Source organism: Salvia miltiorrhiza, chromosome 1 (assembly GCF_028751815.1).
Source record: "Salvia miltiorrhiza cultivar Shanhuang (shh) chromosome 1, IMPLAD_Smil_shh, whole genome shotgun sequence".
Classification (NCBI taxonomy): Eukaryota; Viridiplantae; Streptophyta; class Magnoliopsida; order Lamiales; family Lamiaceae; genus Salvia; species Salvia miltiorrhiza.
The window spans coordinates 23,979,077-24,038,025 of NC_080387.1; the positions used below are offsets into that span (position 1 = coordinate 23,979,077).

The following is a 58,949-nucleotide window of genomic DNA, read 5'->3' on the forward strand; positions in this document are numbered from 1 at the left end:
TGCTTAGATGGCCAACAATAGAACAAAAGGCTATAAAAAATTGTCCCTAAAAAGATTAAATTGGAAATTTGGATGCTTAACACCAACAGTGCATGGATAACGCAATGAAGCCAAAGAGGGAACAAAAAGATGGACAAATAAAAGAAAGCATCAACAAATAAAACTAGATTCTCAAATTTGTCAAACAATGCTCCCAAAAACTATGTTTAGGAAGTTTAGAACCCTGTTTGCCTACTTTTATTTTGTCGCGTTAATGCTTAGGAGAAAGATCTATGTTTAAGAAGTTTAGATCCCTGTGTATACGGGTTGCAACCGTATAGACATAACTAAATACCTAGCTAGTTAATATGCTAAATTTAGAAAAAGGCTATCTGACCATATACTATTCATAAAAGGATAAACCTTTTTTCACAAGTTATTTGGTTAATTAACAGTAAACGGTTGTCAAAAAAAAATGTTAATAGTATAAAATAATCAAAGAGTAGTGAAAATCAATAGTTGTTCATCAATTTAATTTTAATAATTTTGACTAACTTTTACTTGAAAAAAGGTCAAATTGTCCTTACTTATTGTTCAATTTTTACATCACAAGTCTCTCTATCTCCTATGGCGGCGTTCGGTTGACAAGATTAATTAACCAAGATTGAGTTGGCCTAAAACTAATTTTGTCATAAGGAGTAAGCCAAGACTCATAGGTCACTATTCCTATGTGGCATTGTTCCAAGATTGAATCACAGGCCGTATCCAAACCGAACAAGATATATATAATAAGATTAATCTAATGTAGCCCTATCATCCTTCAAATCATACACACACACACACACATATATATATGTATATATAGAGAGAAAGAGAAAGGTTCAACAGAGAAGTACAAGTATTTAGAGAAGAGAGAAGTGATCTGGACCATTGATTCCTTTAGATCCAATAGCCGAATTTTAATCAGTATTTTTCCCTTAATTATTTTCGAAAAGGTCATTATAGTAATTGCATTTCATAACTAAACGTGAATTAAGATATGTAATCTTAAATTATCTTCTTTTTTTGGTAAGATTTGATTATACCATATCTATTCAGTAAAATGAATCTTACTGTGAAATTCCTCCTACCGTAAAACTCAGTATCAATCTCTGAAGCTTTGTTTCGGAAAGTAAAAAAAAAAGTATATATTTGTTGTTTTATTCGAACTCGTGCATTATATGTTCATAATGATTCAGTGAGATCTTTTTGTTAAGGATTTGTATTTCAATTATCCATCTACACACCAGTTTCTTGTATACTGTTATGCGTACTGTTCTGTTCGATTCTTAATAGTTTCTGTTCGTTTATTTAATTGAATAATTCATATGTGTAATGTGTTTTGCGCTGTCATTTTTCAACATTTTTTGTTTTTTGTAACTACTATATATTAGCTTCGAATTTTTAATGTTTGCACTTCATAGTACATTATATTCTTTCAGTTTACCTATAATTTATTTAATGAGCGATAACACTCCATCAAGTTCTAAAATTATCTTCATTGTATTTTTTGTTTTCAAGGATATCTGGCGTATGAAGAATATGAAACAATTGAACTTATAATCCATGAATGCGAGGCTAAGAGCAAACCGTTTGTGGGGCAGATTTTTCCAAATTTGGATGTAGGATGTGAGTTTTACGACGACTGTGCAGGGTTATGCGGTTTTACATCCAGAAAAAGCACAAGCACAAAGGAAGATGATGGTACAATTATTTTATACTATGTGTTATGCAATAGAGAAGGTATTCCTCCTAAGCCCGACGAGTCATTGATGCCCAAAAGTAAACGCTCAACCAAGAAGCGTAAGAGAACGTCATGCAAGGTGAATTGCAGGGCTCTGATTATTTTGCAAATTTTAGATTTTGGTATGTATAAGGTGCGCACGTTCATTGAGGGTCATAATCAGGCCATGGTTCCTACTGTATCTAGACACTTTATGCCCGTGAACAGGAATGTTACCCCGCCCATGAGATATGGATTACGTCCGCGATTAAAGCAAACATTGGGCCTATTAGATCTTTCCGTATGTACAGAGAGAATATGGGCGAGTATGAGGATATTGGTTGCGTCAGTAATGATTTCAAGAATTTTGTACGTGATCTTAATGTTTACGCACTTGATTCAGATGCTCACATGATTTTGCAAACATTCATGAATAAAAAAGAGTTAGGCAATGGCTTCCAATATTTCTATGATGTAGATGATGAGAACAAGCTGCGTCGGTTGATTTGGACCGATGAAGTTTCTGTTAAGAACTACAAATTATTTGGTGAAGCCGTGTCCTTCGACGCAACATACAATACCAACAGGTATTTTAAATTTTTCTCTGTTCTGTGTAATTTTGGTCTTGTTTCTATATGTGTTCAAATTATGTGTTCAAATTATTTATTAAAATTGTTCTTGTTTAGTTCTGTGTTCAAACGTTTTTACACGACTGTTCGGATTGTACTTGATAACTGTTCAAATAGGTTGAAAAGTCAGTTTTATTATTTTTTATATTGTTGTAGTATCAATATTTTTTTTTTCCGTTTTGTTGTCATAGTATTAAAGATTCATTTTTTGCTTTAACATGTATAAAATGATCTTCACACCGTTCACGGGTAGGGATAACCATGACAAGTGTTTGTCTTTTGGTGCAGCCATCATATCTCGAGAAGATGTTGATTCGTATTCTTGGGTTTTGGAGAAGTTTGTTGAATGCGTGGGAAATGACCCCACCACTATTAATAACTGATCAAGATCCAGGAAGTTTTTTGAGTGCATTAATTTTAACAGCGAATGCATTAATTTTTACAGTTGATGCATTAGATTTGATGGTTCTCACGTTCTCACAAATAATGTAGTTCTCTCTAGAACCACACCATATATATATATATGAGGCACTCTTGCGTGCACCTGGGTGCACGATGCACTCGGGTCAAATCTGACCCGGTATAAGAAAACGGATATATATAACAATTGGGCATTATTTAACATCTGCATGGATAGCGCATCTGATTTGAACCCACGCCTCCGAGAAGAAGGTCACGAGTTCGATTCTCAGCAAGTGTGTGTTTTTTTTATGTTATTTCATGCTTTCCATGCTTTCCAGCCACACTTTCTTTCCGGCTTTTTTTTTTCCCTTTTTTTTTTCTTGCAATTTTTTTCCCTTTCGTTTTTTCTTTTTCTTTCTACATTTGTTTTTGTTTTTTTATTCTTATTTTTTCTTTCTTTTTGTAATTTTCTTCTTCCTTTTTTTTCTTCATGTTTTTAAATTTATATTTTTTATTTTATTTTTTTCTTCTTTTTAGTAAAGGGTAAAGTACCAAATACCCCCCAACGTTGGAGTCCCTATCGCGTACAGCCCCCCATAGTCAGGGTAAGCGCTGTTTACTACCCTAACGTGGCAAAATCGTAGCCATTAACCCCCCGCCACTTAACGAATGTTAACACCGTTAGATTAAATAATTTTTTTTTATTTTTAATTAAGGTGAGCCAACTCTTTCTCTATCTGAGTTGCCAATAATCGACAACTCCCCCGACATTCCGGCGAACGCCAAGCAAAACTTCCCGTCGCTGTCCACCGCTACCATGCTGTTCTGCGGCGGCAGCACCATCCTCTTCCCGCCACCATGGGGATCCTCGCCTTCGACAGCGAGGGCAAGTCGTAGCACGTGTCGAACAGAGCATAATCGCCGACCCACGGCAGTGCACTGGTCTTGTTCCTGAACGCATCCCGCACCAAGCCGTACACATCTCTCCGCAGCCGCGTCACCGTCGTGCCGGAGTCCACGATCATGCCGCCACTCCCGTCGCTCCCCATCTCCAGCAGAGACGCCGCGAACTTCACCGCCTCGCCGCCCACGCTGATCCCGGTCATCGGCACGTAGCGGTAGGCGTCGTTGGAGGGGTTGTCGACCAGCGGCGCTGCCACCGAGTCGGCGGGCGGGATCGAGTTGAAATCCAGAGTGGACGACGAGTTCGAGTCGCGGTCCACCAAGCAGTATGAGAATGACGTCGCTTTGATCTGAGCGGGAAGAGATGAGGCGCCGCCGCCCAGGCCCAGCAGGCCCGCGGCACCGAAAAACAGGCCGCCGTTGTCGTGGCCGCAGCCGATGGCCACGTTGTCAACGGTGCCGGAGGAGCCGAAGGAGATGGTTACGGTGGCGAAGTTTCCGATGGTGTGGGAGGCGTCACCGTACAAAACCTGTCACAAAAATAGTTTAATTAGGGAAGCTAAAATCTCGAGAAAACTCAATAAATATAGTTTGGTTTTTCTAAAAATTGGTTGGGGGTGAAAACCTGGTAAAGACAGGTCCCGACGAGGCAGATGGAGGATCGGAGGGCGACGCGCTGCAGGGAGAGGCGGGTGAACGGCTTGTAGGTGGAGGAGTGAACTCAAGCAACTCAGAGAGAGAAAGAGTTGGCTCACCTTAATTAAAAATAAAAAATTATTTAATCTAACGGTGTTAACATCCGTTAAGTGGCGGGGGGGTTAATTGCTACGATTTTGCCACGTTAGGGTAGTAAACAGCGCTTACCCTGGCTATGGGGGGCTGTACGCGATAGGGACGCCAACGTTGGGGGTATTTGGTACTTTACCCTTTAATAAATAACACTATTTTTCTTCTTAAATTACACTATATGCATTAATAAATGATACTACATCTATATTATTATATATAAAACAGCAGTTCCAACGGTCAAAAATTCTCGGCAAAAAAAATTGACAGTTTTTTCCACTATTCATATTCAAATAAACGTGGGCTGATAGTGGAAACCAAAGAACAGGTATCCTAAAAAAAAGTAGGACAAAAACGTGGAGTTCAGCATCAATTTCTTTAAATCAACAATCAATAATTTGTCCAAGTCTCATATCTCATTTTGCTCGATTTTCACAATATTTAACATATTCCCACTGCTATTTATGATCCACAAACAAATAGTATTACAATAAAAGGCAAAATATATATATATATAATTAACTATAGCTTAATCACCTAAAGTTCTATTGTCCCAATTCAATCGAGAAGTGCGTCTTCTCGGCCTTCCCGCAAGCACCGCAACATCTGTACGATGAAATCATGAGCGAAGGCGGCTCGATCGCTGGCGACGGAAGCCGTTAGATCGACTCCTCTTGATCGTCAATCCAACAAGTGGGGGTGAAAATTAATTTAGGATGGTAGTTACCGGATTTTTCTTATTCTCTCTGTTGCTGCTCTCCTTGACGCAGAAAAAAGAAGAAGAAAAGACCGCATAATGAAGAAGAAGAAGAAGTTGTAGCGGCGCTTGATTGAGAAATATATTAGGGCTTTCACTATTTTACTTATTATATTAATATTTGTAGTTAAGAAGTGTGGTTTTTTTGTGTAGACACGTGTAAATGAGCCCACATATTTTAATTGGAGTTAAAAATAATATTATTTTGTGTGCTAAAATAAAATTATAAAAATATTTAAGTAAATACGGTTTTGAGTAATTGCTTAGGATATCAAAAACAAAATTTGACGACAAATTAAGTTTTACATTTTTATTGAATAATTACTAAATTTTATTCTTCTTATTAATTAGGTTATTTAAATATGGACTTTTAACATAACTAAATTTGTATGTGTACTTATTTTTATTTTTAGAAACAAATTTGGGATATTAAAAAATATGGACTTTTAAATAAAATATTTTGGTCTTTTAAGAGCCTAAATTTGTTATATTAAGTGTGGATTATTAATTTATTTAATTTAATTGTGGATCCAAAATTGTAAAATTAAGTATGATCTTAAAATATAACAATGAACTTTAACACAATAATAAATAAAATTACATGACATTTTTGTCAAGAGTAAAATTTTGAAGTAGCCAAAATGAAGCATAAAAAACAATTTATGGCCACACATTGAAAAAACACAAATTTTGGCCATTTTTATTGATTTGGACGCTTTTGCCCTTAATGAGGCGAACTGGGTGGTTGAAAAAACACGCCGCTTGCTCGGCGTCTCCACCTTCGGCCGTCCTCCATCGCCGGCAGCCTTGCGTCAGGAACCGACCTGAGATCTTGCTGCGCCAGCAACCGTCCGTGAACCTCTACCGTCACGTTCAGCTGACCGCCGACGTGTTGGTGAAGTAATCTTCGCGTCTTTCCGGTACCCGGAGACGACATCCGCGCTGAGATCCATCTGCCACGGAGAACGACGGCCAACCCCTCCTCTCATCAGAACCGCAGCACTGCCGCCTCTCTCGGCCATGCTCTTGCTGAGAGGTTAGTAAATCTGATTCTCCGTTCACGAAAGAGTGAAATTAGATCATCTTTTATTCGAAATGCGTACGAAAACTTTAGAGATGTAGATTTTTGCCCGGTGATTGTATATCATCTTTTCATTCGAATTTGTTATCTTTGAATTTCCGTGAATTGCTAATATCGTCAACACCAAAATCATTTACCAAAGAAAAAATAGCATATAATCCGGACTGGGGCTGGTTTAGGAGCGAATGGTTCCGCTGTGTAGATAACCGCGTGATCTACCCGCCGGCTTCCATGGCTTCCGATTTTCCTCCGATCTCCAACAACTTTGTCAGGCCTATGCCTGCTTCTTCCGGTAAAAACCAAACTCGGGCCTCGGATGTTCCCTCGAGTTCCACTCTCAAACCCGCTTCTGAGAACAACAAGAGTCATTCCGAGGCTCTTGTCAACTCGACGCTGCATGGAATATCTAGCCCTAGCGCTGAGGCGAAAAGGAACAAACTCTCTTTTGCGCGAACGGTCCAGCGATCAGTTCCCAAACCAGCAGATGTTTTCGCCCAGGACTTCAATGCTCTTCACCCGGTAAACATTGGCAACAAATCTATTCTTCGGATTCCAGAAGCCCTGTATCAAAGTAAACTCAAGGAGTTTGAGTTCGCTGTTCACGCCAGGCTTTTGCTGAATAAGGGAGATGCCCCCAGATTTGCTTCTGACATTAAACAAGAACTCATGGCTTTATGGAAAACCTCGGATGTGATCCGTGTGGTGCCACTAGGGAAAGGTTTCTTTTCGATAATTTTCGCGAATGAATCTGAGATTGCTACGGCAAAATCTAGGGCTACTTGGAAATTGAGCAAAGGTATTATTCGAATCAGGGAATGGGTTCCGGATTTTGACCCATACAAAGAATCATCTGCTCTCTCCCAAGTCTGGCTGAGAATCTATTATCTTCCTCACGAATACTGGCATCCGGAAGTGATAATTGGCATCGCCAGATATGTCGGTCTTCCTATTAAACTTGATGGTTTTGCGTTTTCTGGACAAGTGGGTCACTTTGCTCGTGTTCTTGTAGACATGGATGTCTCTAAGCCTATTCCCGAAACTCTCACGGTGGATAAGGGGACGCGCTCGTTCGAGGTTGAATTCGTATATGAAAATTTGCCGCATTTTTGTGGCTTTTGCAAACTTGCAGGTCACAACATAGCTCAATGCCGCCGCAAGAAACAGCAGGACAACAACACTGACATCACGAATCCTACAAGCTCGGATCAACCTTCTCTCAAAACCATTCACAACAAAACTATGGAGAAAAAATGGCAGAAAAATAAAGAGATTCCTATCGGTAATTCTTTCGATGCTTTATCTCAAGAGCCTTCCAGAGATGAGGACGTCAACCAGGAGCCTCTTATTCAGAAGGAGAGGACTTCCATTATCAGGGCTTCGGAACATATTAATCACACTACCGCTGAGGAATTTCTTCAGACAGATGGGGCACAGAACTTGCCCCAGCGTAAAGAAGGTTTGTCCGGACCTGATTTGCTTGCAGCTGCGTGCAGACCCATTCCTGATTCGAACACCATACCAGATATAATACCCGAAGATGAAATTAATAACAAGAGAACTGAGACGGGTACTTTTGCTGATAAGGACGTGGCCTTGGGAAACATGATGAAAGTGCAGATTTTAGAAACAACATTAACTCAAAATCAAAAGGAAGATAGTGCTAGTGAAAGCCCAGAACAAGAGACAAACTGTCGAACAGATGGTGCCATTACTCGTACTACAAATGAGATGATTGAAGACGTGCCAATCAAACGGGGGCGGGGTAGGCCGCCTAAGCAAACTGTCGAACAGTTGGTGCGCACGGCTACTCCGACTATCAAAGATCGTCTACGACATAATCAGGCCGCTCCTATTGGGGATCAGGTAGAACAACTTCAGGGGACCACGACGGAATTTAACTCTTTGGTTAAGGAAGCCGTAGATAAAGGCGTCCAAATTTCAGAATTCCTTATCTCGCAAACTTCTTCTGCTGCCGGTAAAAGTATGGACACCGCTTCTTCACGGAAATGGGGTGATTTGGTGGATGATGATTATGATCCTCAGGAGGAGGAGGAAAATATCCACCTTTCTCAATGAATATCCTCTCTTGGAATATTCGTGGTATGACGGAAACGGCTCGTAATTTGCTTCACAGTTACTGTCATGTTCATCATCCTATTATTCTGGGCATTATTGAGCCTAAGACTAACTTTCTTCATATTCCGGCATCCTTTTGGAACTCCATCAATTTGACTCCTTTCCATCAAAATGATCGCACCCCTCATGCTTCCAACATCTGGATTCTCATCGCCACCGGGGTTACCTGCTCGTTGATTATGTCCACGGAGCAGATGGTTATTTTTGACATCTTGTTTTCTAGCTATTCTTTCAGAGTGGCTATTGTTCACGGGAGTTGTAATTATATCACTCGCAGGATTCTTTGGGATGATATCTCTTCTTGTATGGTCCCTCAAATGGTGATTCTTGGAGACTTTAACGCTGTGCTTGGAGCTCATGAGCGGCGGGGACGCCGGTTTCCCAGTCGTGTTTCCAGTAGAGATTTTCAAGCTTTCATTGATCGTCATACTCTCATTCAAGCTCCCACCTCTGGGCCTTTTTTTACTTGGACGGACAGGCGAAAATTTCCTATGACTACTGAGTCTGTGCTGGACCGCACTCTTTTCTCCGAGGATTTTGCTGCGCAATGGCACTCTTCTGAGAGCTTGGTTTTGCCTCGTCTTGGCTCTGATCATGCTCCGATTTTGCTTAAATGTTCCACTCCTCATAATACCTCTGGTGTTCGTCCTTTTCGCTTCCTGAACATGTGGAGTTCTCACTCTGATTTTATTCCAATGGTTCAGCGTTCTTGGACTCCTGTTGTTGATTCGAACTGCCCTATGGTGCGTATGATGCACAAGTTGAAACGTTTGAGGAAGGAGCTCAAAATTTGGAATAAATCCACTTTTGGGAACTTCAACACTTCGCTTGAGGAGCTCTATAATAAGCTCTCTTCTCTCCAGGCACATATCGATAATGTTGGCTATTCTGAGGTGCTCTTTGACCAAGAAGTTGAGCTTGAAGCCTCTATCTCGGTCATGCTCTCTCGGCAAGAGAACCTGCTTCGCCAGAAAAGTAGAATTCGATGGCTCCAGGATGGAGATCGAAATACTCAGTTTTATCATAACATGGTGAGAATGAAGCGCGCTAGCCATACCATCAAGCATCTTGAGATTAACAACGTCCTGGTTGAAGATCATAACACTTTGGCGTCTCATGTGGAAAACTTTTATAAATCTCTTTTTGCGGCGGATTCCAATCCTGGGGGCGATCTTTCGTGGATTACTAATTATATCACCAGTAGCCTCACTTTGAACCAGAAGTCGGCTGTGGTTACTTGTCCGACTGCGACGGAGATCAAAGCGGTGGTCTTTGCTATGGACAAAGATAGCGCTCCCGGCCCGGATGGCTTTGGAGGTACTTTCTATCGTTCAGCTTGGGACATTATTGAGCATGATTTCACTTCCGCCATCAGAAGATTCTTCACTCATCATTATCTCCCTTCGGGTCTCAATTCCAATACTCTGACCCTTCTTCCCAAAAAAGTTGATGCCAAGGTTATCTCTGATTATCGGCCAATCGTTCTTGGCAATTTCTTTTTCAAAGTTATTGCCAAGATTCTGGCGATCCGGCTTAATGCTTCTGCTGCCACCATCGTCTCCAACAATCAATTTGGCTTTATTTTGGGACGTTCTATTCATGAGTGTATCACTCTTGCCTCGGAAGGGGCAAACTGCATGGAGAGGTCTTTACACGGTAAAAACATGGCTCTTAAAGTCGACATTCATAAGGCCTTTGATACGCTTAGATGGGATTTTCTTCTGTTCGTGCTTCAAGAGTTTGGATTCCCCAATATTTTCTGCTCTTGGATCAAAACTATTCTCAGCTCGGCTCGCATCTCTATTCGGTTCAATGGTGCTCTCTATGGCTATTTCGAATGCGGTCGGGGGGTAAGACAAGGAGATCCTTTGTCTCCAATTCTTTTTGCCTTGGCGGAAGATGTTCTTAGCCGTATTTTTCTGGATGCTGCTAATCGGGGTTTAATCGTCGGCATGCGTTTCTCGAGATCTTTGAGTTTTCCTTCTCATCTGCTTTACGCTGACGATGTCCTCCTGTTCTGTCAGGCCTCCAAGCGTAATTGCATTATCATAGACTCGATTCTTCAGCTCTATGCCACGGTCTCTGGGCAATATTGCAACAAGCATAAGTCTACTCTTTACTTCGGGAAAGGGGTGTCTCCTGGGCGACGTTCTCGGCTTCAAATGGTTTTGGACTTCAACATCGGCTCCATGCCTTTCACATACTTGGGAGTGCCTATTTTCTCGGGTCGAGTTTCTTCTGCTAAGCTTCGACCTATCTATGATCGGATTCTTGCCCATTTCCCTAGGTGGCAAGGCGGTCAACTGTCTATGGCGGGCAGACTCTGCTTAGTTTCTTCCGTTATCAACAGTGCTGCGGTTCATAGCATGCTTGTTTATAAATGGCCGGCGAAACTTCTGCATGCTCTTGACAGAGCTTGTAGATCGTTCATCTGGACTGGGAGTACTCTGAAGAAACCTTCTTTTTCTGTGAGTTGGAACAGAGCTCGTGCTCTGAAGGAACATGGCGGAATTGGAGTCAAATCTTTCTCTGACATCAATAATAGTTTCATGTTTCGGCTGGGTTGGTATATTATGAACATGAACAGCTTCGGCTATCGGCTGCTTCGTCAGAAATATCTCACTCAGACCATGGATTGGGCTTCCCAATGGGCGAGTTCGTCGATTTGGACTGGTGTTAGAAGGACGATTCGGGAGATTGTTTTGGATACCTTCTGCACGATTGGCACTGGAGATACGATTTATTTTTGGAGAGATAATTGGCTCGGGTATCGGCTGATCGACAAACTACAAATTCCGGAGTTCATGACACCCTATTTCTCTCAGAAGATTTCAGATTACTACTTTGATAATAAGTGGCACCTCACTTCTAGTTTTATGCAGTCTTTCCCGCGCATTTCTCTCGACATCATATCTACCCCCATTCCTGGATTGGCGGACGACAGATCCTGGATTCAATCGGGTTTCGGGAACATTACTGTTGCTTCGGCCTTTGCTCACATACGACCTCAGTTCCCTAAGGTCGACTGGGGCTCCTGGATTTGGGCCCCTTTTATCCCCGCTCGGCGATCTCTCTTTGTCTGGCGCACTATTGTTGGCAAGCTCCCTACCTTTGATATGAATCGCCTCATTGGTATTCAGGGGCCTAACCGCTGCCCTTTTTGCTCGGCAGCGGAAGAGACAATGGATCACGTTCTGTTGAACTGTCCCTTCTCGGCTTCGATTTGGGCGGATGTCTTTCGTTGGTTTTTGATTGACCAACCTTTGCCGTTGGACGTGGGTAGCATGATTCGATTCTCTATCCACCAGAAAAACAGCAAACAAGTTGGCAATTTGTGGAAAGCTGGGGTGGTCTCTCTCATCTGGAGTCTCTGGTCTCATCGCAACAACGTCATACACAAAAATTTAGCACCTTCGCGCCACTTGATTCTAAAGCAGGTCCGGGTTTTTCTTTGTGAAGCTGCCAACAATTTTGTCCTTGGTACTATGGCCAACTCGGTTTCTGATCTTCTCATTCTTAACAATATTTCCATCGCTGGACAACCCAGGAAGCCTTTTTCCTATATTTACGTTGCTTGGCACTTTCCACCGCCGTCTTGGATTAAAGTTAATACTGATGGTTCGGTTCGTGAAGGGAGGATTCATGCGGGGGGCGTCTTTAGGAATGCCTTCAATGACGTTCTTGGTTGTTATCATTTCTCAGGCGGCCAGGGGGTTGCGTTCGAAGCTGAGCTTTTAGCTATTATTATTGCGATTGAATCTGTGCATCGTGCCAAATGGGAGAGAGTTTGGTTTGAGTCGGATTCTTCTTACGTGGTTCAGCTTCTTCAGTCGCTCTCTGAAACGGTTCCTTGGAGATTCAAACCTCGGTGGAAGCTTGCTCTCTCCAAACTCCATTCTTTCACATGGCGCATTTCTCACATTTATCGTGAGGGCAACAGATCGGCGGATTTTTTGGCTTCTCAAGCTAGGGAGGAGGGTTTTTGGCCTCATGCCATTACTGGTTTAAATGATTTTGTCAAGGAGGATGTTTCTATTCCCTATTTTACTCGTTTTGCTTGATTTTTTTGTTTTTTTTCTCTTCGTTCTGGATCGGTTGTGAGCCGGGAGGCCTAAGGGTAATGGTTCGGCCGGAATCCTTGAGACCTCCTAACTCAGCTCTGTCAACCTTGGTCCTTGACGAGTACTCTTTTTCCTCAGCTGTTTTGAGGTTTTAACGAGGCTCGGCCCTTAGTCTGCAGCTTTGTGCTTTCAAGGGTTTTTGTTTTCCGTTGTTGTTTCTTTTCTTTTTAATAAAATCTTATTTCAGCAGAGGCGAACTGGGTAGGATCAGGCACGCGGGTTGCGTGCCGGGTCGGGTTAGGCACTTATGGCACTATTAGTGCCATAAGTGCCATCGGAAATCCAAAATAAAACCAAGTAAAATAGTCATTTTGGCACTTATGGCACTATTAGTGTCATAAGTGCCAACGAAATTCAAAATAAAACTAAGTAAAATGGTCATCAGCACAAATACAGAAACAACAACATCATTTAAACCCTAAATGGAACATCTATACCCTAAATGGATAATCTAAACCCTAAATGGAACATCTAAACCCCAAATGAATAATCTAAACCCTAAATGGAATATCTAAACCCTAGGGGGAAGTGTGCGCTTATGGCACTTATGGCACTAGTGCCATAAGTGCCATACGTGCAGCACAGATCAGATCTGTCGATGGCTGAAATCGAAGGAGGCGAAGATCAGATCTGCCGATGGAGGAGGCGGCGCAACGATCAGATCAGATCCACCGCCGTCACCTCATCAGATCAGATCCACCGCCGCCTCATCAGATCAGATCTGCCGCCGCCGCCTCATCCTCCGCCACCTGACCGACCTCCTCCACGCTGCCAATTTCAGAGGACCGGATCTCCTCCACCGCCGCCGCCGATTTCAGAGGACCGGATCTCCTCCACCGCCGCCGCCTCATCCTCTACTCCGACAAAGTATGCCCAAGCCGCGAGAGCTCCGGCGAATTCTCCAAGCTGGGCGCCGCTGGAGAGAGAGGGAGATGAGAAAGAGAGATGAGAGAGAGAGAGAGAAGGGTAGAATAGTCATGACATACAAAAAATGGCCAAAATTTATGTTTTTTCAAATGGTGGACAAAATTTGATTTTCATTCTTCATTATGGCCATTTGGGTGGATTGTTTCTTTTGTCAATTTAGCAAATGTTTGATTAGAAGTTAGAACAACTTATTATATAAAAGTACGTGATATATAACATAATTATATAAAATTAGTGATTGAAAAGTTACGTACATAAATATAGATATAAATACAATACATAAGTACTATTTTTTTACCGTTAAATATATATTTTTTACTTTGTATTTATCTTAATTTTATATATAATATGTTTAAATTATTTAATAATTATAATTTTATGTAAAGGTGAAAATTTAATAATTTTTCAGTTTCAGATTCTTTATTGAGTCATTGATATGAATTTATTTTGCTTCAAATAATATTTTTTATTTTATTATGTTTTGATTATATTTAATATATATATTTATTTATTTAATATTACATATTTTAGTTACGATATTCGTCGTGCATCGCACGAATGGTAGTACTAGTTTATATTTAAATAATACTATTTTTTTAATAACTAACACTATATGCATTAATAAATAATACCCACATTAATATTTAAATGACACTACCATATTATATAAATAACACTATATGCATTAATAAATAATACCCACAATAATAATAAGAACAATAACAATAATTATAAGAAGAAGAAGAAGAAGAAGAAGAAGAATAATAATATAATATAATAATAATATAATAATAATAATATAATAACAATAATAGATAATAATAATAAATAATAAGATAATAATAATAATAATAAGGGGAATATAATAATAAGGATATATATATAAGGATATAATAATATAATATAACAATAAAGGATAATAATAAATAGATAATAGAATAATAATAATAATAATAATACATATAATCAATAATAATAATAATAATAATATAATAATAATAATAATAAGAATCATACTAAATATAATAACACTAATAAGATAATAACATAATAATAATAAGAATAAGAATAATAAAATATATAATAATAATAATATAATAATAATAATAATAATATAATATAAATATATAATAATATGACAATAATAGTAATAATAATAATAATAATAAAAATAATAACGATAATATAATAATAATAATATAATAATAATAATAATAATAATATAATAATATAATAATAATAATAATATAATAATAATAAATAATAATAATAATAATAAGAAGGATAATAATAATAACAATAAATATAATAATAACAATAACAATAATAATAATAATAATAATAATAATAATAATAATAATAATAACAATAAAACTAACAATAACAATAATAACAATAAGATAATAATAATAATAATAATAATAATAATATATAATAATAATAATAATAATAATAATAAATAATAATAGCAATAATAATAATAATAATATTAATATAATAAGGATAATAATAATAATAATAATATAATAATAATAATAATAATAAACTAATAATATATAATAATAAGAACAATAACAATAATAATAATAATAATAATAATAATATAATAATAATAATATAAATAATAATATATAATAACAATAACAATAATAAGGATAATAATAATAATAATAATAAGGATAATAATTATAAGGATAATAATAATTAACAATAACATAAAATAATAATAATAACATAATAATAATATACTATAATAATAATAATATACTAATAATAATAATAATAATATAACATAATAGAAATAATAAATAATAATAATAATAATAATAATAAAATAACAATAATAAGAATAATAATAATAATAATAATAATAATAATAATAATAATAATAACAATAACAATAATAATAATATAATAATATAATAATAATAATAATATTAATATAATAAGGATAATATAACAATAACAATAACAATAATAATAATAATATATATAATAATAATAATAATAATAATAATAATAATAATAATAATAATAATAACAACAAACAATAATAAGGATAATAATATAATCAATAAGGATATCATACGCTAATATAATAATACTACTACTCATAAAGTAATAATATAAAATAAGGAATAAAATATATTAATACAATTAATGAATAAAAACAATATAATAATAATAATAATAATAATAATAACTAGGAAATAATAATAATAATAACCATAAATAACATAAGTAATGACAGAGGTAAAGGGGGCCAATCAGGTAAAGGTGTACTAATTTTAAAAGCAAGGGGAGGGGTATAATTGTCCAAAAAGTAGAGTAGGAGTTTTTTTGGTGGACAAATATTTAAGGGCAAGTAGGAGTTTTTTTGGTGGACGGAGGGAGTATAAAAAACACTTTTATGTTCTACAAATAACACTAACACTATTATAAAGAACACTTTTATATTCTACAAATGACACTAACACTATATCGAAATTGCACTAACACTATCATAAGCAGGATATTCTTGAAAACAACAAAAAAATATAATGAAATAAAATACACACAAAAAAAAATATAAATTGTATGTCTTGAAGACTAAAGCATGATGAAGTGTTAATGCTTGTTAAAAAATTTATATGTAAACGGGAAGATTCTAACGAAATATGAATTCCAATCATGACAAATTAGAAGTTAAAAATACAGTTAAAAATGAGCTAGCAATTAAAAAATAAAAAATTGTGAATTCAATGCGTAACATTAACAAAAGACTTAGCAACTTAATAAACGAACAGAGACAATTAATAAATGAAAATATATTGACGCACAACAGTAAACAACATAATAGTGTTGAGTTAGCAATTAAGAAATAAAAAATTGTGAATTCAATGTGCAACATTTAACAAAAGAATTAGCAATTTAAATAAACGATCAGTGACAAATAATAAACGAACATATATTGACGCACAACAGTAAACAACATAATAGTGTAGATATATTATTCAAATACAGCCCCTAAAAAAAATTATTCGTATGGAATCATTCTTTACAACATTAAACAGTTCGTATACAGACTTTAAAAAAATGATTTGTATGTGAACATTCTGTACAATATTAAACATATATAACAAGAATAAAAAAAATCATATAATATATATACTTGTTTATTAAAAAAAAAACGTAACCAATAAAAACATTACCTAGATCCTCCATTGAAACCGACTACAAGGTTCTCAAGAACACACACGTTTTTTTTTTTTTTTTTTTTTTTTTGTGAAGAAGCAGAAAACATTGCAGATATCAGACGTAGTGATTTTACAATAAAAGAAAATTGAATAGATATGGAAGAATCAAATCTTACCAAAATAAAACATATCATTGTTCTACATGCATTTTTCATCTCCTTTGTCGCGTTTATTCATAGTTTTTTGGGCGTTTTCATTGAGTTCTTGAGAGTCTTTGGTTTGAATTGTTAAATTTGTGTGGAATAGACTACTCGTCCGTGTTCGTGTTGTTTTTACAGGTTTTGGACTCAATTAGTGGAGTTTTGGATGAAGCGTAGTGGAATACGCGAAGTGACGAGTCCATAGGCACGAACGGGGCAAGAATCGGGCATCGGATGAGCAAGAACGGGCGCCGGGAAGTCCGTGTGTCGGAGGACACGCGGCCGTGCACGAGGACGGGCGCCGGGAAGTCGCGCGGTCCGGGCATGCGGCCGCATGCCACGGCCGCGCGAGGATGCAGAACCCGCTGGAAGACCGCGCGGGCCAGGCGCGCGGCCGTGCGAGGAGACCGCGCGAGCTCGCGCGGCCCAGCCATGTGGCCGCGCGACCAGCCCGCGCGAGGCTGGTATTAATTATCATCTCCCGATCTCAAATGTGTTCTATGTTCTCCCGCGCGACACATTTCTGGTGATAATTAATACCAGCCTCGCGCGGGCTGGTCGCGCGGCCGCATGGCTGGGCCGCGCGAGCTCGCGCGGTCTTCTCGCGCGGCCGCGCGCCTGGCCCGCGCGGTCTTCCAGCGGGTTCTGCATCCTCGCGCGGCCGTGGCATGCGGCCGCATGCCCGGACCGCGCGACTTCCCGGCGCCCGTCCTCGTGCACGGCCGCGTGTCCTCCGACACACGGACTTCCCGGCGCCCGTTCTTGCTCATCCGATGCCCGATTCTTGCCCCGTTCGTGCCTATGGACTCGTCACTTCGCGTATTCCACTACGCTTCATCCAAAACTCCACTAATTGAGTCCAAAACCTGTAAAAACAACACGAACACGGACGAGTAGTCTATTCCACACAAATTTAACAATTCAAACCAAAGACTCTCAAGAACTCAATGAAAACGCCCAAAAAACTATGAATAAACGCGACAAAGGAGATGAAAAATGCATGTAGAACAAATGATGCTAGCCGAAAATATCAAATGACATTGTTAACCTTTTCGGTTATAATAACAGAAAATATAAAGATAAAAACTGACCATTATATTTGTTAGATTGGATGATCCAGATTAATTCTCCTTTCTCTAAGTACTTATCATTCTCTGTTGAACCCTTCTCTCTCTCTCTCTCTCTCTCTCTCTCTATATATATATATATATATATATATATATATATATAGGGATGAGTTCCCGTAGTATTCAATCCTAATGTAGTACTATAGTACCCAATCTTGACCACACATTTAGGACATGTGGCATATCAAGATTATGACACGTGGCAAGGAGCTTCCAAAGCATTCCAAGATAAAATTTGCATAGGGGTAAAATTGGAATATATTTTTCGAAATTAAAAAAATGGTTAAGGAACAAATCCACCCCTGAAATGGACACCCCTAGAGCGTATCATTCTCCATTCTCGACCTTGGCTCAAATACACCCCCAAAGTCCATAAAAATGGTGCATTTTAGCTAGTGGTGCCAAGGGCCAATCGGAAGCAGCGGTTCGACCCTGAACCGGCCCGGTGGTCAACAGTTCCAGTCTGGACCGTTGATCACCAGGCCAGTTCAGGGTCGAACCGCCAAACGTTAAGGGCCGATTAAGGTTCATGGAAATCTCGACCCTGAACCGCAGGTTCGGACCGCCGGTTCGACCCTTAACCGACAGTTCCAGCCGAATTTTCAATTTTTTTTAAAATTCAAATTCATATCCTACATTTTTCAATGTGTGATAATTTCAACTAAATGTAGCTTCACTATTTATATTGTTCTACACATGGTAGAGAATCTTACATTTTTCAATGTAGGATAATTTGAACTTAATGTAGCTTCACTATTTATAGTGTACTACACATGGTAGAGAATCTTACATTTTTCAATGTGGGATAATTTCAACTTAATGTAGCTTCACCATTTATAGTGTACTACACATGGTAGAAAATCTTACATTTTTCAATGTGGGATAATTTAAACTTAATGTAGCTTCACTATTTATAGTGTACTACACATGGTAGAAAATTTTATATTTTTCAATGTAGGATAATTTCAACTTAATGTAGCTTCACTATTTATAGTGTACTTAACTTTAATAATTTTGAAATTACTCAACTTAAAAATCTTAAATAATATAATAACCTACAAGTGTTAAAATTTAAATAACTTACAAGTGTTGAAAAACACAACATATATTTATAAGTTATTAGTATTTAAGTTGAGTGATCCCACATTGAAAAATATAAGATTCTTTATAATGTGTAGTACACTATAAATAGTGAAGCTACATTAATAAGTTGAAATTATCCCACATTAAAAAATGTAACATTCTCTACTATGTGTAGTACACTATAAATAGTGAAACATTTCAAGCTACAATAAGTTGAAATTATCTCACATTGAAGAGTGTATGATTCTTTACAATGTGTAGTACATTATAAATAGTGAAGCTACATTAAGTTGAAATTATCTCACATTGAAAAATGTAGGATTCTCTACAATGTGAATTACACTATAAATAAAGAAGCTCCATTTGATTAAAATTAAAATTAAAATATTATTTAAGTTGAGTAATTTCAAAAAATTTCAACACTTGTAAAGTAAAAAAATTTGAAATTTCATCACAAATTTATAAAAAAAAACAAAAAAATTATAAAAAAAGAGGAAAAGCTCGGGAATCATCGGTTTTGGCCCAGGAACAGCCGATTTTTGGACCGGCCCGGAATCGACGGTTCAGGGTCCGAAAATTGGCCCTTCATATTTTAGGTGGGCCGGTTCAGGTTCATGAAATTTTCAAACCTGAGTCGCCGGTTCGGACCCGGAACCGGTGGCAGCCCTAATTTAAACCCAGCGAGTTAACGGCCGTTATTTCTTTGTTAACTTTTTTATTAAATTTAAATTATGGATTTCATCCCTTAAAACTTTTCCGACCAGCCTTCGTTGGAACCCCAGCCTTCACCACCATAAAAAAAAAAACTCTTGGTTGCAGCTTCGGTCTCAACTCCTCCAGCTTCACCTCCCGTCGTGATCGCTCCACCGGCACCAGTACCAATAAGCTCACCCCCAGTGCCGACACTGACAGCGTCCCCCGTCTGTTGTGTCATCGTCGCCGTCTCCCGGGTAAATTAAGTTGTGCATTTTACTGTTGAGGGGCGCGCCAGAGTAGAGGGACACGCTGGAGAATTTTCTGACATCGCTGAAGATGATGTCGGCGGGGAAATCGCGGTAGATTGTGCCGCGCCGACGGTGGTGAGCCACGGCTCGAGGTTCGTCATCGACATCTTGTTGGGGCTGCCGTTGCCAGTTGAGGAGGAGACAATATCCCTCGAAACGACGCCGTATGTGCCGATTGCAATGGGATCGAGGTAGTAAGGGGAGGAGATCCCCTCTCCTCCGCCGATTGGGATCGAAATCACGTCGGCGCCACTTAGAAATTAAAAAAAAAAAGAATTTAAGTTAACTTGCGCGTATACCGCCCCCTCCCCTTCTTGACCTTGGCTCAAATACACCCCCAGAGTCCACAAAAATGGTGCATTTAAACCCAGCCGTTAACATGTTAGGTTTAAATGCAGCCTTTTTATGGGCTCTGGGTTTAAATGCACCCTTTTTGTGGACTCTGGGGGTGTATTTGGGCCAATATCAAGATTGGGGGTATACGCTATAGGGGTGTCTAGTTTAAAGGTGGATTTGTACCTTAACCCTTAAAAAAAATTATATTTTCTCAAAATATGCATATTTTAGATGCATAAAGTTTCACACAAAGATGCATAAAGTTTCACACAAAAATACATTTCATTTTATAAAGAGTTAAGGTACAGATACCCCCCTGAACATGACCCCCCTAGAACGTATACCCCCCATTCTCCAAGTTGGTACAAATTGCCCCCCAAACTCGACGGAAAGTATACAACTAACCCCAGTCCACAGACGGACGTTCGACGCCCTCTATGGGGGCAGAGCAGAGCTGTGCTGGGCAGCGCATAGTGGCAGAGCAGAGCTGCGCTGGGCAGCACATAGGGGCAGAGCTGCGCTGGGCAGCGCATGGGGGCAGAGCAGAGCTGCGCTGGGCAGCGCATAGGGGCAGAGCTGCGCCGCGCCGGGCAGCGCATAGGAGCAGAGCTGCGCTTCTGCTCTGCCCCCATTGACGGCGTCTAACGTCCGTCTGTAGGCTGGGGTTAGTTGTATACTTTCCGTCGAGTTTGGGGGGCAATTTGTGCCAAGTTGGAGAATGGGGGGTATACGTTCTAGGGGGGGTCATGTTTAGGGGGTATCTGTACCTTAACCCTTTTATAAATTCTAGTATTTTCGCCACACCACCCCCCAAATCCCCACACCCCCCAAAAACTGACATGTTTTACATGTATATAATTTCACACAAAAATGGATTACTTTGAATAGAAAAACATAAGAAATACCCAACCCCCACCCATAATACCAATCCCAATCCCGCAAACCCCCAGAAATCAAATACCTAACCCCCACCGCCCCACCCCTTTATCCCTTCCCTTGAAAATCCTATTTCCCCTCAAATACCCAACCCCCGCCGCCCCATCCTTTTCTCCTTCCCTTGAATCCCATTTCCCCAGATTTCCTTCTACACCCATTTGAATCGCAATACAATTTTTCCCTCACACCGTGCTTCAATCTACCCATTGCTGTATTTTCTCTCACTCTCTTATCATCATCAGAGGCTTTTCCGACTAGTTCATAATTCTCCATTTCTATTTTTGAAAATGACATAATTAAGTGATCAGAGATAAAGAGAGAGACGAATGTAAAAATTTAAGATGCGAACGATTGGTGCCGACGGCGGTGAAGATGCAGGCGGCGTGAGCACGGTGCAGTAGAGAGAGGGAAGTGGTGGAATTTGGTGGTGGGGAGGGCGACCAGTATATTTTGGGAGGGAGGGTTTCTGAAACTTTCTAATTTTCTTTTTCAAATTTTAATTTTTATAATTTAAAATTTTAAAATTCTTTATAATTTTTAAAATGAAAAAATAGAAGGATATTTTGGTAAAAGTGTTTATAATTAATACATTATTATTTTCATGGTTATAATTAATTTTTAGTTAAGTAAAATGATTATTTTAATGTTTACCTCAAAGTAAGTCTAGTTCTTTTCAATTTTCTATTATAAAGTACTAATTGACTTAGGATTACTTAATAATTAATTGACTAAGACAAAGAAAAGGCAGGAATCGTGATATCACTATCAAGTTCAAGTGGCACAAATTAAAATGTAGTATTTGTGAAGCATTAAGTTAAAAAGCTCACGTTTGCAAATTAAGTTGAATCAAAGTGAACTGTTGAGTTTGACCACAGAGATTATAAAAAGAAATTTCTTAAACCTCTCAATTGTCGTTAACAACCAAAGCAACTCAGTATATACAGTGTTTCAAATAATGAATTAACTATCGCTTAATCCGTCGAAATTCGAAGAATAACCACTTATATTTTAATTAATTATCACTTTATATAAATAATATAGTCATAGCATATGAAATAATTATTATATAAATTATTTTTTAATTTAATTTTATTTGTTCACAGTTAAATTAGCGATATAATTCAAATTATAATAATCTCAACGATTTTCGCCAATTAATTATTAATTTTTTGTTGAGAGTTAGAATAGATTGCCTTTTATATAAATTTTCATTTGATAACATTTCATAAAAAATTAATTTCATAAAAAATTAATGTGAAGATGGGGATTTTTGAAAAATAAGAAGAAACAAATATATGTAAATTTAATTACAAAAGATGAGTATTAATATCTCAATAAAAGGTAGAAGTGGTAGTTGGAAAAATGCGTATTAAATAATGGTTAATACATGAAGTTTGGTGGCTCGATCCATTAAAATTTGTCAAGATTTAATTGTAGATTTGAAATCTATGTATCAAACACATACATTTAATGTATTTGATTATTCATTTTCAAGTTATAATGAATGAGCAATTAATACATGAAGTTTTGTGGCTCGATCGTTGCTCGCGCAACATGTTGACGTGGCATAGGGAGGTTACGCCACGTGTCGTACAGATACGGCCAGAAAGCGCAGCCATTCGAACCCAACCGCTCGCACCTATTCGGGCTCAACCACCTCGCACCCTTTTGTGAGCAGCCACACTTGTTCAGGGTTCAACCACGTCGCAGCCATTTGCGAACATGCACCTTTGGGCTATAAATAGAAGGTTCCCCATGCTCAGACTCATTCAATTAAGCAATATCATTTTGATCGTATTCGAATGTTCTATCATATTTTGCATGTAGTTCAAGTCATATGAGTATTATTCATTCTCGAATATCGAGTAGTTCGTCAGAACGCCGACATGTGGTGCAACATCTCGAGTTCAACCTAGCCGTTATATTTCGAGGACAAATGCTATGGACCGCAAGCATCTGCAGCAGAGCATTATTGTCTTACGGATAAAGAGTTCAAATCTTGCCTCGACTCATCAATAAAGATAACGTTATTATTTCTGTTTCGCTATATTATTGATCACTATTTTTATAGCAACAATAACTGCAACTAAACAGTGTAATTGTAGTACGAAAACAGCAAGCAGAGTATCGTATCCACAGGGACTGTAAAACGAAATCACTCTATCTATCTCCTACACAGACTCTCACAGTATGCAAGTAAAACGATTACGAAGGTGAATATTGAACTAAGATTAACTAAATAAAACTAAAGAGCATAAAAACTATGATAATGAACTCAAATATAAGGAAAGCTCTGACCCTAGGGATGTATTTTCACTAATCAACTACATGCATTCAACCTATTGATTCAATTACCAATTTTAATCCAACCCTGATGAAAGATCACTATATTATTCACAAGCGTCTCTAACGACCACCTATGAACGTAGATTAATTAATCCCTTTTCACATTCAAGACTCCAAGGAATAAATTAACTCCCAATAGCACATAAAGAATAGCTTCCTATAGCTTCACCTATCGCATTCAAGACTCAAGGCTAACACTATATCATGCATTCCTGAATCGGCTGAACAATTATCGCATTCAAGACTCAAACTGAACAGCTAAACATGTAAATCATTGATCAGATAATTCACAAGAGAATAAGCACCAGGAATCATGAATCATAAGTTGGAGGGCAAATTGATATCAATAAATCATACGCACATAATTGAATAGCTATGTACAAACCCTAGGTTCAGATAAAAGAACTAGCCAAACATAATAAAAGAAAGCAAAAACATAATTAATGAAAACTCAATTGAAAGAACTGAATTAAATAAAACTCTGAATAAAATAATTGTAGCGGCTTGAATCTTCAATCATGTGGAAATCCAATCCAAGCTGTAAAAACTGGAAAGCAATAATAATCTAAAGCTATGAAACTGAGAAAATAAAATTTGGAAACTGAAAAAACTAAAGCTGGGCACCCTAAATAGGTCAAAAGAGGACCTATTTATAGTCTTAGGGTAAAATACAGAGTTTGAGCTCGAAAATAACTTGGAAAAGCGTAAAAACGCGGAAGGAAACGGAAACACGCCTAAAAACGGCGACCCGTTCGGCGGTCGCCGAACTGGTCGCCGAAAATGGCCTAAAAATCCTCCAAAAACGGCGATCGCCGTTTTTCTTCCTCAAGGCCAAAATCTGAACAGGGAAAACGGCGACCCGTTCGGCGGTCGCCGTTTTGGTCGCCGATTTTGCTCATAAAATCTCCAAAATTCGGCGATCGCCGTTTAGGTCGCCGAATTTTGACTGTTGCGCGCGACGTTTTTGTTTCGGCCATAACTTTCTCGTCCGAACTCCGATTTATGATCCGTTTGCGCTCACGAACTCGTATCGAGACAATCTACAACTTCTATTTCAGAACATTGTTCCAAATTCGAACTCAATAAATCTGAAAATTCCTTCAAAGTTCGAGTAAGAATCATGTTTCACAAGATAAAGCAAATTAAGCACAAAACAACTATCAAACACTCAATTTCCTATTAAATTACCAACATATGAACATTAAAAACCATGGAAATATGAGTGTTATCAACTCCCCCAAACTTAAGCCATTGTTCGTCCTCGAATAATGAGAAGAACACAATCAATAACACGAATGGGTAAGAAATCTAGCTCATCGATGCCTTCGAAAAATAAAGGATAATAGAATTCTCAAATCCTCAATAATCAAGCACAAAATTCACCAATAAACACAACCTATAGGAAAATCAACTTTGACATTCCAAACAATTGAATCTCACAAGGTATGTGTATCTCTCAACTCTCAATTTGATGGAACGGGACGTGTATACTCTCATCGAATTCAATGCAATATAGATCTCTTACCATAAGCGTGCCAATCGTCTACAATCTCCATCGCTAAAAGTGTGCCAAGACTAAGATCAAATAGGTCTTTATTTTTGGGTTATAATGTAGGGACATTGGTTCAGGTAGGGAAATATAGGCTAAGTGACTCAAATAGATCAAGAACACCAACCTTATGACTTCACTAATCAAGTATGGAATAAATTCCATCTTCCACCCAACTATATCACCATAATCAACAAAACTCAAGGGATTTAATCATCACAAAACAGAACTAAACACTCTTTTATGCTCTCAACTTCTTTCCAACACACAAAGTCGATTTTCTAACAAATATCTCAATAAACTCTCGACTTCACACTTTTTTTTTTCTCTTTCTTTTTCTTTTCTCTTTTTTTTTCTTTTTTTTTTTTTTCTTTTCTTTTCAAATTTTTTTTTTCTTTTCACAACGTTCTAGAGCTCATAAGAGTAAATAGTATCACAAAATCATCCCTTCTTTTTCACAACCCACTATGACTATTCACCACATAAAGATCCCCATATACTACATCACCCCCTATCATCCGGCTAAAGAATAAAAGCTAAATTGGCTCAAAGTGGATAACAAAGGATAATTTTTTTTTTCAAGGACAGTGTTTGGGAAAAATTGTGGCTAACAAAAGATGGCCTAAAATCATCTCATAATCCTGGGCACAACAGCAACCTCGACACAGAAACCATGGCAAGTTCTAGAAGATCACCACATGCATGACAAAACTCACAACAAAGAATAAACTGTGTATGATAAACAGTTATGGCTCAAAATCTCACAGGTTTATTCAACGTCCAAAAGTCAAGGTTAACATACTCTAGAATTATGCAAATTAGTTCCAATTATGCTCAAATCATCAAAGAAAATCAAATTCCAGTTTTTTTTTTTTTCATAGAAATCATCATTGGCATCTCACCAGAAATCTAATGGAGCAATAAACACACACCACCAACTAAGCAAGATAAAACAATAAAGCCAACAAAAAGATAAAAGTGATACACATATCTACTCTCACCCCCTCCCCCAAACTTATTACAGAACATAAGTTCGAAAATAAGTTTGGAGGGATGATGATATGTGTGTCACTACTCACAGAAACACATGCTCCATGGTGGTGGTATGAACAAGGCGCGAGTACCCGCATCTTCCAAGCTCAACGCTGAACTAAAACCCCAAAACAAAACAACGAAACAAAAAGAAACAAAACACAACTAAAAGAAAGAAAAACAAAACAAAGAAAAACAGTTGGGTTACCTCCCAACAAGTGCTTAATTTAACGTCTAGAGCTCGACGATACCTCATAGCCTCAATGGACATCAAACGCAGCAGGCGTGACAGACCGCCTAACACGAACAGAGGTAGAGGACTCATGCGCATCAGCTGCGTGAAATACTACGCTTCCATTGGGCACATCTATCATAGCCCTCCCCGTAGCTAAGAATGATCGACCAAGAATCAACGGCGGATTTGCATCTTCTGGAATATCGAGGACCAAGAAATCCGTAGGGAAGACGAGCTTGTCAACCTTCACAAAGATGTCTTCAAGCTTTCCTCTCGGCTTCACTCTTGATCTATCCGCCATTTGAATCTCCATCGAGGTCGGCTTGAGATCCCCAATTCCCAACCGCTTGAAAACAGAGATGGGCATCACATTGACACTAGCCCCTAAATCGCAAAGAGCCTCGGGAAAGAGCTCTCCTCCAATCTCGCACTCAATGGTGAAGCTACCCGGATCTTTCTTCTTCGAAAGTAGCTTCATTGGCAGCTCAGTGCACACAGCTTTCGCCTGCGAGATTTTCTTATCCTCATCCCCCATCTTCTTGGTGTGAACAATTGCCTTTTCTTCTTTATCCTCGGGATCCTGCAATTTTGAGAGACTTTGAGGCTGTGCACGCCGGTCCGATTCTTCAAGTAGTCTCTCTAGCTCATCCACTGTACGTCTATGCTCTGTCTCCTCGAGATTGACAATCTTTTTCTCATTCTTGCAATGGGGGACCTCCAGCTTGACTTCCTTGGCATCCACCTTTTTACTCGGCTTCACAGCACATTGCTCTTCGAGCACCTCCCTCTTCATCAGCCTACGAGGGAATGGAGCTTTTGGGATGTACTCCCTAAGTGTAATAGGAGCCTTGTATGGTTCCTCAATCAGAGATTCATGCTCCTTGCTCATCCTCTTCTCTTTTGTAGACAAAGTGTCATCGAAAATAGCATTGCATTGGCCCTTAGGATTGACAGTAGTGTTGCTTGGGAATTTGCCCGGTTGGTGCTGCGCAGCCGCTTGGTTGGCAATTTGACCAACTTGATTCTCTAACATCTGCACCTGCTTAGATAATGCTGAGAAATTATTCTCCATGTTAGAGATTTTATTTCCAACATTCACCTCCATCCCAGTCATCTTCATGAGCATCTGCTTCATCATGTCCTCCATCGAATCCTTCTTTGGCTCATTGATGACTCCCCCACTAGAAACAGAAAATCCTGGTGGAGGTTGCACAGCATTGTTTGGGTTTCCATAGGAAAGATTTGGGTGCGGACGTGCTCCTGGCTGAAATTGCTGCTGACCCTGCTGAAATTGTGGACCTCTGCCATACATCTCTGGCTGTCCTCGCTGAAAATTCCCATAATTTCTGTCATTGATATAATTGACGTTTCCCAAGCCTGATGGGTCTATCACAGCTTGCTCATGACGTCCAACATTCAACTCACCAATTTTTGCAGTCAGCTCTGCCAGCTGTGTAGCCATCGCTGCCTGTTGAGTCACCATTGCTGCCATAGGGTCAGAACTAGACGCAGCTGCAGCCTTCTTCAATTGCATACGCTCAGATGGCCATTGGTAGCTCGTAGAAGCCATACTATCAATAATGCTCCATGCATCAGAGCTGCTTTTCTGGAGTAGAGAGCCACCTGCAGCTGTATCCATATGCATCCTTGTACGCTCCCCGCAGGCATTGTAGAACATGATCACTAGCGTACCTTCATCAAATCCATGGCTTGGGCACTTTCTGAGCTTCTCCTGATACCGCTCCCAAGTCTCCGCTAGCTTTTCTCCATCGTACTGTTGAAACTGCACGATGTCCATCTTCAACTTCAATGTAAGGCCAGGCGGATGGAACTTGCGTAGGAATGCATGAGCCAAGTCCTCCCACACGACATTATTTCCCAGCTGCAGCGTATGATACCACGACTTCGCCTTATCCCGCAGTGAGAAGGGAAAAAGACGAAGACGGATAATGTCATCAGGGACACCATTCATCTTCACCGTGCTACACAGCTCCAGGAAATGCGCCAGGTGCGCATTAGGATCCTCGATCGCTTGTCCACCATATTGGCTCTGTTGGACCATCGTGATCAATCCCGTTTTCAGCTCAAAATTGTTAACGTTCACTCTTGGGGGCTCCTGGTACACATACTGTGGTATGAACGCTTCATTGATGGCTGGTTGCTTTTGAGCCTCTCTCGTTTCCTGTGCATCAAGCAGCTGCTTCAATTGCTCTTGTAGAGCTCGAATTTGGATTTGCTCTGGAGTAGCCATCATTCCTGTCTCAACTTGATCGTTCTGCTTCTTTAGGTTGCGCAAGGTTTTATTGATTTCAGGGTCAAACTCAAAGAGAGGATTTTCGTGAGATCGTGTGTTCATATGCAACCTACAGAAACAGCAAAAAGATCAGAAAAAAAAAAAAAAAAAAAAAAAAAACTTGCAGTACTATAAGGTCCTATTGGAAATATTAAAGCAAAATCTAAACAGTCCCCGGCAACGGCGCCAAAAAGTTGATCACTATTTTTATAGCAACAATAACTGCAACTAAACAGTGTAATTGTAGTACGAAAACAGCAAGCAGAGTATCGTATCCACAGGGACTGTAAAACGAAATCACTCTATCTATCTCCTACACAGACTCTCACAGTATGCAAGTAAAACGATTACGAAGGTGAATATTGAACTAAGATTAACTAAATAAAACTAAAGAGCATAAAAACTATGATAATGAACTCAAATATAAGGAAAGCTCTGACCCTAGGGATGTATTTTCACTAATCAACTACATGCATTCAACCTATTGATTCAATTACCAATTTTAATCCAACCCTGATGAAAGATCACTATATTATTCACAAGCGTCTCTAACGACCACCTATGAACGTAGATTAATTAATCCCTTTTCACATTCAAGACTCCAAGGAATAAATTAACTCCCAATAGCACATAAAGAATAGCTTCCTATAGCTTCACCTATCGCATTCAAGACTCAAGGCTAACACTATATCATGCATTCCTGAATCGGCTGAACAATTATCGCATTCAAGACTCAAACTGAACAGCTAAACATGTAAATCATTGATCAGATAATTCACAAGAGAATAAGCACCAGGAATCATGAATCATAAGTTGGAGGGCAAATTGATATCAATAAATCATACGCACATAATTGAATAGCTATGTACAAACCCTAGGTTCAGATAAAAGAACTAGCCAAACATAATAAAAGAAAGCAAAAACATAATTAATGAAAACTCAATTGAAAGAACTGAATTAAATAAAACTCTGAATAAAATAATTGTAGCGGCTTGAATCTTCAATCATGTGGAAATCCAATCCAAGCTGTAAAAACTGGAAAGCAATAATAATCTAAAGCTATGAAACTGAGAAAATAAAATTTGGAAACTGAAAAAACTAAAGCTGGGCACCCTAAATAGGTCAAAAGAGGACCTATTTATAGTCTTAGGGTAAAATACAGAGTTTGAGCTCGAAAATAACTTGGAAAAACGTAAAAACGCGGAAGGAAACGGAAACACGCCTAAAAACGGCGACCCGTTCGGCGGTCGCCGAACTGGTCGCCGAAAATGGCCTAAAAATCCTCCAAAAACGGCGATCGCCGTTTTTCTTCCTCAAGGCCAAAATCTGAACAGGGAAAACGGCGACCCGTTCGGCGGTCGCCGTTTTGGTCGCCGATTTTGCTCATAAAATCTCCAAAATTCGGCGATCGCCGTTTAGGTCGCCGAATTTTGACTGCTGCGCGCGACGTTTTTGTTTCGGCCATAACTTTCTCGTCCGAACTCCGATTTATGATCCGTTTGCGCTCACGAACTCGTATCGAGACAATCTACAACTTCTATTTCAGAACATTGTTCCAAATTCGAACTCAATAAATCTGAAAATTCCTTCAAAGTTCGAGTAAGAATCATGTTTCACAAGATAAAGCAAATTAAGCACAAAACAACTATCAAACACTCAATTTCCTATTAAATTACCAACATATGAACATTAAAAACCATGGAAATATGAGTGTTATCAATTATGCAATTTTAATTGTATGTTTCTACATTATTAGTCTCTTATTATTATTTTTCAGCACCTACCATATATAACAGTGATCACAACAGAAATTCCTATCTAACTAAGTTAAACGTATGGAAAATGTTGGTCCTGAGTGAGTGTATACTGGTCACATTGGAAAGAGAGAAATGCTTAATAAGTCTATTGAATGATATGACAAATTTGTAAACAGTTACTAAAATTGATATGTACAACATATAAGCAATTTAACATGGTTTGAATAAATTGCTCATATGTCCACGATTTGATTTAATAGGAAAATCCAATATAGTTAGGATTCCTTATTTTATGGTTGTAAGTCAATCGATCAGACATGTAACCTTAGACCGACCTACAGGTTCACTGAGGTCGTGACCTTTAACTCTGTCTTTGTTTCGAAACTGCAAACACATAGCAGTTTACTAACAAAACTATCTTCTAACACTATCCAATCTTTAGGGAAGGTGTTTCAAAAGCTCTCTTTCCAACAAAGGTGAACAAACTATTACAATGAGAACAATACAAAAGATTATTTTGCTTGAAGACTAAGCTATGCTATACAAGAAACAAATGCCTAATCTATAAGGAAATATGTGAGATCTCTTCGGAGAAAAGCTAGAATATTTTCAGAGATCTTCTGAGCGTTAAACAATTTTTTTTGAAAGTCTGATGAAATGTGTTCTTAAGCTTGGTAGCTTTAGAATTTTGTAGATTTCAATCTCGTAGAGTTTTGGTGTTGATTGTGTACATACCACATGGTATATATAGGAAGTTGTCATAAAAGAGCCGTTGGATAATTCATCTCGAAAAGTCCTTTGTATCTCTATTAAAAAAAATTCGTTGGCAGTAGGTGAGATGTCACATCAAGTTTGCAACATCGTACACAATCTCTGAACTTTTAGTTTGTCTGAATATTTGATATCAGATTCGTAGGTTCAATAGAGCACCTTTAGCATATTTGAAGATGGTTACTCTGGGTGGCTTTATCAACTGTCTTGTATTCAATTAATTTTACTTCCTTGTTGATCAGTGTACACTCAGTTTACCTGAGCATGTATTCTTCAACTAGGTGGATCGCCAACATCATTTCTTCTTGCTTGTCAGCTGATACTTCGTCTTGAGTTTCCCTTAGACTAAGTACCTGAAAAATGAAACTCTGTTTTCTAATAAGTTTCAGATGTAGTTTTTGGTAATATGAAACTAATTATAATGCTGAAAGACATCATTAGGGATGCCAGATGTAGTTTTGGTAATCATCAAGTCATAAGATTTTTTTCAACAATTTCCCTTTTTTTATGATGCCAAACCTAATTCTATGAATATAAACCTGAAATTGAAAAAACTCTAAGCTAATCAGAAAACATGAAAAAAATTAGTAAAACAATAAAGAATAAGGCATAGAAGTTAGAGCCTAGGCAAAGAGCGATTTTCACCAGGTTGTCTTCGAAGATGATAAGACATGCATAGTGTTAGGGTAGAAAAAAGAAATACAAGGAATGATCTGTTGATCGGAAGCTCCGTAAAATTTATTACAATCTCCAAGTCTTAAGTTTTCTGGCAGCTCAGGTGACACGTCACTTTGTGTTCAATTGTTCATTTATCAGTTGACCATACATGCAGAAGATCCTTTCAATGAGAACAAAAAACCGGTTTTCATTAGTGACATGATCTATCTTCAGTAGTTGGGTAACACAAACACTTGAGCTTCGATCTCTAATCTATCAAGTCTTCCATACAATTCTATTGGAGAGAAGGTTATCTTCGCAGGAGCCTTCAAACTAGCGTTGTTCTCAGCAATAACTTTAAGAATCTTCTAGATGGTGGCTTTATCTGGATATTTCTTCACAAAGTGTAGAAACTCTTCATCAACATCTTCTCCTCAAAGTTGAAATAGTAGAAGTATTTAATGAAGTCCATTGATACAACATCATGATTCTCATGATTCATCAGAGATCCATAAGTGTTTGTGATTGGACTTATCTTGCTTGGTAGACTTCATTGCTTATTGTCATTTAAAGTTTAGAAAGGCAGCTATATTGCCATGCCTTTCGTCTGCAGTTGTAGGAAGTTGAACAACAACTGCAGCAACATCGGGATTTTCAGCGGCATTAGTAGTATCGACAGATTCTTTACCATCAATAGTGGGGTTATCTTGTCCCCGTAAGAAGACCATATTCCCATTCAACAATAATTATCCTTTGCGTAATTTCTTCTTTATATTTCTTCTTGTCTTCTCCCTTAATGTCTGTATCTTCATACATATCTTCCGTCTCTAATATATCTTCTCTTTTTTGGCATCAGCAAAAATTGAAGTGGCCAACTCGTCTTTCTGGGAGCTTGAGGGTGAAATTGAAGTTTAGAATATGAAAGACTATGGTGGTGGAGGTTGTTGATCTGATGTGGATACATGAGAGGCTTGCAATCGTTGAATTTGATCTTCGACTGATTGTAGTTGGTGTTGAAGAGCTTTGACTGTTTCACTCGGATCTTAAACTTCAACACTTCTGTCTTGCTAAATAAGTTAAGTGGTATTTTCTTGGATGTAAAGGAGAACTGTGTCCATTGCAATCTTAATGGCTGAACTTTCAACCTTCTTGAGAAGCTTCATATGTGCTTCTGTTTACATGCATTTTCACTCCTTTATCGCGTTATTCTTTAGTGTTTTGGGCGTCTCTTTTTGAGTTCTTGAGTGTCTTTGATTTGATTTGTTTAGTTTTGTGGAATAGACTACTCGTCCATGCTTGTGCTATTTTTACAGGTTTTTGGACTCAATTTGTGAAGTTTTGGATGAAGTGTAGTGAAGTACGTGAAGAGACGAGTCCATAAACACGAACGAGGCTCAAATCGGGCATCGGATGAGCAAGAACGAGCGTCGAAAAATTTGCGAGTCGGAGTGCGTGCGTCTGAGGTCGCGCAGTCCGGGCATGCGGCCGCATGCCACGGCCGCGCGACAGAGCAGGACTTGCTGGACAACACACGCGGGCACAGCGCGCGGCCGCGCGAGCTCACGCGAGCCAGCCATGCGGCCACGCGAGCCGGCCACGCGAGTCGTCGTTTTTCCGCCCAATTTTCGGATTTTAGCTATGTACGCTATTTTGGGGTATTTTTTAGTCCTACTTGACCTAGGGCATATAAATTATCCCCAAGAACTTATTCTCCGGACCTTTTATCAACCTTTCATCATATTTTACTTTTCCCGAGAGCTGTGGGAGACGGAGAACGGAGCAAGAGCAAGATTGAAGATTCTCAACTTTACTACGGTTTCATTGTTGAATGTTTTACAGTTTTATTGAGATATTAATTTTTAGTCGTATGTCTATGTGTGGCTAAAATCCCTCTTTCCCAGGGTTTAGGGAGTAGACATGATTTGAATTTCTGACTGTTTGATTGAATTAATTGAGACTGTTATTCCTTTTTATGTTCTTATTATAATTGTTTGCTTTATTGCTTGATCACCAATTTAGCATAATCATAGGTAATAATTTGAGATCGGGAGATGATGATTATTACCTGAACTAAGAACATAGAACACATTTATTTTAATTCTAAAGGGAATTGATAATTGTGAGGGCATTAATCCTAGGAACTCTTAGGAGTTACATGTTAGAAGTGTGATCCAGGGATGGTAACCTTGCATGTAATCAACGGTTTGTATGCCACGGCAGTGGGTATGAACTAGCGTAGAGATTGCCTTAGAAATCATCTTATTAATTGAATTGAACATGTTAGTTAGGAGAATCTGTTGAAATCTTTGCCTTGGGAAATCTTCTCTTATCAGTTTCTCTGTTTCGCAGCTTGATTTATTTTGTTTCCTGTTATTTATTTATTTAGTTTTAAGAACAAAACTCTTAATTTCGTTTGTCCAGATAGAGTAGAATAATTTAGGATAGGAATTGGTTAATTCAGTCTCTGTGGAATACGACCTTGCTTGCTACTGTACACAATTGCACCCATGCACTTGCGGCGTGTTAAATAAAATAGCGAACAGCTTCACTGAATCGCTTTCCTATTGTTTGAAGCTGGCCATTGACCTTGGTCACAACGTCTTGGTACTCAGCTTCAAAACATTCAGCTACTGACACGAAATTATTTTTTAGTGCCAAGTGTTCAGAAATGATTGCTTGATGAAAGAGTTCAAGTTTGTCTTTCATCTCCCGTGTCACAATCGACATTGTATATGTGACACATGCATAGATTGCATCAACAAACTAAGTTCCCGAAGGGTGCATCTTAGTGACAGATGATGCAATTTGTTGCAATAACCTGAAGTTTTTCATTGAAAGCTAGTAACTTAGTCTCATCATGTTTATGAGTATTGTTGGTAACTTAATGAAATATCCTATTCCTTGTATTGATGATACCAAAATCAATAGGCTTATTTTGTACTCCTTCCGTCCGCCAAGGTTATGTGACAATTACTATATCGGGCGTCCGCCAAGATTATGTCACTTTCCTTTTATGGCAATGGTCCCACCATCCTCTTTAATATTTTATCTTTACTAACACTTTTTATTTACAAAAAAACCACTCAAAATTCAATCTCAACCACTCATCTCATAAAGTGGTGGGACCCTTTCTCCACTATATCAAAATCATCACCAATTTTATTAAATCCTGTGCCCAAGCAAATTGCCATAATCTTGGCGGACGGAGGGAGTAATAGACTAGAACTGCTCGAACTCAAGTGTTAGAGTTCTTTTTCTAGTTTAGCTTGCTGTTCTGAAGACTGAAGACTGAAGAACGAAGGACTGAAGACTGAAGACTGAAGTTGCCGACTAGAGCATCATCAAAGAATCAGTTTTGAACTGATAACTTAATGCGTGCCACGTGGAATCAGTGGACTGATACTAAAGTCAAGTATCAGTTAATCATTCTTCCTCGGACTGGACCTCCAACGTTCAAAGGAAGCCACGTACTCCAGAAGTACAGCTGCATTAAATGCAGAAATCTCAGAATCGTCCTTTCTCTGCAGAGGACACTCCTCTTTGGTGATTACCTTTTCAGAGATGTCGCATCTCCTGCTCTTCAAGATAGCCGTTCTCACCAAACAAGGAACCTCGAAGATTGAAGCCTCAGTCCAAGTTCAAATTACTCTCTAACGGAAGAAATCTTGAAGACCTTCTCCGCCAACGGATCTATTCAAGACTTCTCCTATAAATTGCGCTCGAGGATCACTTCAATCTTCACCTATTCAACGACATAAGCTAAAACTCTGCCAAAATTATTTCTCAGCTAAAGCCCAGACTCTCCAAAGTTTGAATCGAAGAAGAGAATCCCAAAGCCAAAAATCAGTCACTGCTGATTACATAAATTTTCTTAGACCTTAGGCAAACCTTGTTTACCCAAAGCCTATGTCAAACTAACTGCAAAGAACTTGTTCTTTAAAGTTTAGTTGGCAAGTTTTCAAACCTCCCTTCAACCGAGTGAATCGAGTGTTTGAGTTGTAAAGGAGTTCAGGAAGGTACTCTGACTTCGTGAGATCCTAGTGCACAGTGCGTGCTAGGAGTGAGAAATCCAACAAGGTGTGTTGGTACTGAAGATTGGATCTTCAGTTGTTTCAGTTGTGTGCACCCGCAAGCACATGTTCAGGTTTGCTGTGGACCCGTAAGCACGAGCATCGGTTTGCAGTGCACCCGTAAGCACTTGCAGAGTAAAGTTGTTGGTTTGATCAACCGACCGTGGATGTAGGAAGTGTTTTCCAAACCACGTAAAAATCTCTGTGTTATTTACAGCTTTCAGTACTTACGCTCTTATTTGTGCTCTTCCTCTTGTAAACTGAAAACCGATTAATTGCAACAAGAAACTTAAAACTAACAACGTGCTCAACTCACAGGCTATTGCGAAACAAAAGTTTTTCGCTGCGTGTGTTATCAGTCTGACTGATCTATCTTCTGATAGTCCGTAAGATTTATAACATCTCTGTTTATCAAACTCGACTGAAGCTTTACGTGCATCAGTTAAGTTCTTTTGACTTAACTGATAACTCCTTACTGAAGAGTATTCAGTATCAGTCGTCAACCCTGTTTTGGTCAAAACTATTTTCAGTAAACAGGTGTATGAGTTTGTGTTCAAAGTTTCATTTTGATATCTGTGTTAAGATCGAAAAATAGCGTATAGGTGTATTCCCCCCCCATACACCTATTCGAGACCCTCCGGACCTAACAAGTATCATCAGCGAGTTGCAACATTCTTCGGTGTTGGTCCTCAGAAGAGAAGGGAGGAGGAGAGGGTTCCGCAACTTGGCAATGACCTTGTTAGGGTATCTGAGAGCATTAGACAGGTCAGTTATGTCGAATTCTTGAAGAAGAGTTTCTTCTTCAGCTTTTAGTGTTTTTGTTCAACCGGATTGTACCAAGGTATCATGTTGGTACCGTTAGGAATCGAAAATTGAATTGAGAATTCGGGTATGAACTGACTGATTTTTGTAAACCTGAACTGAGAATCGAAAATCGAAATAAAAATTTTTAAGGATCAAATCGAAACTATCTTGATAAGCGAACTGAAATCAATCGGTTCGATCGATTTAGTGAGTTCGATTCAATTTCTGCACACCCCTGTCAAGAACACAGTGGATATATAGCCAGTTATTTTAAAATTAAATTTAAATGATTGTCACTCGACATGATCCCGTAGTCGGTTTACATTACATGAGGGGCAAGAATAGTCTTTCCCATACTCATATAAATTTGTTAGTAAATTTTGTGATCAATTGGTTTAAAAGGTGATGTCAAAGTTTCAGATGGCCAACTTTTGTAATAATTTATGAGTGTTTAGATTTGAGATTGTGATTTGTGAGGGTGCTAGCTTGCATTTCGGCTGTGTAATGGGACCACTATTAGATCTTACAAAGATTTTGCATAATGACTTTGTAAATGTTTTCCTCATTTAATCATGACAATGACATTTAAATTTATATGCTTCATTCCAAGTTGTTGCATGATTCCCCCCATTATGGATATTTTGAAACTAAGAAGTGTGACACGCCACATTTATTGCATGCTTTATTCGATCAATGCCAATCAAAGAGCACCAACAAAGAATCGACATTGGATTAGAGACTTTTATGACGTAGAATATGGTCGAGAGTAATAATTTATTAATTAAACATAAATAAGTAAATCAATATTTACAGTTAGGGTGCATTTAATCGTAAAAATTTTCATTGAAAAATGATTGATAAGAAAAAATGAGAAAATATTATCATTTTTTCCTTTTCTTTTATCATGTACTACTAGAGATGAAAAAATTAGAAAATGTTGGAAAATATGTTCACACCTCTACTTTAGAATAATATTATCCAACATTTGAGAGAAAATGAGTGAAAAGAGGTTGTCTGAGAAAAAAAAAATTCCACTCTATCTGAAATTTTTTTCCACCATAATAAACATGGAAAAATAATGAAAAATAAGTGAAAATATATATTTTCTCTTATTTTCCATCGAACTAAAGACGCATCCTTATAATAATATGTAAAAGAAAGTGATTTAATTTCGGTTTTTGACTCAAAAAAAGAAAGTGATTTAATTTCGTTGATGGAACTAAAGACGCATCCTTATAATAATATGTAAAAGAAAGTGTCGGTTTTTGACTCAAAAAAAGAAAGTGATTTAATTTCGTTAAACACAAAATTGTTATTCTAGTTCTTCCTCCCCTCCTTTCGACCATCTCCAGAAGCCTGCTCTATTTTATTTTATTTTTCCAGCAGATTTCACACTAAAATATGGTGCAATTAATGCGCACTCTTTCTCCAGTGTTATATATATTCTGAAATAATTTTCTGCGGTACTCAAAATGAATATTATTAAAAATATTTATTTTGAATATTTGTTTAATCTTAATAAAATGTAAAATATTATTTCTGGAGGGAAGACTTGGTCTGAATTAGCAGGCACTGATAAAATAGAGCATTTATGTAGTCGCAAATTCACTCAGTTGGGCAACAATGGGTAATGTTTAATTTAGTATTTCTGTTTCATGTATGGTATATATTAGTATTAGTTATTATTCCTCTCACAGCTAATTATCATCCTCTCTTGGCCATAAATTATAATAATGTCACCCTAGCTATTACCCTCTCCTCTCCTACATGCAATACTAGCGAATCATGGCAATATTTTTATTTAAATTTTAAACGAAATATGATATTTTATGGAGTATATCATTATATATAATTCTTTCTTGGCAAGCAGGTTAAATGATATATATCTCGACCCAATATCGTTTGTTAATCTATAGGAAACTATATAAATTGAAACACTTGTTTTCTTCTCTATCTATAAAAACCATATGTATAGATTATTTTCATGGTAGTTACTAGTTACTAGTTAGGTTGATTTTGATTAACAGCAATACTAGATTTGGATTGAAAGATTAAATTGAAAATATAATGAAAATCCCTCAATTACGAAAATCTACTTAAAGTTGTTTATTTAGAATATATTTTGAATTAAAAGGATATCAAAGAATCATATAAAAAGATAAGATTCGGCCCTATTCAACATACAACATCAAATTTTGTCCACCATTTGAAAAAATATAAATTTTGGCCATTTTTGTATGTCATGACTATTCTACCATTCTCTCTCTCTCCTCTCTCTTTCTCATCTCCCTCTCTCTCTCTCCAGCGGCTCCTCTCTCTTTCTCATCTCCCTCTCTCTGCTCCAGCGGCTCCTCTCTCTTTCTCATCTCCCTCTCTCTCTTTCTCCAGCGGCTGCGCGGCAGCGGCGCCGAGCTTGGAGAATTCGTCGGAGCTCTCGCGACGGTGGTGGAGGAGATCCTCCCACTCTCTCTCTCCAGCGGCTGCCGCTCTCTCCTCTCTCTTTCTCATCTCTCTCTCTCTCTCCAGCGCGCCGCCTGGGCAGAATTCGTCGGAGTAGAGGATGAGGCGGCGGCGGCAGATCTGGTCTGATGAGGCGGCGGCAGTGGATCTGATCTGATCGTTGCGCTGCCTCCTCCATCGGCAGATCTGATCTCCGCCTATTTCAGCCATGGCAGATCTGATCTGATCTGTGTGTTGTACGTATGGCACTTATGGCACTATTAGTGCCATAAGTGCCATAAGTGCACACTTCCCCCGAGGGTTTAGATATTCCATTTAGGGTTTAGATTATCCATTTGAGGTTTAGATATTCCATTTAGGGTTTAGATTATCCATTTAGAGTTTAGATGTTCCATTTAGGATTTAAATGATGTTGTTGTTTCTGTATTTGTGCTGCACGTATGGCACTTATGGCACTATTAGTGCCATAAGTGCCCAAAATGATTATTTTACTTAGTTTTATTTTGGATTTCCGTTGGCACTTATGGCAACAGTGCCATAAGTGCCAACGGAAATCCAAAATAAAACCAAAGTAAAATCTTGGCACTTATGACACTAATAGTGCCATAAGTTCCTAACCCGACCCGGCACGCGACCCGCGTGCCTGATCCTACCCGGTCCGCCTCATTAAGGGTAAAAACGTCCAAATCAATAAAAATGGCCAAAATTTGTATTTTTTCAATGTGTGGCCATAAATTGTGTTTTATGCTTCATTTTGGTTACTTCAAAATTTTACTCAAAAGATAATGTAGACATCAAAAGGAGATTTTTAATTTATTGAGGAATCCAACTGCAAATTAAGTTTAATTATATATATTTAAGTAAACTTACGGTTTTCTTTTTCATAGATTAAAAAAATTCAGATTATGTATTCCTTCCATAAAGTTCTATACAGAAACCTTAAAGTCATAGAAAATCCATAACACTCCATACATATTCAAGAATTGAGATTTAACTTCTTTATTTAATACTATTAATTTATCAAAAAAAAAGAATTGAAATTTAATGGTTTTCTTCGATAAAAACATAAAATAATTTAATCTAAGACATAAAACGATAATTAAAATACTCTGCCTCATGGATGGTCAGGAAGATCATTGCAGCTCGAGAGTATTTGGAAACAACAAACCTATGTATGGCTATTCTTCAACACTCGTACTTTTCTATTAGAAAGCTTTATCTGGAGTTGAGAGGAACTTTTCCGAATGTCTGATGGAAGAGGCCAAAATGCAGCAACTCCAAAGCATGTTTTTATTCTATGGCTTACTATGATGGGAAGACTGTCTACATGTGAAAATTTGAGGTGAATTGGCATCAATGTGGAACCACGATGTTGTTTATGTGAGATGGAAGATAGGCCATGAAGCACTTGTTTTTTCAGTGTGTTTATTCTAGAAAAGTGTGGGATGAAGTGAGTCAATGGTGTAATATCCAGAGAGGCACATTCTTGGGAAACAAGGAATTTATAGAGCAATGGTAGCAGTGCTAGTCTATAATATTTGGCAAGAGAGGAATGCAAGGAAGTTCAGAGCTGTTGGGAACTTAATGAAATATCCTAATCTAAGTTTTGATGATACCAAAATCAATAGGTTTCACTTGTAATAGACTAGAACTGTTCGAACTCAAGTGTTAGAGTTCTTTTTCTAGTTTAGTTGTTGTTCTGAAGACTGAAGAACGAAGGACTGAAGACTGAAGACCGAAGATGCCGACTGATGTAACGATTAAGGCAAAGTCAAATACTGATATTTGACTTATCAATCGAAGGATCAGTTTCGACTGATTACTTAATGCGCGCCACGTGGATTCAGCGGACTGATACTAAAGTCAAGTATCAGTTAAACATTCTTCCTCGAACTGAACCTCCAACGTTCATAGGAAGCCACGCACTCCAAAAGTACAACGCATTAAATGCAGAGATCTCAGGATCGTCCTTTCTCTGCAGAGGTCATTCCTTTTGGTGATTACCTTTTCAGATATGGCGCATCTCCTGCTCTTCAAAGTAGTCGTTCTCACCAAATAAGGAACATCGAAGATTGAAGCCTCAGCCCAAGTTCAATTTACTCTCTAACGGAAGAAATCTTGAAGACCATATCTGTCAACGGATCTATTCAAGACGTCTCCAATAAACTGTGCTCGAGGATCACAATATTCACCGATTCAACAACATAAACTGAAACGCTGCCAAATTCGTTACTCAGCAAAACCAAGCCTCCCCAAAGTTTGAATCGAAGAAGAGAATCACAAAGCTAAAAATCAGTCACTGCTGATTACATACATTCTCTTAGAACTTAGGCAAATATTGTATATCCAAAGCCTAGGTAAAACTGACTGCAAAGAACTTGTTCTTTGTGGTTTAGTTGGCAAGTTTTCAAACCTCTTTTCAACGAACCGAATTGAGTGTTTGTGTCGAAAAGGAGTTCAGACCAGTGTTCTGTCTCCGTGAGATCTTAGTGCCCAGTGCGCGCTAGGAGTGAGAAATCCAACCTAGTGTGTTGGTACTGAAGATAGGATCTTCAGTTGTCTCGGTTTGTTGTGCACCCGCAAGCACACGTTCAGGTTTGCTGTGCACCCGTAAGCACACGCATCGGTTTGCTGTGCACCCGTAAGCACATGCCCAGCGAAGTTGTTGGTCTGATCAACCGACCGTGGATGTAGAAAGTGTTTTCCGAACCACGTAAAAATCTCTGTGTTATTTACAGCTTTCATTACTTACCTTCTTACTTGCGCTCTTACCTTTCTAAACTGAAAACTGATTAATTGCAAAGATAAAATTTACAGTTGACAACGTGATTAATTTAATAGGCTTGTTATCAGTCTAACTGATCTATCGTCTGATAGTCAGTAAGATTCATAACATCTCTCTGTTTATCAAACTCAACTGAAGCCTTACGTGTATCAGTTAAAGTCTTTGACTTAAACTGATAACTCCTTACTGAAGAGTATTCAGTATCAGTCGTCAACCATGTTTTGACAAAACTCTTTTCAGTAAACAGGTTGAGTCAGTTTGTACTTAAAGTTTCTTTTTATTGAAAAATAGCCCATAGGTGTATTCCCCCTCATACACCTATTCGAGACCCTCCGGACCTAACAATTGGTATCAGAGCAGGTTGTTCGCAAGAATAATTTTGCTTTGATCAGGTTCTACAGAACTAGATCTTTTTCCTTAAAGGTCTCGAAAATCTTTCTTTTTCAAAAAGTGCGTACTACTTTTCTTATCTGTTGTTTTCTGTTTTCCTTTTCTATGGAAACTAACCACAACAGAGTATCCCCACTACCTATGTTTAGTATTGAAAAATACAACATATGAAAGTTTCGACTTGAAAGCTTCCTCACCGCCTAACATTGCCGACTGTGGAAAGTCATCACCAAAGGACCCATCATGATCACGGAGGTGATCAAAAAGGTCCTTCTAGACACAACTAGAGATCCTTTTGATGAAGTCCAGATCAAATCAAAGGCTGACTTCACCATAGAAGAAAGGAAATAAGATGAGCTCGACAACCTCGCCAAAAGCATCATCTCCGACACAGTTCCAGACAAGCACGTCACCAAGATCATCAAGTGCAGAACTGCAAAGGAGATGTGGGACATTCTTGAAGGAATGTGCATCGGATCAGAGGAGATAAAGGAGAACAAGTTATCAATAGCTTGTCAAAAATTCGACTCCTTCCTCATGCTAAAAAATGAATCAGTCGACGAGATGGAACTCAGACTCAACCAGATCCTGAACTAAGTTCAATCCATCTCGAAGGACAAATACCCTCAACGAGAGATCAATCTAAAGATTCTACGAGCACTTCCGCGAGGAGATTGGCAGATCTACGCAGTTGCTCATCAGAACAAGCCAGGATTCAACCAGCTTCCAACGAACAAGCTATTCTCTGATCTCGTGGCGAATGAGTTCGACATCCAGAGAAATCTTGAAACAAAGAAAGTTGGAGGATCAGACGAAGATGCTCCATCAGCCTCAACAGGAGCGGCGCTGAAAGCTTCAGCAAAAGAAAACAAGAAGCAGTCAAAGGAACCAGCGGAACTCAAACCAGAAGACTTCTTCAGTCAATATGCCCTATTGACTGAAAGATTCAACAAGATGGAATCCAAATTCCGCAAGTACAAGAAGTTCCACAAACAGCACTACAAAGGAAAAGAAAGAGAAAGCAAGTCCAGATATTCCACTGATAGAAGCGGAGAAAGGAAGTCAACCGCTATTGATCTAAAAGATGTGGAATGCTATGGATGCAAGAAGAAAGGGCACTATCGATCTGAATACCCTAAATTGTCGCAGTCTGAGCGCAAATAGATGAAAGCTAGGAGAGAACGCAAATATGCGAAGAAGAAAGCGATGGTTGCTGACGATGCAGGATCTTCTGAATATGCATCAGAATTATCTGCCTTTAACTCCACCAGTTCAGATGATGAGAGCCAAGCCCTCATGGCTAACGACACCGAAAGCGTGGCCGATAACAGCTACGACAACGGAATGAATGGGCCAGAGGTAAACTCTTACTCAAAAACTCTTTATACTGATAACTCCTTGTTTTTTACAAGAGACTACTCAGAATTTGGAGATAGCTCAGTTGACGAAACTGAAGAGTACGATTAGCTCATGACTGATCACTATCAGTTAAGAAAAATGTTCGAAGATCTTCTCATGCAGAATCAGAAAATGGAAAAGGAGATCAATGAAGAACGAATCGAGAATCAGACGATCATCTACTTTCCAGATGAAACCTGTCTTAATGGACTAATCATGGAGAACAGTCGACTAGAAGAAAAGCTCAGAATTTCTACATCAGAATGTGACAGAGCATCTCATGAAATCAAGAGGCTTAATTACAAATTGGAGGAAACGGTCAAAGACTATATGATGAAATATCCCATGATGACTAACTTTCCTTTAAAAGCTCTTGTGGAAAGCATCGGAGGAAAGGTGGTTCCTGCCGATAAAGGAAAGAATATCATGATCAAGGAAGTGACTGACACTTATGAAGACAACACTTCGGAAGAGTCTAGGGATCATGATATGGAAGAAATTCAGAAGCGAAAACTGATGGAAAAAATAAATGTTCCTCCTTCTCAAAGCTATAGACGAGCTAAGGAAGCCCCCAACTAGTTCATCTTTCTAAGAAGACTAGAAAGCAGATTTCAGTCAAAATATGGGGAAGAAACATCGGAACTGAAACAGAGTCTTCCTCACCAATCCAGGGGGAAGAACAACAGAAACAATCAGAAAACTGAAATCAGTTCAGTTCCGAAGAGAACAACAACCATGGAGACAAATCTGTGATAAGTCCAGACGAGCTAAAGGTCATCCACAACAGTGTGTAACTAGACATCATAAGACTCATGTTCCACAACATCAGTCAAGACTCCATCAGTCGAGGATAACTCACGCATCTCAAAGGAGACCTCAATACTACACCAGACAAAGCTTTTACAAAAGCGAGGCTCCTAAAAGGAAAGCTCAACAGAAGAAAGCTCATGTGCCAACTGAAGCACCAACCACTTCAGTCAGACAACCAGCCAAGCGCAAAAGATCAACACCAAGACCAGTTCTGAAACATATATGGGTTCCAAAAAGAACACGAGCTAACAATGAAGGACCCAGACATTGATTGGGTACCTAAATTAACTCTTCCTTGCAGGGCAAAAATAGGAAACACAAAAATAAGGAAGAAGTTAAAGCCTCGATCAGAACATGGTACATGGATAGCCTATTCGAAGCACATGACAGGCTACAAAGAAAATCTCACTCAATATGTTGAGAAAGCTGTATCAAAAGTTACATTCGGAGATAACTCAATCGGCGAAACAAAAGGTTATGGTGTACTCGACATGGGTAACGCCAGTATCAGTAATGTTAGCTATGTTTCTGGATTAAAACATAATTTGTTGTCTGCGAGTCAATTTTGTGACAACAGATTCGCAGTGAAGATCAAGAAAGATGAATTCACTGTAAGAAACAGTCAGAAGAATGTGGTTCTGAGAGGGATCAGACAAGGAAGTCTCTACGTCATATCATGGGAAGATAGCCCTCCCGAAACCTGTCTCATCAGCAAAAGTAGCTCAGAGCTCAAGTGGCTATGGCACAGAAGACTCAACCACCTCTACTTCAAAACGATCAACAAACTTGCTAAGCATCAACTGGTAGAGGGCTTACCCTCTATTGTGTTCCAGAAGAAGCAAGAATGTGAAGCATGTCAAAGAGGAAAACAAACTAGGACGTCATTCAAGTGAAAAACAGGACACTCCTCTGGAAGAATTCTCCAACTACTTCACATGGATCTGTTTCGCCCAATCTCTCCCAGAAGTTACAACGGTAGGAAGTATACCTTAGTTGTCGTGGATGACTATTCTCGATATACTTGGGTCATATTTCTCTACAACAAGAGGGAGACACTGATGGAATTGCCAAAGCTGTTGAGAAGACTAAGCGTTGAAAAGGAAGTCAACATCATCAACATCATATCAGATCGAGGGACTGAATTCCTCAATGCCGCCATTCGTGACTACGGCAAAGAACGAGAAATCAGTCATCAAACCTCTGCAGCAAGAACTCCTCAGCAAAACGGAGTAGCAGTAAAAATAAACAGGTCTTTGAAGAAAACAGCAAGGACAATGCTAGCTGAATCAAAACTCCCTTTGCAGTTTTGGGCTGAAGCAGTCAACTACGCTTGCTACACACAAAATTGCTCCTTCCTCACTCAAAGACATGGGAAAACTCCATACGAGCTATGGCAGAACAGGAAGCCTTCAATCTCATACTTTCATGCTTTCGGTTCTCGGTGTTTCATTCACAACAATGACAAAAGGAAGTTAAACATATTTGATAGCAAGGCTGATCCAGAAATTTTTCTTGGATACTCTGGAACTGAACGATCCAGCAAAGCCTATCAAGTGTTTAACTCTCAAACTCTTTGTGTGGAAGAAACACCACATGTTATTTTTGACGAGTCTACTGATGATTTCAGGATACGGGAAACTGAAAGAATTGCTGAGAACACTGAAGTTTCCAGAACTGAAATGAAAAGCACCGAACCCTCTACTGTTTTGGTGTGGGGACCAGGAAAAGAAGAGGATACTGAAAAGCTTCAGTATCAGAAGATCAATCAAAGGTCTGAAGATCCGACTGGAGCTAATACAGTTAGCATCAGTCAAGGGGGAACTCCGACAGTTGAACCTACTGCAGAAACGCCAGTTCAACACTCCTCTGCTCGAGAAACTTTTGAAGGACTCAGAATCATCCTGACAGAAGAACCCCCTCCCTCGCCAGAAGAAATCAAGAAGTATCGAAGATGGTTTGAACTCCACTTAAAGGAAAATATCATCGGAGAACCGTCAGACGGTGTAAAGACTCGAAGATCAATGTACAACCTCGTCTACGACATAAACCAAAACTGCATCAATGAAGATAAGAACTTCAGCTGTTTCTTATCATCTACAGAGCCCAAGGACATTGAAGAAGCTCTGAAGTCTACTCAATGGGTCATCGCAATGTAAGAAGAACTCAATGAATTCAATCAGAATTCAGTTTGGAAATTGATGGATCGACCAGACGATGCAAAAGTGATTGGTTTGAAATGGATTTTCAAAAATAAGAAAGATGAAGAAGGTCACGTGGTGAGAAACAAAGCAAGGCTCGTAGCCAAAGGGTACAGCCAAAAAGAAGGAATCGACTACGATGAAATCTTTGCACCTGTTGCAAGATTGGAAGCAGTCAGGTTCTTCTTAGCCTTTACCACTCATAAAAGATTCAAAGTACACCAAATGGATGTGAAGTGCGCATTTCTCAATGGAGTGCTCACCGATCAAGTCTATGTGGAACAACCTCCGGGCTTTGAGGTTGTTGGACCAGAAAAGGTGTACAAGCTGAAGAAAGCGCTCTATGGATTGAAACAAGCTCCAAGAGCATGATATGATACTCTTTATAAGTATCTAGTAGAACAAGGATTCAAGAAATGATCTGTTGACAGAACCCTGTTCACTCTAAAAGAAGGAGAAGATCTCCTACTTGTTCAAATTTATGTCGATGACATAATCTTCGGATCCAAATCCGAACGGATGTGCAAGAAGTTTGCTGATATTATGACTGAGAAGTTTCAGATGTCCATGATGGGATAAATGAATTTCTTTCTTGGATTACAAGTCAAGCAGACCAACGAAGGAATACTGATTAATCAGTCGAAGTACGCCAAGGAACTGATCACCAAGTTCGGTATTCAGCATATGAAATCAGTCAAGATTCCAATGAATACAAACCGGAAGGTAAATCCAGGATCGGAAGGAAAATCTGTATCTTCAACCAAATACAGAGAAATCATTGGGTCATTACTGTATTTAACTGCTAGCAGACCAGATATCGAGTATGCAGTCGGGGTTTGTGCAAGATATCAGTCAGATCCAAAGAAAGCTCATATGGATGCAGTAAAATGAATTCTGTGATATCTCAAAGGCACACCCAACTTAGGATTGTGGTATCCAGCTGACGACGACTTCAAGCTCTCCGGATACTCAGACTCTGATTTTGCAGGATGCAAAATTGATCGCAAATCAACTTTGGGAACTTATCAATTCCTAGGCAACAAACTTATCTCTTGGTTTTCAAAGAAACAGACTTCAGTCGCCACTTCTACAACTGAAGCTGAATATGTTGCTGCGGGAAGCTGTTGTTCACAACTCCTATGGCTAGTCCAACAACTGAAAGACTATGGGATTGAAGAAAAGGAAGTCTCAATTTATTGCGACAGCTCCAGTGCTATTGCAATCTCACATAATCCAGTTCATCACACAAGAGTCAAGCATATTGCAATCCGACATCACTTCATTCATGATCATGTGAAAAAGAAGAATGTCTCTATTGAATGGATTCCAACCGTAGTTCGGAGAGCAGACTTGCTGACCAAAGCTCTTCCTGGAGATAGGTTCAACGATTTTGTGGAAGGATCGGCCTCATCAACCCTGAAGAATGATGTTGTTTTTGAAGATCTCAACTGCAGTCACGATGACTGTTGCTCAGCCATCTGGTGCTCCTCAACTGCTGATGTGGAAATCAAAGAAGATGAGTCTACATCTGAAGGGGAACTTATTCTTATAAGTCAACCAGAAACAGTGGTATCGACTGACTGCAATGATCAGTCGATCAGTAAGTATCTTTAACTTACTCTATGAAAATCAGTGAATTCAGTTATGAGTCCTTGATAGTCTTCAAAAATCTTTCTCTAACTGATCAGTTTATTTCAAAAACTTTAACTGATTGTTGGAAAATGAAATATCCGTGAAGGACAAGTACTTTTAAAAGGATTTAAAAATTGCTTTAACTTATCATGATTCTTTACTCAAAGTATTTCCAACCTTTTTGCCTCTGACATGAAAATCTTGAAAATCTCATTGATTTGATAAAATGCAATAATTTTTCATACCTTTTGAAGCTTTCGTACTCTCTGGTGACGGCGGACGTGAAATTTTTTCTTCAAAAAGATTTTAGGCACCTTTTTCAAAAATACTTTTCATCTTCTATCTTGGAAATATAGTCTATATATGCCTCGATGCCTTAAATTGTTTTCTTCAACAACTAACATCTCTCCACAGCCTTCTCTGTGAGAATTTCATACTTTCAAAAGTTGCAGAAGAATTTCATTCCGACCAAGGAGAGTTCAATGACAACGAAGTCATAGAGTGGGAGAATGACGCTCACACACTTGGTCTTCAGAGGACCCTTCCACTGGATCTCAACGTCTCTCCGACGTCAACTTGTTTCTACCCTTACTTATATCCAGCGACAAGAATGTCTTCCATCTTAATGCCCGGCGCCAAGAAGCCTCTCCGCTTCTGGAGGATAAGGATTGATGTACCTCTCTCCAAAGAGGACTTCACCCGGCCTTCAGGCTTCTCTCACATCTTTTATGACATTCCATGGTGTGCAACAACAATGAGCAGTAGCTCGTTGTCAGCCGGCGCAACCCACCGTACATGGTCGTCTCACGATAGACCTAGTGCTGGGTCATCGACAGTGTTAGTCCTCACGACTATCGCTGATTCGATTTTTCCTTCTCACATCCCTTCTCCGTTTGCATGACAAGCCACTCTTTTGCACTACTTCTTTCACCAAAGGCTCACCATGCATTTCTATCATCTCCCTTCTCACCTCAAACACTCATCTTCCCCTCTCCTTACCACTTGTAGGTCCGTATGCATAGCCGCGTCACATGAATATCTTGAAAATGCTATGCATACTCTCATTTCCTTCACGCTTCTCTTCTCCATCTCTCAGCCTCCTTCACTTCTCCGTCTCCCTTCTCATCTCTATCCCCACTAGCGTCTTCCTCTTCTGCATCTCTAGAATCACCCTCTTCTCAAATCTTCTCACGAGTTTCTGAGACTAGGAGTTGGGTACCGTCTGATCATAGCTTCCATCATCAGCTCTCTTTTTTATGTTGCCAAAAAGAGGGAAAGTAGAAGTCAGAGAAAAACCTTCTCAAAATTGGTTCTCTACATCTTCTCGAAAGACTGAATATGATAAAGCAAAAGGATTACCAGAAGTTTTAAGGATGACGTTCCATAAGACCTCAAGTCAATGGAAAATAAGGTGAAATGAACAAGTTTAGGAACATGAAGATGAAGATGAAGATGAAGATCAACGAAGTTCAAGGCACAGACAAGCAAACTGCCGGAGTCCTTGTGTTTTTGTTTTTCTTACTCCCATGTATGTTTTGCTCTGTACCTCAACTGATTTCTCATCAGTTATTTTCTGTTAATAAAAAGAACTTCTTTTTTATCTCGACCTGAAGACAATAACTTTTTCTCCAGGCTCTGATTAATGTTTTTCAGTTTTGCCTTCGTTCAGTCTCTTTGAACTGTTGTGTTCTTCCTTCAGAGTTTAAGTTTTAGGTTCTATTGTTAAGGGGGAATAATATTCACCCTGTTTAATAACTTGTACTTTGAGTTCAGTCTTTTTCTTGCTTAGAACTGTTGTGTGGTTTTGGCATCATCAAAAAGGGGAAAATTGTTGGAACTTAATGAAATATCCGAATTCTAGTTTTGATGATACCAAAATCAATAGGTTTTACTTGTAATAGACTAGAAATGTTCGAACTCAAATGTTAGAGTTCTTTTTCTAGTTTAGTTGCTGTTCTGAAGACTGAAGAACGAAGGACTGAAGACTGAAGACTGAAGATGCCGACTGATGTAACGATTAAGGCAAAGTCAAATACTTATATTTAACTTATCAGTCGAAGGATCAGTTTCGACTGATTACTTAATGCGCGCCACGTGGATTCAGCGGACTGATACTAAAGTCAAGTATCAGTTAAACATACTTCCTCGGACTAAACCTCCAACGTTCAAAGGAAGCCACGCACTTCAAAAGTACACCCGCATTAAATGCAGAGATCTCAGGATCGTCCTTTCTCTGCAGAGGCCATTCCGTTTGGTGATTACCTTTTCAGAGATGACGCATCTCCTGCTCTTCAAAGTAGCCGTTCTCACCAAACAAGGAACCTCGAAGATTGAAGCCTCAGCCCAAGTTCAACTTACTCTCTAACGGAAGAAATCTTGAAGACCATCTCCGCCAACGGATCTATTCAAGACGTCTCCTATAAATTGTGCTCGAGGATCACTTCAATCTTCACCGATTCAACAACCCTAGCTGAAACGCTGCTGAATTCGTTACTCAGCAAAACCAAGCCTCCCCAAAGTTTGAATCGAAGAAGAGAATCACAAAGCCAAAAATCAGTCACTGCTGATTACATACATTCTCTTAGAAATTAGGCAAATATTGTATATCCAAACCCTAGGTAAAACTGACTGCAAAGAATTTGTTCTTTGTGGTTTAGTTGGCAAGTTTTCAAACCTCTTTTCAACGAACCGAATTGAGTGTTTGTGTCGAAAAGAAGTTCAAACCAGTGTTCTGTCTCCGTGAGATCTTAGTGCCCAGTGCGCGCTAGGAGTGAGAAATCCAACCCAGTGTGTTGGTGTTGAAGTTAGGATCTTCAGTCGTCTCGGTTTGTTGTGTACCCGTAAGCACACGTTCAGGTTTGCTGTGCACCCGTAAGCACACGCATCGGTTTGCTGTGCACCCGTAAGCACATGCCCAGTGAAGTTGTTGATCTGATCAACTGACCGTGGATGTAGAAAGTGTTTTCTGAACCACGTAAAAATCTCTGTGTTATTTACAGCTTTCAGTAATTACATTCTTACTTGTGCTCTTACGTTCCTAAACTGAATACTGATTAATTGCAAAGAGAAACTTAACTGTTGACAATGTGATTAATTTCACTGGCTATTTCGAAACTAAAGTTTTCCGCTGCGTGTGTTATCAGCCTAACTGATCTATCGTCTGATAGTCAGTAAGATTCATAACATCTCTCTGTTTATCAAACTCGACTGAAGCTTTACGTGTATCAGTTAAAGTCTTTGACTTAAACTGATAACTCCTTACTGAAGAGTATTCAGTATCAGTCGTCAATCCTGTTTTGACAAAACTCTTTCAGTAAACAGGTTGAGTCAGTTTGTATTTAAAGTTTCTTTTTATCGAAAAATAGCCCATATGTGTATTCCCCCCCCCCCCCATACACCTATTCGAGACCCTCCGGACCTAACAAGAGCAGTGAAGCAGGAAGCTGAGAGAGTAAGCAGAGCATGCATGATTATGTTGGCGATGAGATGTTCAAAATTTCCTAAGTCAGCTAGATTGCTTCAACATTAAAAGTGAGATTGTAATTATTGTTTGTTCGTTTGTAGTTTTCAACTATTACATTTGGTGAAATAAAATTTTATTTACCAAAGAAAAAAAAATACTTTGCCTTATGTATTAAGTCTAATTGAAATTTAGAATTTTAAGAAAATCTTAGTATCACGTGACTCTTATGTAAAAGTAATAAATACATGAAAAAAGAAAATATAAAAAAATAGGGTAATTACGCAAAAAGTCATGAATTATATCCCAATTTTTAACTTTTTCATGAACTTTTTTTTTATCACAATTCCGTGAATTTAAGGGGTTGAACAATTTTTCCATGCTGTTGGGAACTTTATGGAATATCCTAATCTTTGTTTTGATGATACCAAAATCCATAGATCTTAATTGTAATAGACTAGAACTGTTTGAACTCGAGTGTTAGAGTTCGTTTCTAGTTTAGCTTGCGGTTCTGAAGACTGAAGACTGAAGATTGAAGACTGAAGATACCAACTGAAGTATCAGTTGAAGAATCAGTTCGGAACTGATTACTTAATGCGTGCCGCGTGGACTCAGCGGACTGATATTAAAGTCAAGTATCAATTAAACATTCTTCCTCGGACTGAACTTCCAACGTTCAAAGGAAGCCACGTACTCCCAAAGTACAGCCGCATTAAATGCAGAGATCTCAGGATCATCCCTCTCTGCAGAGGTCATTCCTATTTGGTGGCTACTTTATCAGAGACATCACATCTCCTGCTCTTCAACATAGCCGTTCCCACCAAAAAAGGAACCTCGAAGATTGAAGCCTCAGCCCAAATTCGAAAAGCTCTCCAACGGAAGAAATCTTCAAGACGTTCTCTGCCAACGGATCTATTCAAGACCTCTCCTATAAATAGCGCTCGAGGATCACTTCAATCTTCACCGATTCAACGACATAAGCTGAAACTCTGCCAATATAGTTTCTCAGCCAAAAGCTTAATCTCCCCAAAGCTTGAATCGAAGAAGAGAATTCCAAAGCTAAAAATCAGTGACTGCTGATTACACACATTCTCTTAGACCTTAGGCAAACCTCTGTTTACCCAGAAGCCTAGGTCAAACTTGCTCCAAAGAACTTGTTCTTTGAAGTATAGTTGGCAAGTTTTCAAACCTCCTTTCGAGAGATAGAATCGAGTGTTTGAGTGGTAAAGGAGTTCAGGAAGGTACTCTGACTCCGTGAGATCCTAGCGCGGGTTGTGCTAGGAGTGAGAAATCCAACGCGAGTGAAGTGTTGGTACTGAAGAGTGGAATCTTCAGTGGCACGGTTGTGTGCACCCGGCAAGCACACGGTTCGGTTTGCAGTGCACCAGTTAAGCACTTGTGGAGTGGCTTGTTGGTCTGATCAACCAACCGTGGATGTATGAAGTGTTTTCTGAACTACGTAAAAGTCTATGTGTTATTTACAGCTTTCAGTTTTACATTCTTACTTGTGTTCTTTCTTTTGATAAACTGAATTCTGATTAACTGCAAAGAGAAACCTAAGACTAACAACGTGCTCAACCGAGGCTATTACGAAACAAAGTTATTTCCGATGCGTATGATATTAGTCTGACTGATCTATCCTCTGATAGTCAAGAATAGTGATATCATCTCTGTTTTAGCAAACTCGATTGAAGCCTTTACGTGCATCAGTTAAGTTCCAGAAACTTAACTGATAACTCCTTACTGAAGAGTTGTTCAGTATCAGTCGTTAACCCTGTTTGGTCAAAACTCCTTTTTGTTAACAGGTGTCTTAGTTTGCTTGTAAAGTTTCGTTTTGATCTCTATCTTGAGATCCCTCTGTTTTAGAGGAGAAAATGGCCTATAGGTGTATTCCCACCTCCCCATACACCTATTCGAGACCCTCCGAACCTAAAAATTGGTATCAGAGTAGGTTGTTCGCAAGAACATTCTGTTTCTGATTAGGTTCTAATTGAACTAGATCATTTTTCTCAAAGGTCTCAAAAAACTTTTCTCTTTCAAAAAGGTGCTTGCTATTTGCTCTATCTGTTGTTATTTGTTCTCTCTTTTTGATGGAGACTAACCACAACAGATTATCCTCTCTACCTATGTTTAGTATTGAAAAATACGACATATGAAAGTTTCGGCTTGAAAGCTTCCTCACCACCCAACATTGCCGAATGTGGAAAGTCATCACCAACGGACCAATCACCATCACTGAAATCGTCAAAAGAGTTCCCGTTGATCCAAATCGGGATCCATACGATGAGGTCCAGATCAAGAAAAAGGCAGACTTCACCACAGAAGAAAGGAAGCAAGATGAGCTAGACAACCTCGCCAAAAGCATCATCTCCGGCACCGTTCCTGACAAGCATGTCACCAAGATCATCAAGTGCGGAACTGCAAAGGAGATGTGGGACATTCTTGAAAGAATGTGCGTAGGTTCCGAGGAAATCAAGGAGAACAAGCTATCCATAGCTTGCCAGAAGTTCGACTCCTTCCTCATGCTCAAGAATGAATCTGTCGACGAGATGGAACTCAGATTCAATCAAATCCTGAATGAAGTTCAATCCATCTCGAAGGACAAGTACACTCAACGAGAAATCAACTTGAAGATTCTTCGAGCACTGCCACGAGGAGAATGGCAGATCTACTCAGTCGCTCATCAAAATAAGCCTGGATTCAGTCAGCTCCCGACAAACAAGCTCTTCTCTGATCTCTTGGCAAATGAGTTTGACATCCAGAGAAATCTTGGAATCAAGAAGGCTGGAGGATCAGACGAAGATGGTCCATCAACCTCAAGAAGAGCAGCACTGAAAGCTTCAGCGAGAGAAAGCAAGAAGCAAACGAAGGAACCAGCGGAACTCAAGCCTGAGGACTTCTTCAGTCAATACGCTTTGTTGACTGAAAGATTCAACAAGATGGAGTCCAAATTCCGCAAGTACAGAAGGTTCCACAAGCAGCACTACGAATGAAATGAAAGAGAAAGCAACTCCAGACATTCCACTGATTGAAGCGGAGAAAGAAAATCAGTCGCCTACGACATCAAAGATATGGAATGCTTTGGATGCAGAAAGAAAATGACACTTTTATTAAAACCGTGTCACCTTCCCTTAGGAAGGCACAAACACAATAAAAAAATAAAAATAAAAAAAACAGAAAAGCAATCCCCCTTTGCACTCACACACTTTGCCTTAGGCAAAGTGGCGAGCCAAAGAAGGGAAAGAGAACAAGCAAACAGACATCTCAAGTGTAATCTTTTGCTTTCGAGTGTAATCTTTTCTCTTTTGCTTTGGTTGTATACTATTATGTTCCAAAAACTGACATGTCATCAGTTCTATGAAATGAACATATTGTTCCTCTTGATCTCAACCTAAAGACAATATCTTTTTGTCCATGCTCTGCTTATTATGCTTTCTTCATGTTCTTTATCTGTTTTGTTTTTCTTTCAGTCAGCAAGACTTTAGGTTATATTTTTAAGGGGGAATAGTATTCACCCTGTTTAGCGTCTTGCTTTTATGTTTTCAATCGTTTCCTGTCTTAGGACTGACTGTATGGTTTTGACATCATCAAAAAGAAAAAAATTATTGAGAATTTAATGAAATATCATAGCTCTGGTTTTGATGATACCAAAACTCTTAGAATTTCTTTTAATAGACTAGAACTTTTCAAACTCAAGTGTTAGAGTTCATGTTTTGTAGTTGAACTGTTGTCCTGAAGACCAGCGGACTGAAGAGTGAAGACTACTCAACTGAAGATAGCATGTGAAAGACCAAGTCAAATACTGATGTATTTACTGGACGAGAATCTCACTGAAGAATCAGTTATGACTGACTAACTAATGCTGGCCACGTGGAATTAGCGGACTGATACTCAAGTCAAGTATCAGTTGACATTCTTCCTCGGACTGAACCTTTTAGGTTAAAAGGGAAACCATGTGGACACCAAGTACAGCCGCATTAAATACAGAGATTTTGAATATCGTCCTTTTCTGCAGAGCATTTCTTTTTTATGCTAACTTTTCAGAGGCGCCTTACTTCTAAGACATCGTTCTTCACCAAATTAGGAACCTCGAAGATTGAAGCCTCAGCAAATTCAAATCTCTCTCACAATGGACGAATTCTTGAAGACCATCTTGCCAACTAATCTATTCAAGACTTCGCCTATAAATAGAGCTCGAGGAACATCACAATCTTCACCGATTCAAACGTTCAAGCTGAACCTCTGCCAAAATCGCAACTCAGCCTTTCATTGCCTTCAAAGTTTGAATCGAAGAATAGAATACTCAAAGCCCAAATCAGTTCACTAATTATACACATTCTTTTAGTTTCTTAGGTAAATCCTTTGTAACATTCAAAGCCTAAGTTCCCGATTACAGAGAGTTTGTCATATGTGATCTAGTTGGTAATTTGAACCCCTTTTTCAATTGAGCGGAAAGAGAGTTTGAGAGAGTTCGAGACAGTGGTCTGAACTCAAGAGTTCTTAACCACCGCACGCAAGACAAAGTGTAGTCATTGCAACTGCGAGTTAAGAAAGACACGAGAAGTCCAATCCAGTGTATTGGCACTGAAATTTCGTTTCAGTTAAAGGTTTGCTGTGCACCCGCAAGCACTAGCCCAGAGTAATTGTCAGTGTGTTTAACTGACCGTGGACGTAGGAACTTGTTCCGAACAACGTAAAAATCTCTTGTTGTTTATTGTTTTCAGTTTTACTGTTCTTATCTGTGCACAAACTTTTTACTAAACTAAAACTGATAAATCACAAAGTGAAACTTTAATTTGACGTGTCAATCATAAAGGCTATTTCTTAAGTTTACTTTTCGCTGCTAGTGTTATTAGTCTAACTGATAAATTTTCGGATAATCAGTAAGATTCATAATACTCTGTTTACAAAATCTAGACTGAAGCCTTACGTGGATTATCAGTTACAGCTTTGCGCCTAACTGAAATCAAAATACTGAAGTTATTTCAGTACCAGTCTACAACCCTTTTTCAACTGAAGATTTCTTTAACTGTTGACTTCAATCAACCTCTTTCAGTATCAGTCAATACTCCTTCAGTTATTCACAAAAGAATTTGAAAAATAGCCTATAGGTGTATTTCTCCTCCCCATACACCTGTTCAGTGACCCTCCCGGACCCAACAATCATTTTTTTTCTTAAAAGTCGTGCTCCCTTCTCCATTCAACAAATCAACAATACACTTTTCTTAAAACCTGTGCCCCTTTCCCCTAGTACACGAATTGGTGGACGGGGGAAGTATGTTAATATAAAAATTCATACAAAAACATACTAAAATTTAATATATCTAAATCATTTTTGAAATTCTATTTTTAAGATATATATATATATATATATATAATTATCTACAAATTTATATTAATAAAAATTTCACATTAAAAATTATTTTTAAGCCTAAGAGTTCTAAAATGAACAAATATAAGTTTCATCTTTTTAGTTGCATTAAATTGTTATGATAAAAAAAATTATATAAATAGATAATATAAAAAAATGATACTCCATCGTCTACAAAAAGATGTCATAATTTACCATTTTGGTCTGTCCACAAAAAGATATCCTAATCTATTTTTAGTAATAATTTGTGGATCCCTTTCTCCACTCAATTGTGGGCCCCTTTTTTCACTCAATAACTTAATTAATTAACTTTTTCCACAACCACTTTCTCATCTCACTAAATAAACAAGACATTTTTTCTTAAAACTTGTGTCACCCTCCCTTAGGACATCTTTTTGTAGACAAATAAAGTATCTACTAAAAATATAACAACTAAATAAAATAAATATAGATAAAAAGAATGAAAGATAAATAAAAACGGTAACATTAAGGGGGTGTATTGATTTGGGATTCTGTTGGATTTTTTTGAACTTTAAAAAGTCCATGAATTTTCATGGATTTAGGAAATTCATAGACTCTATGCAGAGTTTGGCTAACTTGTTTTTTTTCATGGATTTTTATCGAAGTGATAGGAATTATGAAGGCAGCAACCCAACAGCGGCTGGAGCCCAGCTACCGCTGGAACCGGAGCAACCCAGCGTTGGCCAGTGCCCAGCTTAATTAATTAGTTCGCCAACATTAAAACTCCAACAAATATTCTCAACCTCCAACAACTCTATTCCAAAATTCTGATTATTCGTACAACAACTCTGTTACAAATCTCAATTTATTCCAAAGCAACAAAATTAATTCTCACTATTTATTGTTAGCAGATTGTAGCGCTCCTTCACTCTAAATATTACTCCATAAAAAGTTAATTCGATGGAAGGTTGTGTTTAGAAACAATTATTAAAAGTATATGGCTGACAATTTATTTTGAAGTGTATGATTTTGATGTCTCCTTGTAAAACCATATGAAACTTCAATCTAATTAATTAGTTCGCCAACATTAAAACTCATGAAGATATAAATATCATACAGATAAATTTGCGACTTGCATGGGAAGAAGCAGAGGCGGCTGGTGATTGAGAGGATGAGAAGAAGACGGAGTGTGGACAAAGTTCACGACTCGAGCGAGCGCTGGATAGAAAAGAGGTGAAAGAATCCACAGAAATTTCATGTGATGAGCTGAGATTTCTCTCTTTGTATTTTTGAAGGAGAAACCATCAAAATACATAGAAATTTAAAATCCACAGGCTTTTGGATACCTAAGAATTTTTTAAGACTTTTTAAAATCCGTATTGAATACCTCTAAATTTTTAAAGAGTTTTAAAAATTTGGATTGAATACCCCCAAACTTTCAAAGTCCAAAAAAATCCTACAGACTCTATAATCAATACACCTCCCTAAGTTTGGAGAAAGAAGAGAGAGGAGATGATAGAGAATAAATGAGATATGAGAGATGAGAGAGCGGGAGAAAAAAAATGCGACTTTAAACGATAATAATTAATTATTCATTCCAAATTTATTTTTTATTATTTTTATAT

At 38.4% G+C, this 58,949-nt stretch overlaps 2 protein-coding genes across 2 annotated transcripts; one reads left to right on the forward strand and one right to left on the reverse strand.

Annotated features, from left to right (window-relative positions):
• Nucleotides 1–3,584: 3,584 nt before the first annotated feature.
• Nucleotides 3,585–6,240, reverse strand: LOC131003355 (protein ASPARTIC PROTEASE IN GUARD CELL 1-like). The gene is made up of 2 exons (XM_057929899.1): nucleotides 6,043–6,240; nucleotides 3,585–4,205 (listed from the first exon to the last, which is right to left on the reverse strand). Exons 1-2 carry the CDS (start codon nucleotides 6,238–6,240, stop codon nucleotides 3,585–3,587), a joined length of 819 nt encoding a protein of 272 aa, XP_057785882.1.
• A 2,161-nt stretch (nucleotides 6,241–8,401) lies between these two features.
• LOC131003463 (uncharacterized) lies at nucleotides 8,402–48,514 on the forward strand. Its single transcript, XM_057929969.1, has 2 exons — nucleotides 8,402–12,437; nucleotides 48,237–48,514. Exons 1-2 carry the CDS (start codon nucleotides 8,402–8,404, stop codon nucleotides 48,512–48,514), a joined length of 4,314 nt encoding a protein of 1,437 aa, XP_057785952.1.
• Nucleotides 48,515–58,949: the final 10,435 nt, after the last annotated feature.

What these genes read in the sequence shown, in the direction of transcription:
- LOC131003355 (XM_057929899.1), bottom strand. Translation starts at nt 6,240, where the DNA reads ATGGCCGAGAGAGGCGGCAGTGCTGCGGTTCTGATGAGAGGAGGGGTT. An exon ending in CTGGCGCAGCAAGATCTCAG is followed by an intron (nt 4,206 to 6,042) that starts GTCGGTTCCTGA and finishes TTTTTGTGACAG; the next exon opens with GTTTTGTACGGTGACGCCTC.
- LOC131003463 (XM_057929969.1), top strand. Translation starts at nt 8,402, where the DNA reads ATGACGGAAACGGCTCGTAATTTGCTTCACAGTTACTGTCATGTTCAT. An exon ending in TTGGCCTCATGCCATTACTG is followed by an intron (nt 12,438 to 48,236) that starts GTTTAAATGATT and finishes TTCCAACCGTAG; the next exon opens with TTCGGAGAGCAGACTTGCTG.